This window comes from Zea mays, chromosome 7 (assembly GCF_902167145.1).
Source record: "Zea mays cultivar B73 chromosome 7, Zm-B73-REFERENCE-NAM-5.0, whole genome shotgun sequence".
Lineage (NCBI taxonomy): Eukaryota > Viridiplantae > Streptophyta > Magnoliopsida > Poales > Poaceae > Zea > Zea mays.
The window spans coordinates 93679786-93751874 of record NC_050102.1 but is presented as its reverse complement, the minus strand read 5'-3'; the positions used below and the strand labels follow the sequence as shown (position 1 = coordinate 93751874).

The window sequence follows — 72089 nt, the reverse complement described above, 5'->3', positions numbered from 1 at the left end:
TTACCATGAATGCTTAGAAGGAGCAAATCTAGCTAAGTTAATGATGGTAGAATTTGAAGAGCTAAAACTTGATTTTAGAAACAGCTAGTGCTTTTGGCAAACCAAACCCCTCAGCCAAACAGCTGCATAGTCTAGAGGTAGAGGAGTAGACTCCTCACACCGGTTAAGTCTAGCTGAGTATTAGTATACTCAGCCTTGCTTGTGGCACCATTTTTGCAGGTACCATGCAGGAATTGGTTGATGGTGTGACTTGGCCTACCACCCTGCCACCGGGTTGGACGGTCGAGTGGGATGTGGCTCCGGCAGGAGAGGAGCATGAGGAGTAGTGGGCTAGGCCTTGCCCATTTCCTCAGTACCGACGACATCGATTATCCGCTGCACTTTAATTTATGAACTTTATTCGCTACTCAAAAACTCCGATTTATGTAATAACTCAGTACTTAATTTGAGGTTTCCTGTTTTATTGTATTTCTTCTGTGACTCACCTTCGAGTGGGATTGTGGAATTTGATCCTGGTTAAGTGGCTCTATCAGACTAGATCTGAGGGACTGACGGGTTATTCCGATTTAAGTGTGTTACGGCCCCTGAGGCGTGACTTAGGCACTTAAGCTGGAATAATTCGGGCGGTTCTGCCACAGCTGGTATCGGAGCAAATTCCACCACAGAGAAGGGCAATAAACCATGAATACCAATTTTCAAAATCTAAAACTTGCCTAGAAACTACTACGGATCGTCAGGACTAGATCGCTAGACCTAGGACGAAAGGCCTTAGGCATAGAGGGGAAAATAGGTGGCTAACTAATTAGGCCCTGTGGGCCAATACTTATATTTTTAAGGATGCCCTAAAAAGGCACCCTATTTTTCTTTTGAGAGGCAACGTTTCTTTCAGCATGCATGCATTATAAAACACAAAGAGGAATTAAAATTTGAGCTAACCCCTTTTCTTTAAAACCATCCGGGCTCTCCTTTTCTTTTTCCTTCCACCATAATCTTTATCTTTGATTCCCTTCCGCAGATGAATTCACCCACCCCCGCCAGTGGAGGAGACTCTCGTTTCAGTTCTGACTTCCTTTCTCGCGATGGCTTTCCTTCCATCTTGTGGGAAGTGCTTAACTCCGCCGGTTACCCTACGCCCCCTTTGTACACGGTGCAGTTGTATGAGGAGCATCGGGTACCTCGTTGTCGGGTCTGGCTAACTTTGGAGGCTCATCCCCTTCAGCCAGGTTGGCGTTCTCTTGATTCCGAGACGATTGGACTCAGGACGGACGACACCGTTGAGGCAGCAGCCATGAAGACTCTGACGACTTTCTGTGGCTACCATCCCCTGGAGATGGTGATGCACCCCTTGGGACTCTTCCCTGCTGAGAAGAAGGATGATCCCATGTGGTGTAACCGCGTGAGCCATGTGAAGGATGTGTGGGCAATGTATCCTGACTTGGTTGGGAGGGTCACTGTTCAGTGCATGAGTGCGTTGTACCGCCTTCAGGCCCTTCAGAGCGATGCTATGACACTTCTTGCTAACACCGCTCAGGCTGCCAAGCTCACTCTCGACAGTCGGGAAGATTTTGTGGTCGACCTATCCACAGAGTTGGTGGAGAAGGATCTGCAGGTGGAAAGGCTGAGCCAGCGTATCACCACCCTGGAGCAGCAAGTGGAGATCCGAGACAACACTATTGATGTCTTGGAGAACCAGCTTCACGATGTGCAGAGGGAACTCGAGGAAGCAAATGACCACTTGGACATGCACCACCTGGAGATGGAGGCCAATGAAGCAGGAAGCGAGGGAGAAGAGGCTCCCGAGGAGCTAGGACCAGCCCCTGGTGCCAATGGGACTACCTCTGCGATGCCTCCTTCACCCGTATCCAGTGTCGCTTCCACCGCTCAGGGTTAAGCAGTCACTTCGACGTTTTTAGGAGGATAGAAACCTATGCGAGCTTAGTAGTATCACATTTTTGACTAGGCTTGTGGGTACTTTCCCCTGATTAATGTAACCCTGTAAACTTTTGATATCTGTGGGATCCTTGTCACCATGTTATCTTCATTTCGAACCTAATATTATGATTATGGCATTTTCCTTCCATATGAGATGATATCTTGACGTTTAGAAATATGAGTTGGGATAACAATGGCGACAATCTCTGTTTTCAGATGGCAGCTAGGCAGCGTCGCGGGCAGAATGAGCAAGCTCCCCCGCCACCTCCTCCAGCTCCCACAGTGCAGGAGCTGATGGCCCAGCAGAACGAGATTCTGCGACAGCTCTTGCAGCGCCAGCCCCACCCTCAGCATCATGGTGGAGGCCAGCATCAGCGACCTCCGGCTATGGCAACATACCAGGAGTTTCTGAGCACGCAGACGCCCTTGTTCACCAAGGCAGAGGATCCGTTGGACGCCGACGTGTGGCTTCGCGTCGTCGAGTCCAAGTTTCCCCTCCTCACGGGAGACTGCCCTGATGAGGCCAAGGCTCGCTTCGCCGCACAGCAGCTTCGCGGCCCTGCTCGGACTTGGTGGGATCACTTCTGTGCTATGCTCCCCGCTGATCGTGAAGTATCTTGGGAGGAATTCAAGACTGCCTTCAGAGGGTGAAAGGGAAATGTGCCCTTGGGCCATTTCTAAATATTTTGGTGATTGAGTGCCAACTCAAGTGCTTAAAATGTGAATTTATGCAATGGATGAACAAAGTGCAAATCAAGAGCAAAGGTATGTTTCTAAGTCTTAGTACATTGGTTTTGTGTACTAATATATTTGTCTAAGTGGTAGAAACAGAAAGAAGAAGAGAAGAGAAGACTTGGCTGTGTACAGCCAAGGGGCTGTCTCGGTCTGGGGCACCGGACTGTCCGGTGGTGCACCGGACAGTGTCCGGTGCGCCAGGCTGCCTCGACCGTAGAGGTCGCTCTCGGGAATTCGCCGACGACGTACGGCTATAATTCACCGGACTGTCCGGTGTGCACCGGACTGTCCGGTGAGCCAACGGTCGGCTAGGGCCAACGGTCGGCCGCGGATTCTGCGCGCGACACGTGGCCAAGGCAACGGTCGGAAGGGGGCACCGGACTGTCCGGTGTGCACCGGACATGTCCGGTGCGCCAACGGCTCCCGCATCTGCAACGGTCGGCTTCGCCATTTAAGGAAAGGAATCGGGCACCGGACAGTGTCCGGTGTGCACCGGACTGTCCGGTGCGCCCGACGACAGAAGGCAAAATCAGCCTTCCAGATTTGCTCTCAACGGCTCCTAGCTGCCTTGGGGCTATAAAAGGGACCCCTAGGCGCATGGAGGAGTAAACAAAGCAACCTTAGAGCATTCTTGATCATCCACACTCAGTCTTTGCGCATCCGTTTGTGATTCTAAGTGATTCGAGCTCTGTTCTTGTGAGAAAATGTGAGATAGTCTTTGAGCTCGATTCTTGGCCGTGTGTGTGCGCATTTCACTGTGGATTTGTGTGTGTTGCTTCCCTCCCTTACTCCGTGTTTCTTTGTGAATCCTAAGTGTAAGGGCGAGAGACTCCAATTTGTGGAGATTCCTCGCGAGTGGGATAAAGATAAGCAAGGCAAAAACACCGTGGTATTCAAGTGGGTCTTTGGACCGCTTGAGAGGGGTTGATTGCAACCCTCGTCCGTTGGGACGCCACAACGTGGAGTAGGCAAGTTTTGTACTTGGCCGAACCACGGGATAAATCACCGTGTCTCCCCTGTGTTAAATTCCTTGTGATTGTCATTTTGTGCAAGATCTCCTCTTTAGCCACTTGGCAATTATTGTGCTAACCCTTAACAAGTTTTTGTGGCTTAAGTTTTGAAGTTTACAGGATCACCTATTCACCCCCCCTCTAGGTGCTCTCAATTGGTATCAGAGTCGTTCTCTTCACAAAGGGACTTACCGCCCGAAGAGATGGATCCTAAGGGGAAGGGAATCGTGATCAACGACAAAGAAAAGGAATCCTTCGTCAACGAGCCGAAGGACGACAAGCCTACCGACTCCGGCTCAGGACATAGACGGAAGGAAGGAAAGAAGAAGAAGACAAGGCGCATCAAGGAGATCATCTACTACGATGATAGTGATGAGTCTACTTCTTCCCAAAAGGATGATGACAACGACTACAAAAAGACGGTCAATTCGAACTTTTCATTTGATTATTCTCGTATTCAACATAGTTCGAATTCGCATTTGCTTTCCATTCCTCTTGGCAAACCTCCACACTTCGATGGGGAGGACTACGGATTTTGGAGTCACAAAATGCGTAGTCACTTATTCTCTCTCCATCCAAGCATATGGGAGATTGTGGAGAATGGAATGAAATTTGATAGCTCGGATAGCCCTATGCTTATAAATGAACAAATTCATAGAAATGCACAAGCTACTACTGTTCTCTTAGCGTCTTTGTGCAGGGAAGAGTACAATAAGGTGAGCGGCTTGGACAATGCCAAGCAGATATGGGACACCCTCAAGATCTCTCACGAGGGGAACGACATCACCATGCTCACCAAGATGGAGTTGGTGGAGGGAGAACTTGGACGATTCGCCATGATAAGGGGAGAGGAGCCAACTCAAACTTACAACCGGCTCAAGACCCTTATCAACAAAATAAGGAGCTACGGAAGCACGCGTTGGACGGATCACGACGTCGTCCGCCTAATGCTCAGGTCCTTTACCGTTCTTGATCCTCATCTCGTGAACAATATTCGTGAGAATCCCAGGTACACGATGATGACGCCTGAGGAAGTACTTGGAAAATTCGTGAGCGGGCGGATGATGATCAAGGAGGCAAGATACGTCGACGACGCGTTGAACGGTCCACTCCACGAGCCTCAACCCATTGCTCTAAAGGCAACGAGGAGCAAGGAGTCGCTACCTAGCAAGGTGGCGCAAGTTGAGGCGGCCGGGCTCAATGATGAAGAGATGGCTCTCATCATCAAGAGGTTCAAGACGGCGCTAAAAGGTCGAAAGGGACAGCCAAGCAAGGCCAAGACCAAGGGAAAGCGATCATGCTTCAAATGCGGTAAGCTTGGTCATTTTATTGCTAACTGTCCCGAAAATGATAGTGACCAGGAGCAAGGGAAAAATGGGAAGAGAGAGAACAAGAAGGTTTACAAGAAGGCCAAAGGCGAAGCACACCTTGGAAAGGAGTGGGATTCGGATTGCTCTTCGTCCGACTCCGACGACGAAGGACTCGCCGCCACTGCCTTCAACAAATCGGCTCTCTTTCCCAACGAGCATCACACTTGCCTCATGGCAAGGGAAAAGAAGGTAATCACTTGTAATGCTAATACTTATGATTCTTCTAGTGATGATGAATCTAGTGAGGATGAAATTGATTACTCTAGTTTATTCAAGGGATTGGATAGAACTAAGATAGCTAAGATTAATGAGTTGATTGATGCCTTAAATGAAAAGGATAGAATCTTAGAGAAACAAGAAGACCTTTTATATGAAGAACATGATAAATTTGTTAGTGCACAAAATTCACTTGCTCTAGAAGTTAAAAGAAATGGAATACTTTCTTGTGAACTTTCTACTTGTAATGAAACCATTTCTTCTTTAAAAGGTGAAATTAATGTTTTAACTGCTAAACTAGAAGTAGCAAGTAACTCTTGTATTGAAAATATTACAATTTGCACTAGGTGTAAGGATTTTGATGTTAATGCTTGTAGTGAACACTTAATTTCAATTTCAAAACTAAATGATGAAGTGGCTAGTCTTAATGCTCAACTTAAGACTAGCAAGAGTGAAGTTGATAAAATAAAATTTGCAAGGGATGCCTACACGGTTGGTAGACACCCCTCAATTAAGGATGGTCTTGGCTTCAAGAGAGAGGCCAAGAACTTGACAAGCCATAAGGCTCCCATCTTCGTCAAGGAGAAAGGGAAGGCCCCTATGGCTAGTAGTGCTAAACGGAACCATGCTTTCTTGTACCATGATAGGAGACAAGCTAGAAATGCTTATAATGATTTTGATTCACATGTTTATGAGTCTCATGCCATGTTTGCTTCTAGTTCCTCCTATAAGCATGATAGAGATATGTGTAGGAGAAATGTTGTGCATATGCCTAGGAGAAATTTTGCTCATGTTCCTAGAAAAGTTGTGAACAAACCTTCTACCATTTATTATGCTTGCAATGCTCCCTTTGCTATTTGTAGAAAGGGTAAGAAGGTAATTGCTAGGAAGTTAGGGGCAAGATGCAAGGGAGATAAAACTTGCATTTGGGTCCCTAAGGAAATTTGCACTAACCTTGTAGGACCCAACAAGAGTTGGGTACCTAAGTCCCAAGCCTAAATTTGCCTTGCAGGTTTATGCATCCGGGGGATCAAGCTGGATTATCGACAGCGGATGCACAAACCATATGACGGGGGAGAAGAAGATGTTCACTTCCTACGTCAAGAATAAGGATTCCCAGGATTCAATTATATTCGGTGATGGGAATCAAGGCAAGATAAAAGGGTTAGGTAAAATTGCAATTTCTAATGAGCATTCTATCTCTAATGTATTTTTAGTAGAGAGTCTTGGATATAATTTGCTATCTGTTAGTCAATTATGTCATATGGGGTATAACTGTCTATTTACAAATGTAGATGTGTCTGTCTTTAGAAGAAGTGATGGTTCACTAGCTTTTAAGGGTGTATTAGACGGCAAACTTTATTTAGTTGATTTTGCAAAAGAAGAGGCCGGTCTAGATGCATGCTTAATAGCTAAGACTAGCATGGGCTGGCTGTGGCATCGCCGCTTAGCACATGTGGGGATGAAGAACCTTCACAATCTTCTAAAGGGAGAACACGTGATAGGTTTGACTAACGTGCATTTCGAAAAAGATAGACCTTGTGCAGCGTGTCAAGCAGGTAAACAAGTGGGAGGAGCGCATCACGGCAAGAACGTGATGACCACTTCAAGACCCCTGGAGCTGCTGCATATGGACCTCTTCGGACCCGTCGCCTATCTGAGCATAGGAGGGAGTAAGTATGGTTTAGTTATTGTTGATGACTTTTCCCGCTTCACTTGGGTGTTCTTTTTACAGGATAAGTCTGAAACCCAAGGGACCCTCAAGCGCTTCCTCAGGAGAGCTCAAAATGAGTTTGAGCTCAAGGTGAAGAAGATAAGGAGCGACAACGGGTCCGAATTCAAGAACCTTCAAGTGGAGGAATTTCTTGAGGAGGAAGGGATCAAGCACGAGTTCTCCGCTCCCTACACACCACAGCAAAATGGTGTGGTAGAGAGGAAGAACAGGACGCTAATCGATATGGCGAGGACAATGCTTGGAGAATTCAAGACCCCCGAGTGTTTCTGGTCGGAAGCCGTGAACACGGCTTGCCACGCCATCAACAGGGTCTATCTTCATCGCCTCCTCAAGAAGACTTCGTATGAGCTACTAACCGGTAACAAACCCAATGTATCTTACTTTCGTGTATTTGGGAGCAAGTGCTATATTCTAGTGAAGAAAGGTAGAAATTCTAAGTTTGCTCCCAAAGCTGTAGAAGGGTTTTTGTTAGGTTATGACTCAAATACAAAGGCGTATAGAGTCTTCAACAAATCATCGGGTTTAGTTGAAGTCTCTAGCGACGTCGTATTTGATGAGACTAACGGCTCTCCAAGAGAGCAAGTTGTTTGTGATGATGTGGATGAAGAAGATGTTCCGGCGGCCGCTATACGAACCATGGCGATTGGAGAAGTGCGGCCACAGGAAAAAGATGAACAACCTTCTTCCTCAACTATGGTGCATCCCCCAACCGAAGATGACGTACAGGTACCTCAAGTGGAGGCGCTTGAACAAGGATGAGCACAAGATGATCAAGTAATGGAGGAAGAAGCGCAACCGGCACCTCCAACCCAAGTTCGAGCGATGATTCAAAGGGATCATCCCGTTGACCAAATTCTGGGTGATATTAGCAAGGGAGTAACTACTCGATCTCGATTAGTTAATTTTTGTGAGCATTACTCCTTTGTCTCTTCCATTGAGCCTTTCAGGGTAGAGGAGGCCTTGCTAGATCCGGACTGGGTGTTGGCCATGCAGGAGGAGCTCAACAACTTCAAGCGCAATGAAGTTTGGACACTGGTGCCTCGTCCGAAGCAAAATGTTGTGGGAACCAAGTGGGTATTCCGCAACAAACAGGACGAGCACGGGGTGGTGACGAGGAACAAGGCTCGACTTGTGGCAAAAGGTTATGCCCAAGTCGCAGGTTTGGACTTTGAGGAGACTTTCGCTCCTGTGGCTAGGCTAGAGTCCATTCGTATCTTGCTAGCATATGCCGCTCACCATTCTTTCAGGTTGTACCAAATGGATGTGAAGAGCGCTTTCCTCAACGGGCCAATCAAGGAGGAGGTGTACGTGGAGCAACCCCCTGGCTTCGAGGATGAACGGTACCCCGACCACGTGTGTAAGCTCTCTAAGGCGCTCTATGGACTTAAGCAAGCCCCAAGAGCATGGTATGAATGTCTTAGAGACTTTCTAATTGCTAATGATTTCAAGGTTGGGAAAGCCGATCCAACTCTTTTTACTAAGACTTGTAATGGTGATTTGTTTGTGTGCCAAATTTATGTCGATGACATAATATTTGGTTCTACTAACCAAAAGTCCTGTGAAGAGTTTAGCAGGGTGATGACGCAAAAATTCGAGATGTCGATGATGGGTGAGTTGAACTACTTCCTTGGGTTCCAAGTAAAGCAACTCAAGGACGGCACTTTCATCTCCCAAACGAAGTACACGCAAGACTTGCTAAAGAGGTTTGGGATGAAGGACGCCAAGCCCGCAAAGACGCCGATGGGAACCGACGGACACACAGACCTCAACAAAGGAGGTAAGTCCGTTGATCAAAAAGCATACCGGTCAATGATAGGTTCTTTGCTTTATTTATGTGCTAGTAGACCGGATATTATGCTTAGCGTATGCATGTGTGCTAGATTTCAATCCGATCCTAAGGAATGTCACTTAGTGGCGGTGAAGCGAATTCTTAGATATTTAGTTGCTACGCCTTGCTTCGGGCTCTGGTATCCAAAGGGGTCTACCTTTGACTTGGTTGGATACTCAGATTCCGACTATGCTGGATGTAAGGTCGATAGGAAGAGTACATCAGGGACGTGCCAATTCTTAGGAAGGTCCCTGGTGTCGTGGAATTCTAAGAAACAAACCTCCGTTGCCCTATCCACCGCTGAGGCCGAGTACGTTGCCGCAGGTCAGTGTTGCGCGCAACTACTTTGGATGAGGCAAACCCTCCGGGACTTTGGCTACAATCTGAGCAAAGTCCCACTCCTATGTGACAATGAGAGTGCTATCCGCATGGCGGAGAATCCTGTTGAACACAGCCGCACAAAGCACATAGACATCCGGCATCACTTTTTGAGAGACCACCAGCAAAAGGGAGATATCGAAGTGTTTCATGTTAGCACCGAGAACCAGCTAGCCGATATCTTTACCAAGCCTCTAGATGAGAAGACCTTTTGCAGGCTGCGTAGTGAGCTAAATGTCTTAGATTCGCGGAACTTGGATTGAATTGTAGCATACATGTGTTTATGCATTTGATCAGGTTCATTCTGCATTTTGTTGCTTATTGTGGTGCTCAAGTTGTACAATCACTCCCTGGACCTCACAAGTCCGTTGCAAAGTGATGCACATGTTTAGGGGGAGATGTGTTACAACTTGACCCTTTGAGACTAACCATTTGCTTGAGTTTGCTTGATTTAGTCTCGAAGGTGAATTGAAAGGGAAAGGTGAACTTGGACCATGCAAGACTTCCACTGCACTCCGATGAGAGGGTAACTTATTCCAAGTTCATCTCTATGGTCTTCTTGCCTTTGTACTCTTAATTGACGATTTTGGTGAGGCAATGGGGTTAAAGGGCCAAGATTGATCCCGTTTTGGTGCTTGATGCCAAAGGGGGAGAAAATAAAGGCCAAAGCGATAAATGGATCAGCTACCACTTGAGAGATTTAGTAGAATAGAGCTTTTGTTTTTAGCAAAAATCGAGCTTTTGTTTTTAGCAAAACTCTTTTATTGTGTCTCTTGTCAAAAGTTGGCTTCTTGTGGGGAGAAGTGTTGATTATGGGAAATAGGGGGAGTTTTTGAAATCTTTGATCAATCTCTTTTGGAATGACTCTCTTTATACTTCAACATGTGTGTTTGACTTAGAGATAGAGATTTGAATTTGATTTGCAAAAACAAACCAAGTGGTGGCAAAGGATGATCCATATATGCCAAAATTGAATCAAAATCAATTTGAGTTTTATTTGAAGAGTTTTTGCACTTGTTCTAGTTGCTTTATGTTGTGTTGGCATAAATCACCAAAAAGGGGGAGATTGAAAGGGAAATGTGCCCTTGGGCCATTTCTAAATATTTTGGTGATTGAGTGCCAACTCAAGTGCTTAAAATGTGAATTTATGCAATGGATGAACAAAGTGCAAATCAAGAGCAAAGGTATGTTTCTAAGTCTTAGTACATTGGTTTTGTGTACTAATATATTTGTCTAAGTGGTAGAAACAGAAAGAAGAAGAGAAGAGAAGACTTGGCTGTGTACAGCCAAGGGGCTGTCTCGGTCTGGGGCACCGGACAGTGTCCGGTGCGCCAGGCTGCCTCGACCGTAGAGGTCGCTCTCGGGAATTCGCCGACGACGTACGGCTATAATTCACCGGACTGTCCGGTGTGCACCGGACTGTCCGGTGAGCCAACGGTCGGCTAGGGCCAACGGTCGGCCGCGGATTCTGCGCGCGACACGTGGCCAAGGCAACGGTCGGAAGGGGGCACCGGACTGTCCAGTGTGCACCGGACATGTCCGGTGCGCCAACGGCTCCCGCATCTGCAACGGTCGGCTTCGCCATTTAAGGAAAGGAATCGGGCACCGGACAGTGTCCGGTGTGCACCGGACTGTCCGGTGCGCCCGACGACAGAAGGCAAGATCAGCCTTCCAGATTTGCTCTCAACGGCTCCTAGCTGCCTTGGGGCTATAAAAGGGACCCCTAGGCGCATGGAGGAGTAAACAAAGCAACCTTAGAGCATTCTTGATCATCCACACTCAGTCTTTGCGCATCCGTTTGTGATTCTAAGTGATTCGAGCTCTGTTCTTGTGAGAAACTGTGAGATAGTCTTTGAGCTCGATTCTTGGCCGTGTGTGTGCGCATTTCACTGTGGATTTGTGTGTGTTGCTTCCCTCCCTTACTCCGTGTTTCTTTGTGAATCCTAAGTGTAAGGGCGAGAGACTCCAATTTGTGGAGATTCCTCGCGAGTGGGATAAAGATAAGCAAGGCAAAAACACCATGGTATTCAAGTGGGTCTTTGGACCGCTTGAGAGGGGTTGATTGCAACCCTCGTCCGTTGGGACGCCACAACGTGGAGTAGGCAAGTTTTGTACTTGGCCGAACCACGGGATAAATCACCGTGTCTCCCCTGTGTTAAATTCCTTGTGATTGTCATTTTGTGCAAGATCTCCTCTTTAGCCACTTGGCAATTATTGTGCTAACCCTTAACAAGTTTTTGTGGCTTAAGTTTTGAAGTTTACAGGATCACCTATTCACCCCCCCTCTAGGTGCTCTCAGAGGGCACCACATTCCAGCTGGCATTCTTGATCGGAAGTTGAATGAATTCCTGGCCCTCAATCAAGGAACCCACACGGTACTGCAGTATGCGCAAGCCTTCAACGACTTGTGCCAGTATGCAGGGTATCATGCCGATTCTGATGAAAAGAAGAGGGATCGCTTCCGCAGGGGTCTCAATACCAAGCTGCGGGAACGACTCAACACTGTCCGGGCTGATAGCTTCAATGAGTTGGTCAACATGGCCATCTCTCAGGAGGATTGCATTGTTGCTCACCGGGCAGAGAAGAAGAGAAAGGCACTAATGGCAGCACCATCCGCTCAGGCTCAGAGGTTCCGGATTGTTTCTCACAATCAGAGCAGGGGTTTCCAGCAGCAGGCAGGCAGATGGGTGATCAGGCCACCTCAGCAGCAGCAACAGGCACCCAACCGCTATCCAGCTCCCGCCCCAAGGAACAATCAGCCTCAGCAGCAGCAGCAGTTCCGCCAGGGCAATGGGAACAAGTGTTTCACTTGTGGCAATGTGGGCCACTATGCCAAGAATTGTCCCAGGAACCAGCAGAGGCAGATGCCAGCACCAAATCAAGACAAGGGAAGAGAGCAGAAGGTGCAAGTCAGGCAAGGGAAGCTCAACTTCACTGCTCTAGAGGAAGTGCCAGAAGGAGCTCCTATCATGACCGGTATCTTTTCAGTTTATAATCAACCTGCTTTAATTCTGTTTGATTCTGGTGCATCTCATAGCTTCATTAGCCAAAAGTTCAGTGCTAAATGCAAACTGCCATTCTCTCACTCAAAAGGGTCATTCATGATAGTCACACCTGGGGGTAAAATTGCAACTAATCAATTAAACCAAAGTGTGCCTATTCAACTGGGAAGCCACATTATCAAAACCACTCTTCTTGTGTTGGGATTGGAAAATGTGGACATTATTCTAGGAGCAAATTGGATGACCTTGCACCAAGTTGTGCTTGATGTAGCCAGTCGTACCGTGGAAGTTAATTCTCCTTTCTGCGGGAATTTCACTTTGATTCTGCCTAGTCAGGGTTCTTCTCAGTCATGTGCTTTATCTATGACGGAGTTACCCCTGAAGAAGATCCCAGTGGTCTGTGAGTATGCAGATGTCTTTCCTGATGAATTGCCAGGAATGCCACCGGACCGGGATATTGAATTCGCCATCGAGTTGCAACCGGGAACGGCCCCAATTTCCAAGAGGCCCTACCGAATGCCACCCGCTGAGTTGGCAGAGTTGAAGAAGCAATTGCAAGAATTGCTGGATAAGGGTTTTATTCGCCCAAGCACTTCGCCTTGGGGATGTCCAGCACTGTTTGTGAAGAAGAAGGATGAAAGCTTGAGGCTGTGTATAGATTACCGCCCTCTTAATGCGGTAACTATCAAGAACAAGTATCCTTTGCCTCGTATTGATGTTCTCTTTGACCAGTTGGTCGGGGCCAAGGTGTTTTCCAAGATAGACCTTCGCTCTGGCTACCATCAGATCAAAATACGGGCAAGTGATATTCCGAAGACGGCATTCTCAACCAGATATGGGCTATATGAATTCTTGGTGATGTCATTCGGGCTGACAAATGCACCAGCATACTTCATGTATCTGATGAATTCTGTTTTCATGCCAGAATTGGACAAGTTCGTGGTGGTTTTCATCGATGATATCCTGGTGTACTCAAAGAACGAAGAAGAACATGCCGGGCATTTGCATGTAGTGCTTCAACGTCTGCGAGAGCACCACCTTTATGCCAAGCTATCCAAGTGTGATTTTTGGCTAAAGGAAATCAAATTCTTGGGTCACACTATCTCTCAGGATGGAATAGCTGTTGATCCTGACAAAGTGCAAGAGGTGATGAACTGGAGGCCACCAACGACTGTTCGCCAGATTCGGAGTTTTCTGGGATTGGCTGGTTATTACCGAAGATTTATTCCGGACTTCTCTCGAATTGCGAAACCTATTACTGAATTGCTGAAGAAAGAAGTCAAATTTGTGTGGAGTCAGAAGTGCGAAGATGCCTTCCATGCATTAAGGCAGTATCTGACCACAGCACCAGTATTGGCGCAACCCGACATCAGCAAGCCTTTTGATGTATATTGTGATGCCTCTGGCACCGGGCTAGGTTGTGTCTTGATGCAAGACAACCGAGTCATTGCTTATGCCTCAAGAGCACTCAGGCCTCATGAGCAAAATTATCCCACTCATGACCTCGAGTTAGCAGCAGTGGTTCATGCATTGAAGATGTGGAAGCACTATCTAATGGGAACCCACTGCAACATCTTCACTGATCATAAGAGCCTTAAGTACATTTTTACTCAGGCTGATCTCAACATGAGGCAAAGAAGATGGCTAGAGCTGATCAAGGATTATGACCTGGAGGTACATTATCACCCAGGGAAAGCTAATGTGGTAGCAGATGCCTTGAGTCGGAAGTTGCAATGCAATTGTATTCTGATGGATTCTCGTGTTAACACCTTGTGTGATGAGTTGAGCAAGATGCAAATTGAAGTGATTCCTTCTGGTTCTTTGTCTCAAATGGCTGTTGAGCCAGCTTTGCAAGACCAGATTATCATGGCCCAGCTCAGTGACAAGGGAGTGCAGATTATCAAGAAGAATCTCCATCAGAAGGTTGAGAAGTATAATTGTTTCCGCCAGGATGAGAAAGGTGTGTTATGGTTCAAAAGCAGATTGGTAATTCCTAAGGATCAGGATCTCAAGAGGAAAATTTTGGATGAGGCTCATCTCTCCAAATTCTCTATGCATCCGGGAAGCACCAAGATGTACCATGATCTGAAGCTTTTGTACTGGTGGACCAGAATGAAGAGGGAGATAGCCCAGTATGTATCAGAGTGTGACACCTGTCAGAGGATTAAGGCAAGCCACTTGAAGTCCACTGGGGCTTTGCAACCACTGTCCATACCTTCGTGGAAGTGGGACGACATCAGCATGGATTTCATTGTGGGTCTGCCCAACACCTCTCGTCATCATGATTCGATTTGGGTTATTGTGGACCGATTGACGAAAGTAGCACATTTTCTTCCTGTGCACACCACTGATAAGGCTCAGAAGTATGCAGAATTGTATATTGACCGGATCGTGTGTTTGCATGGATTACCTCGGACCATTGTTTCTGACCGAGGAGCCCAATTTGTTGCCAGATTTTGGGAACAATTGCAAGAGTCTTTGGGAACCAAGCTAATCAGGAGTTCAGCTTACCACCCACAGACTGATGGTCAGACGGAAAGGGTAAACCAGATTCTGGAGGATATGCTGAGAGCTTGTGCAATCGATTGTGGCAAGAACTGGGATAAGCACCTCTCCTTGGCAGAGTTTGCTTATAACAATAGTTATCAATCCAGCCTAAAGATGGCACCTTTTGAAGCTCTCTATGGAAGAAGGTGCAGGACACCACTCAATTGGTCTCAACCTGGTGAAAGAGAAGTTTTTGGACCTGATTGGGTGACTGAAGCCGAAAGGAAGGTCAAGCTAATCAGGAAGAATCTAGAAGCTGCTCAGGCCAGGCAGAAGAGCTATCATGATAGAAGAAGGAAACCTCTCCAGTTCGAGGTGGGAAGTTTTGTATACCTCAAGGTATCACCCACCAAGGGAGTGCAGAGGTTTGGGATCAAAGGCAAGCTAGCCCCTCGTTACATTGGACCTTATGAGATCATCGAAGCATGTGGACCCGTGGCATACAAGCTGAAGTTACCTTCAAAGATGTCTGCCATTCACAGTGTTTTCCATGTATCTCAGCTGAAGAAGTGTGTTCGATTGCCGACTGAGATCATAGCAGAGCCAGAATTGGAGATAGAGCCAGATCTCTCGTACCAAGAGTACCCCTCCAAGATTCTGGATTGCAAGGAAAGATCAACTCGGGCTAAATCGATCAAGATGTTCAAGGTCCAGTGGAGTAATCACTCAGAGGAGGAAGCTACTTGGGAAACCGAGGAATTCTTAAGATCCAACTTCCCCGATTGCCTACCTAAGGAAGCTGGTATGTAATCACCCCCAACCCCTCCTCCTGCCTTTCGAATCTAATTTCCGAAAATATGATCTTAATTCAGAATGAAGTAACTAAAAGATAAAACTTAAAAGGACTTCCTTCTGAAGTTGCAAAGAGAATGACATTCGAAGAGCAGTTTTGCCCTAATAATAATAATCATCACCCTTTTCCTATCAGTCTCACCCTTCGCTTCACCCCGGGAGGACTCTGGCCTGAATCTCGGGACGAGATTCCTTTAAGGGGGGAAGGCTGTGACACCCCAGTGTCACCTAGGGTTTCTCTTAAAAAGCCAAACCAAGAACCATTATTTCATGTAAATCAAAGTAAGCATGAGCATCAAATTAACTTAAGTAATAAAGAATTCACCAAGTATATACTTAAAAGTGTCATGATCAAAACAATTGAGACTTTTGAAAGATAAGAATGTGCAACCCTAATTAAGAACCCTAAGTGAGCCCCATGAGCAAAATTCAAGAAAATAAGAAAAAGGGGATGAAAAGTTTAAAATTATGAATTGAGCCAATTATATAAGTTAAAGTATATTTATTAAGCAACAAGAAAGATTGAGAAAGCTTAGCCAAAATAATTCAAATAAAACCCCAAATCAAGCTTCTCATGTAGGGACTCATTGGGAATTCTGAATTTCAGAATTCTGAAATTCAGACCTTGAGCCAAAGATCAGGGATGTTCACCTTGATCCCTAACTCGAATCCTAATGGCCCCATTGACAAAATTGTGTCTAACTAACCCCTCTGTCGTGTGCCAGAAGATGGCATTGGGACACGAGCCCTAGACACGACAAAACCTGGGATTTGCCTCGGGTTTGGGCAGGGAGACAGACCAGATTTCCTGGCTCCATATCTCTGCAACCAGTAGGCAAAATCCTATGACCCCCACACAAGAATGGTAGCTTGTAGGGAGGAGAAGAGGTTTTGTGCACTGACCAAGGCGAGAGCAGGCTCAGATGAGCGACCACACGCGCCAGGACTTGGGCAGAACGCACGGGCACACGTGTTCGACCCTGGTCGGCACGCCAGAGCTCGCCCAACCCGCGCGCGCGCTCACCCCGGCGTCCGGTCAAGTCCGCCGCGCGCCCACGACCTCGGCCGTGCCCGCCCGCGCCTATAAAGCCTCCTCGGGCGCACCTCCCTTCGCCCCACACTCACCCTCTCCGGCCAGCCACTTTCCCTTAGCTCCAACGAGCTTAATTCCGCCCGCCATTGCCGCCAGAGCTTCGGCCGCCGTGGCCAGCCCACTCCAGCCACCCTCAAGCCCAGCCAGTGCTTCGGCTAGCTCCGCCAGTAGCCCGTGAAGCTTGCCAAGCCCTCGGACCCGGCCGGACTTCACCGGAGGCCCGAGATCAACCTCACCGGACTTCGGTCTTCCGCCGCCGCGCGTGGACCGAGCTATCCAGTGAGTCTCCGCCCAATTCCTTTCGCTCATGTCTTCTCTGGCATCCCGTGGACCTCCCTGACCTTTTTGATTGAACTATCTCGTCGTGACCAGGCCGGTCTCCTCGCCGCCGACGAGCATCCCCGCCTGCGCGCGTGGACCGACCGACTCCGGCCATCTCCGACGGTGTTCCGCACACCGTTGTGATCCCCGCGACCTCCCCTTCATCCTCGACCACTTCACCGGAACAGTCTCGCCGCCGGTAAGCCCCTCCGCCCTTTTCTTCGCCGCGGCTACTGTTTAAGGTAGAAGAAGGACCTCGGGTTAGGTTCTGTAGAACCCGAGGGGTTTTCTGTAATGTCAGCGACTCATGTGAATAGTAACCTAAGGACTGATTCGCGAGGAAAACTTAGAAAACCGCCAGGGACCCCAGTGCAAAGTGGATTTCCATTTAATCAATTCTGTTATTCTTTTTAAAATGACCAGAGAACTTAGAAAATCCATAACTTGATGAAATCTTAATAAAAAGTTGTCAAACAAATTTTGCTAGCTCTGGAATATTATGATCTATCATTTAAAAATAGTGAACCCTATGCTTTCTGTTCTAAATTTTAGAGTTTAAAATTAAAAACAGAAACCCCCTAAACCTTGTTTAATTAAGGAAAATTAGTTTTTCTTTTGTGCTGAGCTTAAGAAAATTTGTAGATGTTTATACCTTGTTTAGACATTGTTTAAAAATAGTAGGAACACCAGCATTGGAAAATATGATGTAGTTATTCATTTAAAGCTATTTTGTCCAAAACTTAGAAAAAATCAGACAGGCCTTAGAAATTGATGAACAGTGATTAATAATATTTTTCCTAGTTTACTTATGTAACAGAGAACCTAGGAAAAATACAGAGACCATTAATTTGGACCAGTTTTTAATTAAGATGATTTAATTAACCTTATATAGACTGAAAATCAATTATTAGAATTGCAAAACTATAACCAAAGTGATTAATAAAAATCCAGTGAACTTATAACCACCAGAGCCCCACTACAAAAATACAGAGCACCCCAGCCCAACTCTTTAAGTAAGGAAATTAAATGAAAAGTGATAATAGGACATTTTCCAACTAAATCATGAACAACCCCTAATAATGTGATAATGGGCAACCAAAAATTTGCTAAGTCCATGATGAGACAAACCACCAGAGAAAAATGCAAACCCATGAAAAAGAAGTAAACTCATACCTTTTGCTAGTGATTAAAGAGAAAGACCACTTAATTCAAATAGTGCAAACCACCCCTTCCCTTAAGCAAAAAGAAGCCAAACTTCAGAATGATTGCTCTTGCACAAAATACTAACTATGAAAAATAAGAACTCTGTTGTTTGATATTTTTCAAATGTAGTGGTAGTAGAAAGCACCCTTTTGGCTAGAAACCTTAAGAAAACCATAGGAAAAGAGTTAAAAGGTATTAATGACTAGAAATTTGTATCAAGTCATGTTATAACACCTAAAATCCAGCAAAAATAAGTTTTAGAGAATTACCCACTGTTAAATAATAGTTGTAGTTCAAAGTACCCCTTCTGCCCTAAAATTTGGTAATTTTGTCCAGAGAAAACCATTCACTTTCTGACCCCCAAATTTTGAGACAGAGAATCATACACCAGTAACAAGCCACTGTAATTTTTGCAGAAGTTTTGGAATTTTATAAAAGCAACTTGTAGTTCAAACCTACTCCAAAACATTAAAGGAATAAAAGAAAAGGAAAGAAGGAATAAACCTCATCCCAATAAGTCTAACTTGAGAACTTATCATTTATCACTAAGATTTAAAAAGAGTTCAGTAGAACCCCAAAAATAAACCTACCCCTTACCTTAGCTAAGTTTAACCCAATTTACCAAGTATACCACCCAAGGGTTTTACATAAGTAAAGTTAACTTGTTTAAACTCAAAAGATCATACACCTTTAAAGTTGTAATTTCTAAAAGCACATATCATATCATGCATATATCTTACGCATTGCATTCATTAGATTGTAATCTTGCCGACGGAGAGTACGTGCTCATCCCCGAGCAAGGACCTGTCCAAGAGGAGGACCAGGAGCAGGCTTCAGAGGCTGCTATCGAGGATCTCCCCGCAGCCCCAGCAATTGAAGGCAAGCCCCGGTTTTATGCATAACCATGTTATTATATGCTACTTTACTACACTTAATGCTTGTAGGATTGCAATGTGCACTTAAGTGTAGGAGTTGCTTGAAACCTCTAGTTGCATGAACTTAGGATTCCTTTTTGAGATGAATACTAGTATGCTAGGTCGAGTAGCTGCTTGCTAATCAGGATCTCGGTAGAAGTCGAGTGATTTTCTAGCACTCGCGCGATGTCAGGAATTGATTGTATTCATCTTGATAACGGGATTTATGTTGGTCTATGGACTTGGATCTAGGGAGGATGCCTTGTCCATGAGACGGGAAAAATGAATTAAGGATTAATGTGTGGATACCTGAGTCAAGCTTTTGAACGTACTAAGCACATGCCGGGAAAAATGGTAACCGATAAACCTAGTACCTGAGTGAAGCCGAGCGCGGACTTTATCCCTCATGCGACCTGAGACTGGGTCTCCCATGCTAGCTATGGTGGGTACAAGTGCGGTCACTGCACGCGCGGCAGCCGGGGTCAGTGGAGCATTGTATGCCAAGGCGGTGAGGCCTGGACGCGAACGGGGAATCGATGGGGACGGTTGTCATGTGCAGGGTCGGAGTACCCTGACATGCCGTGTGTTTAGGTTTACCTTGCAAGGTTTAAAACCCGATTCGAATCGTCTGCTTCTCGCAGCTAATGAGACTGCTTGATTCCTTGTACTGCATCGAGTAAGAAGTGAAATGTGGTTATATGAGATAACTTGTTGATTGAACTAATTGATTGTTACCATGAATGCTTAGAAGGAGCAAATCTAGCTAAGTTAATGATGGTAGAATTTGAAGAGCTAAAACTTGATTTTAGAAACAGCTAGTGCTTTTGGCAAACCAAACCCCTCAGCCAAACAGCTGCATAGTCTAGAGGTAGAGGAGTAGACTCCTCACACCGGTTAAGTCTAGCTGAGTATTAGTATACTCAGCCTTGCTTGTGGCACCATTTTTGCAGGTACCATGCAGGAATTGGTTGATGGTGTGACTTGGCCTACCACCCTGCCACCGGGTTGGACGGTCGAGTGGGATGTGGCTCCGGCAGGAGAGGAGCATGAGGAGTAGTGGGCTAGGCCTTGCCCATTTCCTCAGTACCGACGACATCGATTATCCGCTGCACTTTAATTTATGAACTTTATTCGCTACTCAAAAACTCCGATTTATGTAATAACTCAGTACTTAATTTGAGGTTTCCTGTTTTATTGTATTTCTTCTGTGACTCACCTTCGAGTGGGATTGTGGAATTTGATCCTGGTTAAGTGGCTCTATCAGACTAGATCTGAGGGACTGACGGGTTATTCTGATTTAAGTGTGTTACGGCCCCTGAGGCGTGACTTAGGCACTTAAGCTGGAATAATTCGGGCGGTTCTGCCACATGTCCGGTGTAAAAAGCCTGCGCGCCAACGGTCACCTGTGGTGTTAGATCCAACGGCTAGGTGCACCGAACAAAGAGTAGCAGCTTTTCTCCAATAGCTAGTTTTGTGTTGGGGGCTATAAATACACCCCAACCGGGAATTCCAAGGTGTGGAAGCCCAAGCAACATATCAAGGCATAGTATAGACATTTTCAAGTGCTCATACACCCAAGTGCTTAATATAATCACTCGGTGATTAGCGTAGGTGCTTTGTGAAGTGCTTAGGTTAGTTAGACCGCTTTAGTGCTTTCTCTAGGTGAATCCTAGTAAGTTGAGTGAGTTTAGAAAAACCACAACCCCTCGGCTCTTGCGTGAGTCATTGCAATTGTACCGAGTGGGGCGAGAGTCTTACAAGACCGTGACAACCGCGTTTGTGTCATGACCGCCACCATGTACCGGAGGGAACGAAGCCCACAGTGTTTTGGCCAGAAGCTCATAAGTGGAGATGGCGGGGAGCGTCCGAGAGGAGCCGGAAGCGGAGCACCACTTGCGCGTTGAGAAGGCCCACGACTCTCTACGGAGTTACTCGACTGAGGTGCTTGGCCCTCGCGTGGGCTTCCCTTTGCGTAGGGGCACCAACGAGGATTAGTCAGGACCTTGCGTGGTTCCGGATACCTCGGTAAAAATACCGGTGTCATCCACGAGAGTTTGCATCTCTACCTTCCTCTTTAGCTTCCGCATTTATATTAAGTATTTAAGTTTCAATCTTGTCTTTATACTTATATTGTTTAGGATTGAAACTTAGACATTGCGGTAGAGATAGCAACACTTAGACAAAACCTAGTTTGCATATTCTAGTTTCATTATTTGCATAGGTTTTGCTCTAGGGATTTATTTGTGGCCTAGTTTAGAGAAAGTTTTAGAAGTCCTAATTCACCCACCCTCTCAGGCGTCACCTGTTTCCTTCAATTGGTATCAAAGCCTGGTTTGGCTCATTAACGCTTTAGCTTCACAGCTAAAAGAGCCGACACTTTTAAAGAAAGGGGATGGATACCCATATGCCACCACACTTCGATGACACTAATTCCCATATTATAGTGCTAGAATGGCTTGTTACCTAGAGGGCGTTGATCTAGGTGTTTGGAGAGTCACTCGTGACGGGATGAAACCACCCAAGAATCCCGAGAAACCCACCATGAGTGAGAAAAAAGGAATTCATTTAAATACTAGAGCCAAAAATTGCTTGTATGAATCTCTTAGCATGAATATTTTTAACCAAGTTTTTACATTGAAAACTACTAATGAGATTTAGTTAAAATTGCACGAGCTCCATGACGGCACATCCAATGTCCGTGAGCAAAAACATTGCCTAGTCTTAAATGAGTACAATTCTTTTACCATGAAAGAAAATGAGCTTGTTAGAGACATGTATTCTCATTTAAATCTAATCATCAATGAGATCAATTCTATTGACATTACTAAGCTAGATGATGCGGACATTATGAGGAAAATTATCTCCCTGCTACCACAACAAAGATATGGGAGCATCATCACTATTCTGCACAACATGGAGCACTTGAGTACAATGACCCCGACAATTGTGATTGGAAAAAATCGTAGCTTTTGAGATGTCATGAAAAATGTGTTGGGGAGAGGAGCCCACTTCTTCAAGACCATATGCTTTTGCGTGTGATGAAAGAAAAGGGAAAAACAAGGCTCTCACTCCAAGTCCCTCAAGTGAGAAGAGGAAGAAGAAGAAAGTGATGATGATGAAGATAATCAACCATCAACATCATCCTCCGAGGAGGAAGAAATAATCTGACGTGTCGGAAAGGTAATGGGGATGATCCACAAGATTAATCTAACGGGTGTGCCCCTGTAGGTAGAGGATCTTCTCTTTAACATTGATAGGAAAAACTAAATAAAGAGAGGATGCTTCTCATGCGGGGAGAAGGGCCACTTCAGTGACAACTGTCCCACTATGGCTGAACCCAAAAAGGGGAGGAGCAAAGGCAAGGCGCTTACAAGTGTCAAAACTTGGGATGACTCTTCAAGTGAAGATGAACCTCCAAGGTCGCATAGCCACCGATCCTCATCACACTCATCACGGTCATCCCACAAGTGCCTTATGGCAAGAGGTAAAATAAGTACTCCATCCTCTAGTGATGATAGCAGTAGTGATTATGAAGGTGAGGGAAAGCCCTCCATAGATGAGCTTGTGGAAGCCACTAAATTTTTCCAAGATGTTTGCACTAAACAAAAGGCTCAATTTAAAACCTTGAAAAATAAGTTGATTAGCTCTCAAATGATTATAAAGGTTTGCTAGAAAAATTTGAAACATTTGCAAATTTAAATTGTGAGCTATCAACTAAAATTGAGCAATTGGAATCTAGTGCTCCACCCACTGCTATCGATGATGGATTGATGTCCTTATTAAAAAGAACGAAAAACTTAAGGCTAAGTTAGCTAGCTCCCAAGAAGCCATTGAAAATTTGCTAGGAAAAATGGAAATTCTTAGCATACACAATGATGAGTACCAAGCTAGAAGACATTGGTAGCACCCCAAAAGTATCTTTAGTTGAAATACCTGAAATTATTAAGAAAGATGCTTCTATTTCCTACTTTGATTTAATTGTTAATTCTAACCCCTGCAATCAAGTTCTTGTTAAGAATGTTGTTATAGAAACATGTTCGGACGAGATTGCAATGGAGAATGAGCAATTAAAGCAAGAGGTGGCTCGCCTTGGAAAGGCTTTGTATGATAAGAAAGGCAAAGCCAAACAAATCCAACCTCCTCAGGATAACACCACTGCGGGAGTGCATAAGTCTGTGGAGGGCGAAACTGTAATTTGTAGGCTATGTCACAAGGAAGGCCACAAATCTTTCCAATGTAAGGCGAAGACCGCGGATAAGCAAAAGCAAAAGCTCAAGAAAAAGCCAACAAGCAAAATCTCCAACACCTATACCAATAAGGTGGACAAAAAGGCTGCTACACCAAACTTAATCAAAAAGAAAAAGAATGGAAAGGTGATAGCAATCAAGGCCAACAAGCAAGCCAACAAAGGAAAGGGGGCCAAACGCATCTGGGTGCCAAAGGAAATTATTTCAACCATGAAGAGCACCAAGAAGGTTTGGATCCCAAGAGGGAAATGAGGAGTCCGAAGGACTTCGGGGAATTTGGAGCCTTGGCAAAATTGGGATGTATATCATGGGATGCATCATAATGGATCAAGTCTATTGCCAAGTGAGTTAGTGCATACTTTGGACCCAAATTTCCCCACCCATGACTAATGTAACTAGATTTATTGTATTTCCTGTTTTTAGTTCTATGTATCTATTTTCATGTATCTAGTTTTACCTTTCATACCTAGTATTACAATTGGTATTTACTTACAAATGCATGCATACTAGGTCAATCATATGGTAGGATTGCTCACTTTCAATTTATACTCTTGAGCAAACCTACATGTTTTAAAAAGTTTAGTCAAGCACGACACATAGCTTATTTAACATCCCTAAGTAAATGATACATCAATTGATATTTTCATATGACATATACTTCAAGTGGTATAATACTTCAATTATGCCTATATTGGTATCATTTAACTTATATGTGCCAAAGTTCAGATTATAGATAATTTGCCCTCTTGATATCAAATCAAAGTGCATGTCTCCTACAAGTATTCAAAACTTGTATGCGCACTTTCAGGGGGAGGTTACTCTATAATCTAAGTCTTTGAGACTAATACATGCTTTAATGTCTATTATTTGTAGTAGTCTCATTGAAAGGAAAATGGAGTCCCTAGAGAAAGACAACAAGCTTCCACTGCAAATCCACAAGAATTCTTAGGTCTCACAAGCCTGCCATTGGTATTCAATTGGTCCGTAATTGACTTTCAATTAGTATATTTGATACTACATTCGATATCATTTACATGTATTCTCCAATATTTGGTTAGACTATATTTCATATCCTATACTTCCCATGTTGCTATTCATGTATAAGTGGTTAAATCATATTCTGTTACCTATGCATAAGGGAAGTTAGTCTAATCAAATCATGTCTTGCACCTCTATTTTTCACTTGCTTTTTCCTAAAATAGAAGATCTATGTCAGGGGAGTATTTCTTCACCTCTAAAGGGGAGAAAATTCTTGCTAAGGGAGAACACTCGTTTAGGGGGAGTAATTGTTTAGTGCTTCAATTGGTATTAATTGACCAAATCATTTATGAGGGCAAGTCTTATTTGCTTCCTACATGTTTTTAATGTCTTCCTTTTCGATGGTTGATGCCAAAGGGGGAGAAGTCTAGGGACCAAAGCAATGAAAATTGTATCAAACACCAAACATCACCAAATTAAAAAAATCATCCTTCAAGTGGTTTTGGCTTTTTGGTCTAAAATAGGAAGTAAGTGAATAATGGAGTTAGGGGGAGGCTTAAGTCCATAATATCACATTGTGGGGGACAAACATGCATCCTAGCAAGTAGATTGCATATTTACATTCAAATGTTTGTTATATTTGCTTGCTTTGGTTGTGTTGTCATCAATCACCAAAAAGGGGAAAATTGTAAGGAAAATGGACCCTGGGCCATTTGGCTCAATAGGTTTTGGTGTTTGATGATCAACATAACCTGTGGACTAATGTGTTTGCTAGTGTTTGTGTTTGTAGTTCACAGGATGCTAAACTAACTTGGACTAAGGCATTGAGGAAAGCAACACCTCAAAAGAATACATTATGAAGATCAAGTTAAGTCCAAGAAACAAAGGAAGTGTTGCCACGGCGGACTGTCTGGTCTGGAGCACCGGACTGTCCGATGCACCCAGGAATAGTAGCCCAACGGCTAGATCCTGGTGGCACTAGTGGAGAGAAACCACCAAACTGTCTGGTGTGAAATCCAGACTATCTGGTGTAAAAAGCCTGCGCGCCAACGGTCACCTGCGGTGTCAGATCCAATGACAGGGGCACCAGACTGTCCGGTGCCCCACCGGACTATCCGGTGTGCCGCAGAGAGCAGTAGCTTTTCTCCAACGACTAGTTTTGTGTTGGGGGCTATAATACACCCCCGACCGGCCATTCCAAGGTGTGGGAGCCCAAACAACATACCAAGGCATAGTATAGACATTTCCAAGTGCTCATACACCCAAGTGCTTAATAGAATCACTCGGTGATTAGCGTAGGTGCTTTGCGAAGTGCTTAGGTTAGTTAGACTTCTTTAACGCTTGCTCTAGATGAATCCTAGTTAGTTGAGTGAGTTTAGAAAAATCACATCCCCTTGGCTCTTGCGCGAGTCGTTGTAATTTTACCGAGTGGGACGAAAGTCTTGCGAGACCGTGACAACCGCGTTTGTGTCACGGCCACCATCGTGTATCGGAGGGAACGAGGCCGCGACGTTTTGGCCGGAAGCTCGTTAGTGGAGACGACGGGGAGCGTCCGAGAGGATCCGAAAGCGGAGTACCACTTGCGCGTGGAGAAGACACACGGCTCTCTACGGAGTTACTCGACCGAGGTGCTTGGCCCTCGTGTGGGCTTCCCTTTGCGTAGGAGCACCAACACGGGTTAGTCCGGACCTTGCGTGGTTCCAGATACCTCGGTAAAAATACCGGCGTCATCCACGAGAGTTTGCATCTCTACCTTGCTATTTAGCTTTCGCTTTATATTAAGCATTTAAGGTTCAATCTTGTGTTTATACTTATATTGTTTAGGATTGAAACTTAGACATTGCGGTAGAGATAGCAACACTTAGACAAAACCTAGTTTGCACATTCTAGTTTGATTATTTGCATATGTTTTGCTGTAGGGATTTATTTGTGGCCTAGTTTAGAGAAAGTTTTAGAAGTCCTAATTCACCCCCTCTTAGGCGTCACCTGTTTTCTTTAAAATTGATTCTTCACAAGAACAAGGCAACCCAATTTATGTAGAGTCAGGTGACAGTAGTTCCAATGATGAAGGTGATGGTGAGTTTCAATCAAACTTTCTAGTTTACATTTGTTATTAACATAATGTAATTTTTATTCTTTGGAATCTCAATTTTTTCAAGGCAATAATGATGTTGGTGCCGATGGAAGTGGTGGCACTAGGGCTGCTAGTCCTGTTAATGGTGACTTATCTCAACTGCACATGTGACATGAAAATGCACACATGCAAGCAAGATTTCTATATATTGCTTCTTGGCGACATAAAATTGATACGTGCTTTGTCATTCTAGGTTCTAGACATGGGGAACCAACTCCTTTGCGTCCAAGATCAACAAGAAAAAGGAAGCCAACTCTCAAGAACAATAATGAATTATAAATGGTTAGATTACCCTTTCGCCTACTAACTTATACAATCAATACCTTATTGTGATTTATCTCATGACACTTTCCTATGTAAATATTTGTAGTGTTGTATGGCTCCAAGGAAAAGATCTAGATATGGCAATGCTTCACTGATTAATGTCTTTTGGCGATATGTCGTTGGCTTAAATAGACTCCTAACTTTTGTAACGTACTAATATTTGAAGTTGCCATTACTTTTACTATCTAATGGACTGTAATATGCGATTTAGTGGTGACTTAATTATGTTATGTACTAATATTTGAGGCTGCCATTACTTGTCCACTTCATATTTAAGCTGTTGTTATTGTTGGCTTCATTTTTTGATGGTTGGCTGCTGCATAACACATCTGCTGCCACAACTCAGCTATTAGTGAGCTTGCCAAACAATGTGATTATTGTTTTATTCTTTTGGTTTTGTGTGCAATCATTCATGTATTAATCTTTTAATGGATTAGAGATGGTTTTAGGCGAAATGTTGCCAATTTTTTTAAAAAAAATGAATTTGGTCAGATATTTCTGATATATCGTGTTTATCTATGTCCTCCGATATTTTTTGTTTTTCGGTACTGAAAACCCTGCTACTACAAAGCCTTGGGTGGATCGACCGTCTACCCGGCGTCAATGAGGCTCTGGTCCGTCTCTAGGAGAGACACGACGTGTGTGTCGCTGGCCTCGTCACGACAGACGCCGAAGTTGCAAAACTGGTGCCCCCCAGACACGGAGAAGAAGGGCACCATTAACGAGCTCCTATCGCTGCAAGAAACTGAAGCTGACTACTAGACTAACACTATCATCAAAGGCATTGTCTCGGTGAGTTGTCTCTCTTGGGAATCAGTCCTCGTGTTGTGACACAGACGTGGTTGCAATCTCAATGCATCTACTGCAGATACTGCTTAGTGCCGGCATAGACACATCGACGCTGATCGTTGAGGCCTCGTTTGGTAACTCGTGTAATAGCCTGGTTTGAAGCCTAATACACGCCCCACGTGTAATTTGGCCCACGATGGGATCACGTTCCCTGTGCAGCCCAAATGTGTCTTTGGCAAATCAGGTGTTGGCATGAATGTTGGGCTAATACACGCTGATACGCGGGGACAGAAAAATCTCCATCCGAGGCGTGGAAGACGTCTCGCGGACCTTGCGTGCGAGCACCACCACTCTGCTCACATCGGCGTCGGCGTGCCGCCCTTCGCATCGAACTCTGCCAAACCTACGCCATTCCACACGAGCGGCGTTCGTCGCTCGCACGCCATATCCACGCCGTCATCTTCGATCCAGAAGAGTTTGTGCCTTTTGTCGACACTCGAGAGCCATCTGCGGGTCTCCAACAGATTCAGTAAGCTTCTTCATTCTTCCAAGGAGCCTGCTGGTCTCAACGCCACAGTAAGTCTCGTTCTAGACGAACGTGAGTTTTTCTTCCTTCCCATCCTTTCTTGCGCTCTATTTACTCATTCTGATGGCATGTGCCTTACGTTGTGTGCGCCTAGACTAGGAGGAGTGGACGGACTAGGACTAGCGAGAAATTTTAATTGGCTCCAGCAAGAAAAATAATATACTTTGCTTATTCAACCAATCCATGCATATGTGATTTGAATTTCTCATGTTTCCGTACTAGCTACCTCTTTTTTTCACATGTTTGCTGATAATCAAAGTAGTAATAGGCTTACAAAAGAATTTGGATTGCAACTTATTACCCTTTCCAAAGTAAATTAAAACATGTATTTGTTAGCTAGAGCAGAGGACAAGTGAAGTAAAGCAAGCCACACAATCAAAAAGCAAAGTCGCGATGACTTTGAATTTATATAACGAGTTCTTTCGCATAGCTACTGCAAAATTTATGAGTTTACGAATACATGCATGGTAGACATCTTCATCCAAAACCAAGGTTAATTCTAAGTCTTGGGAGAAACACTTCTCTCGGTGGTTTTCAAGGTCTACCTCCATTTGAGTTCTAAGAGTCGGTTGGTTGTTGTTTTACAACAAACATGTTATTGAGTCTGTTTTTCAGCAACAGAGGCTTCTACATATTCTTGTTTTTCACTCGTTTCACATTTCCACTTTGATCGATACTGTTATGGAACCTAGTTCATTAGGGGTAAACAATGCCAAGAAGTTGGCTAGGCAGAGTTGGCTTGGAAGGTGAGAGCACCTAGAGGGGGGGTGAATAGGTGATCCACAAGAGATCAATCACAGAGATGACACAGTGGGTTATCCCGTGGTTCGGCCAAGACCAACGCTTGCCTACTCCACGTTGTGGCGTCCCAACGGACAAGGGTTGCAATCAACCCCTCTCAAGCGGTCCAAAGTCCCACTTGAATACCACGGTGTTTTGCTTGCTTTTTCTCAATCCCGTTTGCGAGGAATCTCCACAACTTGGAGCCTCTCGCCCTTACAATTGAAGTTCACAAAGAAACACAGAGCAAGGGGGGAAATGAGCAACGCACACAAGATTTCAAAAGATTAGAGCAACAGCACGCACACAAGTAGCAACAAGAGCTCGCAACACAACTCAAAGAGTTCACAACTCCACAAGAGCTCTATATGCTATCACAATGAAACGAGTGCGCGAGATCGATGTCTTGGTGCTTAGGAATGTTGTAGGAATGCTTGGTGTACTCCTCCATGCGCCTAGGGGTCCCTTTTATAGCCCCAAGGCAGCTAGGAGCCGTTGAGAACAAATCTGGAAGGCCATCCTTGCCTTCTGTCGTCGGGCGCACCGGATAGTCCGGTGCACACCGGACACTGTCCGGTGCCCGATTTCCTTCCTTAAACAGCGCAGCCGACCGTTGCAGATCTGGGAGCCGTTGGCGCACCGGACATGTCCGGTGCACACCGGACAGTCCGGTGCCCCCTTCCGACAGTTGGCCAGGCCACGTGTCGCGCGCAGAATCCGCGGCCGACCGTTGGCTCGACCGACGTTGGCTCACCGGACAGTCCGGTGCACACCGGACAGTCCGGTGAATTTTAGCCGTACGCCGTCGGCCAATTCCCGAGAGCGGCCTCTTCACCCGAGGCAGCCTGGCGCACCGGACACTGTCCGGTGCACCACCGGACAGTCCGGTGCCCCAGACCGAAACAGCCTTTTGGCTGTACACAGCCAACTCTTCTCTGACTCGTTTTCTCCTGTTTCTAACACTTAGACAAGTATATTAGTACACAAAACCAATGTACTAAAGCTTAGAAACATACCTTTACTTGTGATTTGCGCTTTGTTCATCCATGGGCATAGATTCACATTTAAGCACTTGTGTTTGCACTCAATCACCAAAATACTTAGAAATGGCCCAAGGGCTCATTTCCCTTTCAATCTCCCCCTTTTTGGTGATTTATGCCAACACAACATAAAGCAACTAGAACAAGTGCAAAATCACTTCAAATAAAATAAATTTGAGTTTTATTCAATTTTGGCATATATGAATCATTCTTTGCCACCACTTGGTTTGTTTTTGCAAATCAAACTCAAATCTCTATCTCTAAGTCAAACACACATGTTGAAGCATAAAGAGAGTTATTCCAAAAGAGATTGATCAAAGATTTCAAAAACTCCCCCTATTTCCCATAATCAACACTTCTCCCCACAAGAAGTCAACTTTTGACAAAAGAGACATGAAAGAGTTTTGACAAACCAAAAGCTCTACTCTACTATTTTCAAATCTCTCAAGTGGTAGCTGATCCATTTATTGCTTTGACCTTTATTTTCTCCCCCTTTGGCATCAAGCACCAAAACGGGATCAATCTTGGCCCTAGAACCCCATTGCCTCACCAAAATCTTCAATTAAGAGCAAATGGCAATAAGAGTTCATGAGATGGACTTGGAATAAGTTACCCTCTCATCGGAGTGCAGTGGAAGTCTTTCATGGTCCAAGTCCACCTTTTCCCTTTCAAACCTCCTTTGAGACTAAAACAAGCAAACTCAAGCATATGGTTAGTCTCAAAGCGTCAAGTTGTAACACATCTCGAATTTCTGCGTCATCACCCTGCTAAACTCTTCACAAGACTTTTGGTTAGTAGAACCAAATATTATGTCATCGACATAAATTTGGCACACAAACAAATCACCATCACATGTCTTTGTAAAAAGAGTTGGATCGGCTTTCCCAACTTTGAAAGCATTAACAATTAGAAAGTCTCTAAGGCATTCATACCATGCTCTTGGGGCTTGCTTAAGTCCATAGAGCGCCTTAGAGAGCTTACACACATGGTCGGGGTACCGTTCATCCTCGAAGCCAGGGGGTTGCTCCACGTACACCTCCTCCTTGATTGGCCCGTTGAGGAAAGCGCTCTTCACATCCATTTGGTACAACCTGAAAGAATGATGAGCGGCATATGCTAGCAAGATACGAATTGATTCTAGCCTAGCCACAGGAGCAAAAGTCTCCTCGAAATCCAAACCTGCGACTTGGGCATAACCTTTTGCCACAAGTCGAGCCTTGTTTCTCGTCACCACCCCATGCTCGTCTTGTTTGTTGCAGAACACCCACTTGGTTCCCACAACATTCTGCTTGGGACGAGGCACCAGCGTCCAAACTTCATTCCTCTTGAAGTTGTTGAGCTCCTCTTGCATGGCCAACACCCAGTCCGGATCTAGCAAGGACTCTTCTACCCTGAAAGGCTCAATAGAAGAGACGAAGGAGTAATGTTTACAAAAATTAACTAATCGAGACCGAGTAGTTACTCCCTTGCTAATGTCACCTAGAATTTGGTCGACGGGATGATCCCTTTGAATCATCGCTCGAACTTGGGCTGGAGGTGCCGGTTGCGCTTCTTCCTCCATCACATGATCATCTTGTGCTCCCCCTTGATCACACGCCTCCTGTTGATGAACCTGTTCATCGTCTTGAGTTGGGGGATGCACCGTTGTTGAGGAAGAAGGTTGATCTTGCTCCAAGTGTTCCTGTGGTCGCACATCACCAATCGCCATGGTGCGCATAGCGGCCGTTGGAACATCTTCTTCATCTATATCATCAAGATCAACAACTTGCTCTCTTGGAGAGCCATTAGTCTCATCAAATACAACGTCGCTAGAGACTTCAACCAAACCCGATGATTTGTTGAAGACTCTATACGCCTTTGTATTTGAGTCATAACCTAATAAAAACCCTTCTACTGCTTTGGGAGCAAACTTAGAATTTCTACCCTTCTTCACTAGAATGTAGCACTTGCTCCCAAATACACGAAAATAAGATGCATTGGGTTTGTTACCGGTTAGTAGCTCATACGACGTCTTCTTGAGGAGGCGATGAAGGTAGACCCTGTTGATGGCGTGGCAAGCCGTGTTCACGGCTTCCGTCCAAAAGCACTCGGGGGTCTTGAACTCTCCTAGCATCGTCCTCGCCATGTCGATGAGCGTCCTATTTTTCCTCTCTACCACACCATTTTGCTGTGGTGTGTAGGGAGCGGAGAACTCGTGCTTGATCCCTTCCTCTTCAAGGAACTCCTCCACTTGAAGGTTCTTGAACTCGGACCCGTTGTCGCTCCTTATTTTCTTCACCTTGAGCTCAAACTCATTTTGAGCTCTCCTGAGGAAGCGCTTGAGGGTCCCTTGGGTTTCAGACTTATCCTGCAAAAAGAACACCCAAGTGAAGCGGGAAAAGTCATCAACAATAACTAGACCATACTTACTCCCTCCTATGCTCAGATAGGCGACGGGTCCGAAGAGGTCCATATGCAGCAACTCCAGGGGTCTTGAAGTGGTCATCACATTCTTGCTGTGATGAGCTCCTCCCACCTGTTTACCTGCTTGACAAGCTGCACAAGGTCTACCTTTTTCGAATTGAACGTTAGTCAAACCTATCACGTGTTCTCCCTTTAGAAGCTTGTGAAGGTTCTTCATCCCCACATGTGCTAAGCGGCGATGCCACAGCCAGCCCATGCTAGTCTTAGCTATTAAGCATGCATCTAGACCGGCTTCTTCTTTTGCAAAATCCACTAAATAAAGTTTGTCGTCTAATACACCCTTAAAAGCTAGTGAACCATCACTTCTTCTAAAGACAGACACATCTACATTTGTAAATAGACAGTTATATCCCATATTGCATAATTGACTAACCGATAGCAAATTATATCCTAGAGACTCTACTAAAAACACATTAGAGATAGAGTGCTCATTAGAAATTGCAATTTTACCTAACCCTTTTACCTTGCCTTGATTCCCATCACCGAATATGATTGAATCTTGGGAATCCTTATTCTTGACGTAGGAGGTGAACATCTTCTTCTCCCCCGTCATATGGTTTGTGCATCCGCTGTCAATAATCCAGCTTGAACCCCCGGATGCATAAACCTGCAAGGCAAATTTAGGCTTGGGTTTTAGGTACCCAACTCATGTTGGGTCCTACAAGGTTAGCACAAATATTCTTAGGGACCCAAATGCAAGTTTTGTCTCCCTTGCATCTTGCCCCTAACTTCCTAGCAATTACCTTTCTATCCTTTCTACAAATTGCAAAGGAAGCATTCAAAGCATGATATATTGTAGAAGGCTCATTAACTTTCCTAGGAATATTAACAACATTTCTCCTAGGCATATTATGAACAACATCCCTTCTACCAACATTTCTATTATGCACATATGAAGAACTAGAAGCAAACATAGCATGAGAAAAATCATCGTACGCATTATAACTCCTATAAGCATTTCTAGTTTGTCTCCTATCATGATACAAAAAGGCATGGTTCTTTTTAGCACTAGTAGCCATAGGGGCCTTCCCTTTCTCCTTAGTGGGAATGGGAGCCTTATGGCTTGTTAAGTTCTTGGCTTCCCTCTTGAAGCCAAGTCCATCCTTAATTGAGGGGTGTCTACCGATCGTGTAGGCATCCCTTGCAAATTTTAGTTTATCAAATTCACTCTTGCTAGTCTTAAGTTGGGCATTAAGACTAGTCAATTCCTCAGTTAATTTAGAAATTGAAACTAAATGATCACTACAAGCATCAACATCGAAATCTTTACACCTAGTGCAAATCTCAACATGTTCTACACAAGAATTAGATTTACTAGCTACTTTAGTATTTAAGTCATCATTAACACTTTTTAAAGTAGCAATGGTTTCATGACAAGAAGATAGTTCACTAGAAAGCACTTCATTTCTTTTTAACTTCTAAAGCATAAGACTTTTGTGCCTCTACAAATTTGTCATGCTCTTCATACAAAAGGTCCTCTTGTTTTTCTAAGAGTCTATCTTTTTCATTCAAGGCATCAATCAATTCATTAATTTTATCTACTTTAGTTCTATCCAATCCCTTGAACAAACTAGAGTAATCTATTTCATCATCACTAGACTCATCATCACTGGAAGAATCATACGTGACATTGTTTTGATTACATACCTTCTTCTCCCTTGCCATAAGGCATGTGTGACGCTCGTTGGGGAAGAGGGATGACTTGTTGAAGGCAGTGGCGGCGAGTCCTTCATTGTCGGAGTCGGAGGAGAAGCAATCCGAATCCCACTCCTTTCCGATATGTGCCTCGCCCTTGGCCTTCTTGTAATGCTTCTTCTTTTCCCTCTTGTTCCCGTGTTCCTGGTCACTATCATTGTCGGGACAGTTAGCAATAAAATGACCAAGCTTACCGCATTTGAAGCATGATCGCTTTCCCTTGGTCTTAGTCTTGCTTGGCTGTCCCTTGCGACCCTTTAGTGCTGTCTTGAATCTTTTGATGATGAGGGCCATCTCTTCATCATTAAGACCGGCCGCCTCAATTTGCGCCACCTTGCTGGGTAGCGCCTCCTTGCTCCTTGTTGCCTTGAGAGCAATGGGTTGAGGCTCATGGATTGGGCCATTCAACGCGTCGTCCACGTACCTCGCCTCCTTGATCATCATTCGCCCGCTTACAAATTTTCCAAGAATTTCTTCGGGCGACATCTTGATGTACCTAGGATTTTCACGAATATTGTTCACCAAGTGAGGATCAAGAACGGTAAATGACCTTAGCATTAGGCGGACGACGTCGTGATCCATCCATCGCGTGCTTCCGTAGCTCCTTATTTTGTTGATAAGGATCTTGAGCCGGTTGTATGTTTGTGTCGGCTCCTCTCCCCTTATCATTGCGAATCGTCCGAGCTCGCCCTCCACCAACTCCATCTTGGTGAGTAAGGTGACATCATTCCCCTCATGAGAGATCTTGAGGGTGTCCCAAATCTGCTTGGCATTGTCCAAGCCGCTCACCTTGTGATACTCGTCCCTGCACAAAGAGGCTAGCAACACAGTAGTAGCTTGTGCATTTTTATGGATCTGTTCATTAATAAACGAAGGGCTATCCGAGCTATCAAATTTCATTCCACTTTCCACAATCTCCCAAATGCTTGGATGGAGAGAAAATAGGTGAGTACGCATTTTGTGACTCCAAAATCCGTAGTCCTCTCCATCAAAGTGAGGAGGCTTGCCAAGTGGAATGGGGAGCAAATGAGCATTTGAGCTATGCGGAATGCGCGAATAATCAAAAGAAAAGTTTGAGTTAACTGTCTTTTGTTTGTCATAGTCGTTGTCGTCGTTGTCCTTTTGGGAAGAGGAAGATTCGTCGCTGTCGTCGTAGTAGACGATCTCCTTGATGCGCCTTGTCTTCTTCTTCTTCCCTTCCTTCTGTCTATGGCCTGAGCCGGAGTCGGTAGGCTTGTCATCTTTGGGCTCGTTGACGAAGGACTCCTTCTCCTTATCGTTGATCACGATTCCCTTCCCCTTAGGATCCATCTCTTCGGGCGGTTAGTCCCTTTCTTGAAGAGAACGGCTCTGATACCAATTGAGAGCACCTAGAGGGGGGGTGAATAGGTGATCCACAAGAGATCAATCACAGAGATGACACAGTGGGTTATCCCGTGGTTCGGCCAAGACCAACGCTTGCCTACTCCACGTTGTGGCGTCCCAACGGACGAGGGTTGCAATCAACCCCTCTCAAGCGGTCCAAAGACCCACTTGAATACCACGGTGTTTTGCTTGCTTTTTCTCAATCCCGTTTGCGAGGAATCTCCACAACTTGGAGCCTCTCGCCCTTACAATTGAAGTTCACAAAGAAACACAGAGCAAGGGGGAAATGAGCAACGCACACAAGACTTCAAAAGATTAGAGCAACAACACGCACACAAGTAGCAACAAGAGCTCGCAACACAACTCAAAGAGTTCACAACTCCACAAGAGCTCTATATGCTATCACAATGAAACGAGTGCGCGAGATCGATGTCTTGGTGCTTAGGAATGTTGTAGGAATGCTTGGTGTACTCCTCCATGCGCCTAGGGGTCCCTTTTATAGCCCCAAGGCAGCTAGGAGCCGTTGAGAACAAATCTGGAAGGCCATCCTTGCCTTCTGTCGTCGGGCGCACCGGACAGTCCGGTGCACACCGGACACTGTCCGGTGCCCGATTTCCTTCCTTAAACAGCGCAGCCGACCGTTGCAGATCTGGGAGCCGTTGGCGCACCGGACATGTCCGGTGCACACCGGACAGTCCGGTGCCCCCTTCCGACAGTTGGCTAGGCCACGTGTCGTGCGCAGAATCCGCGGCCGACCGTTGGCTCGACCGACGTTGGCTCACCGGACAGTCCGGTGCACACCGGACAGTCCGGTGAATTTTAGCCGTACGTCGTCGGCCAATTCCTGAGAGCGGCCTCTTCGCCCGAGGCAGCCTGGCGCACCGGACACTGTCCGGTGCACCTCCGGACAGTCCGGTGCCCCAGACCGAAACAGCCTTTTGGCTGTACACAGCCAACTCTTCTCTGACTCGTTTTCTCCTGTTTCTAACACTTAGACAAGTATATTAGTACACAAAACCAATGTACTAAAGCTTAGAAACATACCTTTACTTGTGATTTGCGCTTTGTTCATCCATGGGCATAGATTCACATTTAAGCACTTGTGTTTGCACTCAATCACCAAAATACTTAGAAATGGCCCAAGGGCTCATTTCCCTTTCAGAAGGAGGCTAGATTTGTGTGGGGGTTGTGATTAATTTTTCTTCAATGCATGATCTCAATTGATACAATCCCATCCTTGTATAGAATTAAGGAAATAACAAACATCACAACATGATCTGATCTAGTCTTATCCCTTTCATGATCCTTATCTATTGTAGTAAGTAATTTTTCCTAGCTCACGATGTGTCTTTATTTTGCATGGTTGTTTGAAACTTGAGAGCTCAAAGAAAATGCAACTAAGAATTTGGAAGGCCTTGAAATTGTTACTATCAATTGTCCGAAAGCAATCTAGTAGGCGAACGTTCAGTTGGAACTTGTATTAACACTTCTTGTGAAATGTTTGTTTTTTCCAAGCTCGTGGATGTGATCCTTGTTATTAAAGAAAGACTAGAACTATGGATATTTGTTTAATTTGCCATGAGCAAACTAGCTTATACAAATGCTCTATTATTTGAAGAGTAGATGTGACATGGTCTTTAGTATTTGTGCTATTTTTCTGTTTTATTTTAAATTTTAATATGAACAGTAGATGTGCCATGGTCGTGTACGAACAAGCATGTAGATGTAGGACAGGGATGGTTTACGTTGGAAATTTTAATATGTATATGCAGTGGAGAGAGCGAGTCAGAGTTAGCATGTTACACTTCTTATAGTCACATGGAGATTAATACACGCATCAGGGGATCAGTGGGAGGTGTATTGGGTGGCCGAACGGGATCCACCTGATCCACGGGTGGTTTAGCTCATGTGTGCATTAGAACCTAGACTTGCCAAACAAGGCAAATGGTGCTGCCGCTGACCACGGTTTACAAAATTGTTTCCTATGCGAAAACCGCTACCCACCGGTAACGGTTTACCAACGGTAAACCGGTAAAATCCGGCCGGTTTGACCAATTCAAATCAATTTGAATTCGAACCGGTTTATCGGCGGAAAAACGGTGAAAACCCGCTCTAAACCGTCGGTTAATCGCGAAACGAACCGGTTTTTGCTGTTTTTTACAGAAAAAGTGGAAATTTTTGACAATATTTATTTGTAGTTTGCTCAATTCACATTGCACAGTAAATATTAATTGATCCACACGACATGTGTTCACCAAAATAACATATAACATGCATTTGCAACCACAAACTCCAGTTCTCATGCAACAAACAAACAGCGAACTTCGCAATACTCAAATACAAGTTCTTTTACAACTCTCCAATGAGGCAACAACACATAGGTCGACTTATTTCATAATACTCACAAGTTTATCTCGAGTCATAGTGATAGTACTCAGGCATGTTGAAAGGATCGTGATATTATTCCAATCCGTTATAGTGATAGTGATAAGTCTATACAAAATATATGAGATACATTAGCGAGAAAACAAGAACATCAAATAAATATTTATCCATAAAGCAAAAAAAACATACCGGTATGTGTGTTCGGTGTTTGTGTATTGCATGTGTACTTCACCAAGTGTTGGACTTTTCTCCTAATCAACAAATCTTAGGAACACATATAGAAGAACTGGAGCTAAGGGTTCTAGATTGAGTCTTGTCTAGACGGATAGTTATTAGAAGAACTGAAGTTACTTGATCTACAGATTCCATCTTGGTCAGGAAATGAAACCGAAATTTGACCACTAATGCCTAAACTGGACTTGAGCTATGGGTTTATCTTCACATATAACATATAACATCTTCACATATAGCATATAACAGTAAACAAGACTAATATGCCTAAATTAACCACTAAATACTCAGTTTTGGCATTAAATCCGATTTTCTGGCAAAAAATGACGGTTTACCGGTCTCAAATAATGGTTTACCAGCTGTTTTCTGGTTTTATGATTTTTTTTCATTTTTTTTGAATTTAGAACGAATTTTGAAAATAAAACCCGGTGGTTTACCGCCGGTTTTGTAAACCATGCCGCTGACCAACCCAGAAGCAATGCTGAAGACGAGAGATGAGATAGATGCCAACATCGGTAGTTCCCTGCTGGTGGAGGAGTTAGATATGACGAACCTCCGGTGTCTGCAATGTGGTCAAATTAAAGAGACCCTCCGAGTCTTCGACTCTGTCCTGTCGGCCCAGTCATCCAAGCGCATGAGGCCATGGAGGACTTCACCGTTGGAGGGTTCCATGTCCGACGCGGCACCATGATGATCCTCGTGAACGCTTGGCTCATCCATGGGGACCCCAAACTGTGGGAGGCGCCTGAGGAGTTCAGGCCGGAGCGGTTCTTGGACAATACCATGGTGACCATGGTCACCGCCCCCTTGCTACTGTTTGGGCTTGGATGGAGACGCTGCCCTGGGGAGGGGATGGCGATGCGTCTTCTCGGCTTGACACTGGCAGCTCTACTGTAATGCTTCGATTGGGATGTAGGTGGATGTGGTGCTCTTGACATGGCCGAAGGTGTTGGGCTTTCAATGCCGATGGCCAAGCCATTGGCAGCAACCTGTCGCCTAGGGTGTTCGTTAAGGCCGTGTTGTCTGCTGCAACATGAATAGCCGAATGCAGTTTCTTCTGAAGAATAAGCCGAACGAGGACAATCTTATGGAATTTTGTTAAGACCGTTCCTGAATTTTAAGGGACCCAGGCGGGATTATAAATAGAGGTCCTAATACCATAAGAACTACTCCCTCCGCCCTAAAATAGTAGTCGTTTTAGATTTAAATTTTTATATCCATATTTATATATATAATTATGAACATAGACATATATATACAACACATATACATTAATTATTGTATGAATCCAGTAAAAAGGTAAAACAAATTTTAATTTTGGATGGAGGGAGTATTTTTTTACTATTATATATCAACTAACTAAAATAATTTAATGTATCACATAAAAATTTAAGTTGTGATAGAAAGAAGTAAGATCATTACCTCAAATAATATATTACAGACCACCTTAAAATGTCTCTAACATTTCGTGATGCAAAATCATCAATGATGGCTTCAATATTAATATCAACTAACATTTTTTTTCTCAATACATAAAGTTGCTAGCCTATTTAACCTTTCTTGAGACATTTTAGATCTTAAATAATTCTTCATTAATTTTAGCTTTGGGAAGGCCACATCTACTGGTATTGTAAATAATATCCGATAAGCAATAGATATATTGGGATAACAATCCATTTCTTTGACATGCTCAAAATTTTCCATAGCAGGCATTGATCTATCTGGCAGTGTCATTTACAATATTCTTAACTCTGATATCAAATTATTTTCCTCAAAATTAGATGAATCATCAACAGAGAAACTTTTTGCCAACATGGCACAATAGTCCTTGAGTTTAATGTGATTCAATGATTTCAATGATGCTGAGTAAAAAAGAGGCCCAAATATACCATTGAATACTTTGAGGTCTTCAAATATATTTGTTAATGAACTACTTGCCATATCAAGCATAACCAAAAAGCAATTTACTTCAAAAATATTTCTATCCTTGTAGATTTTCCGCAGTGCTGCAATCAGTTTCATCAAAATGCTTTTTTCTAAGAGCATGACGCTTTACTAGAAATGTTGCCTCTACACTCATAACAGAAGCAATATCCTTGGCAACCATCATACTAGAAGCAAACCCTTCGTCTCTATATTTGTCAAAGTAACACATTATACCATCTATTTGCTCTAAGGTAGAGTCAAGACACATTGATGGTGATAGCAACTTCTTGTTCACAACATTTACACCATATAAAATATCATGCCATATAACCCTACCGAGAATGAACTCAAATGAACCAACAAAGTCATACAAACTCTTTGACATGGGATGAGTATCAGAAGCATGATGTAACTCAAACAAAGTCGCCCTTATCTGTGGAGCTCAATATCTAATTGCGGCCACACTTTTAATATGACTTTACCGACAAGTGTTGCACAATGATTTCATAGTCAAACATGGCACATGATCAAGTAAAGTTTACACCTTTTTGTAGAACCAAAAAACAATGTATATATCTTTTGCACAATTCCAAAAAATGAGATAGATTTACTACAAGATTTTGCCATATCACATAGAGTAAGATTAAGATTGTGACAAGCACATGGCATATAAAAAGCTCTTGGATTCTTATCAAGCAAATGTTTCTATACTCCTTGATAATTTCCTTTCATATTATAACCATTGTCATAACCTTGACCCCCTTATGTCACCAATATTAAGATCAAAGGATTCCAATAAATCAATCAAAACAATGAAAAACCCAAACCAGACGTGTCAACCACCTTTAAAAACCCAAAAAGTACCCCTCAACCTTAATTTTGTTGACAGATATATTGACATGTCGAACTATCAAAGACATTTGTTCTTCTTGACTAACATCCGGAGTAGAATCGAGAATGATAGAGAAGTATTTTTGTCTCTGTAATAATCTTTATGATAGCTCTAGTAGTATCAGAAGCCAAAAGAGATATCAACTCATTCTGAATTTTATTACTAAGATGATGGTAATAAATATCCTTGCTTTCAATTTTTCTAAGGTGATCCTGCATTACCAAATCAAATTTTGCAATCATTTCAACACAAGCCAAGAAATCACCATTTTTCATGGTAAAGATGATTGCTGGACCCTCAAAATGCTAAATTGCGTTTACCAAGAAATTTTATGATGACAACTATTCTGAATAAAACTTGTCTCATGTGTTCTTTCTCCTTTGTAATTTTTCGTTGCTAATCTTTATTGATTGTTTCTTATTTTCTTAGTCTAGCCCTCAATTCATTCCAACATTTCATACCAATGATATGCTCATCACTATTTTCATGTTCTTTCAGCCTCTCACTAGTATGTCTCCAATCTCTATATCCATCATGTGCTAATGAACTTTTGCAACTATCAGATTTGAAAAGCTTACAATAGAAGAAAAACACTCTATCAACATGTTTTGAGTAAACTAACCATTTTCTATCATGTTCCTCACCATCGTTAACTTTCTAAAAAAATGGGAACAAAAAAATGTCTAGAGTTGCCATCCAATGGAAATACACGATTTTTCTCTTATCGGTACCTTATTGATTAATGTATCTCTTGCTTCGTTATCAAGATTATTCCAATTTCTCGGATCATATATGTCTACGACCACTACTGGTGTTCATCAACACTAGCAGACTCTGTAGAAGTTGGATGAGATATGTTACCATGATCATTTACATTGTGGTTTGTAGGTCCTTGATCTTCTGATTCCCCATCAAATTGTTCCTGCGCCGGCTTCCAAAGCACTAGTGCCAATTCATTTGTATCTCTAGAATCTCCCTCTTGAGAAATTTATCCATGGCTCCTTACATGAATGATATTTGTATCTCTAGAATCTCTAGGGTTGGATATCGAGTTCAAGTTCGAACTGACACTAGTCCAAGTTCGAGCTAGCTCGCTAACAATAGAAAATAATAATTATACTCATAGTTTTATAGATTACATCAATGTAATACCAAATTAACACAACTCATCATTTATCAGTTCACAATTCACACACATGTTCATCAGTTCAAATAACAGTTATAGTCGTACAGACCAATTTAACACCTAGACACAATTAATTAATCATCAATTTAATTCATAAGTCATAAACACCACACATATAACATGTTCATCAATTTATGAGTAAATAACATATATATATACTAGGTTCATGCCCGTGCGTTGCAACGGGAGTAAAAAATAGATATAGATCGACAAACTCCTTGCATCTTCAGAGTACATTAAAGTGCTCGATTACAAAGTATGAATAATCACAATAAATACAAGCTTACAGTACACTGAAAGGTAGCCAGAGGACCCCCGTCTCAAAAAGAAAGACATCCAAAGGAACTGAAGGAACCTGATTAATAGTCTGTTAACTGATGTAACCTGAATGTTCGTTACCTTTTCCATGGCATTACTGATTACCCCCACAAAATCAAGAAAAATCTCAGCGATTTCTCCACAGACAAAGGCAATGTATCTTTCTAAAGAAAAAAGGAAACAAAATCGTACATGGACGCTATGAAAAGGCAACCAATCTTCTTATCGTACATATTGAACATTTCGATTCCAAGCTATCACATCAAGCATGAACAGAAGTAATCCCTAAGCAGTCAGCATGAAACATTATAGGCAAGCCGAAGGCTCACATGATTAGAATCTGAGTAAGGGATAAACCAACATAAATCTCACCGTAAATACGGCCGTAAATACGAAGAGTAACTTGGTGAAGAAACATGTATTGGAAGAAAATTCCCGTACAAACACTGAAGGAGCAAACACATAAACCCACAACTTTTTTGTAATGAGGTACAAAATCAAACAAGGCTCCAAAAGGAATAATTTTTTCGCAGCAACAGCGACCAGAATCCCAGCAGGAACCATGATCCACCAACACGCATTTGACAGCGCAAAAGCAGGAGGAAGAAAAAGCGTATCCGATTCCGCTTTCCCGTCCTCTCCCTTTTCCTCAGAAACGGCCAGCAATGACCATCCTGCCCCCCCACGAGAACCCGTCGACCATGAAAGATCCCCGTCCCTCGTCAGGGAATGAATCCGAGAACTGAGACTGTTGCTGCCCACCTCGGATGCAGCCGCGGCGGTGGCGGCGAAGACGGATGAGTGGAGAACCGGGATGTTGCGGCCGAAGAGCTTAATGGCGGCGTCTTGTGCACAGTCCTGGTCCAGGCCTCCGGGCGCGGCCATGGCGCGCCGATCTCGGCCCCGCGGTCACCGGGAACAGGCGGCGCCTTGTGCGGAGGGCATGCGGCGTTCCCGAGGACGTGGTGCCAAGGAATGGAAGGGGAAGAGAAGAGCGAGAGGAAGACAACGGTGATGATTGCGTGGGTGCTCGAGCGGAAAGGCGACATGCTGGTCTGGCCTGGACTCTAGAGCGAGGTTGTGCCCGGGCGAGGAGAATTCGGTGGCCTTTTTTCCCCCTTTTCTGATGGCTACGGGAGAAGGAAGCGCGACCGGGGCAGCCGGTGAGAATGTGATAGCGGGAGGCATGAATCTACGCGATTTGTGGGCGCGGACAGAGCTGCCATGGATGGCGGCGGTGATGATTGCGTGGGTGCTCGAGCGGAAAGGCGGCTGCCATGAATCTGCGCGCGATTTGTGGGCGCGGACAGAGCTGCCATGGATGGCGGCGGATTGTAGAGAGGAGCACGGAGCGGGGCGGACTGCAGAGGTGTGGGCGCCAAGAATCGCGGTGGGCTGCAGAGAGGAGAGCGGGGCGCGGCTGCCATGAATCTGTGCACGATTTGTGGGTACGGACAGAGCTGCCATGGATGGCGGCAGATTGCAGAGAGGAGCGCGGAGATGGCGACGATTCTTGGCGCAGATGGCGGGCGAGAGAGACAGCAGAGAGGAGAGCAGGGTCGGACCTTTCCTGGATGTGTTGATTCTCCTTCCATGATGGCGAGCGAGAGATCAGAGGCTGAGATAGGACAGCGGGGGCGAGTCTGTTGGCGAGACAGCGTGAGAGAGGAGAGCGGGCGACGGTAGAACCGTGCACCAAAAAAATGTGGACGTCTACACTAACGTCTTAAATATAGTAGTAGATATATATATATATGTGATAGCTCGTTTAGCTTAAGAGCTGGTTCGTTAACAAACCGAGCTACGATTCAGCTTGTAATCCTGAACAAACACCGGTTCTAGTTCGTTTTCAAAACGTTGTCACAATTTTGAGAAAGCTCTGCAACAATTACAGGCACAAGCCAGAACCACAGTTCGGAAAACCACCCATGCTTCCTTCCCGCCATCTCCGCGCCGCCGCGCGGCAGCGAAGCCACAGGCGGCCGCCCGCCCCTGCCGACGCTTGCATTACGGGCAAGCCTGATATGGAGGTCATCCGGCGCAACAGAGCCATCACGGCGCACATGCGTGCGGGCCGCGTTCCAGACGCCGAGCGCCTATTCGCCGCGATGCCCCGCCGTTCCACCTCCACCTACAACACCATGCTCGCCGGGTACGCCGCCAACGGACGCCTCCCGCAGGCGCTCTCCTTCTTCCGTTCCATTCCGCGCCCCGATTCCTTCTCCTACAACACGCTCCTGCATGCGCTGGGGGTGTCGTCATCGCTCGCCGACGTGCGTGCTCTGTTCGACGAAATGCCCGTGAAGGATTCCGTGTCCTACAACGTCATGATCTCATCTCACGCTAACCATGGTCTGGTCTCGCTCGCACGGCACTACTTTGATCTCGCCCCAGAGAAGGATGCTGTCTCGTGGAATGGCATGCTTGCTGCCTATGTCCGGAACGGACGGATCCAAGAGGCAAGGGAGCTGTTCGATTCAAGGACAGAGTGGGATGCAATTTCTTGGAATGCTTTGATGGCTGGGTATGTGCAGCGCAGTCAGATAGAAGAAGCGCAGAAAATGTTTAATAAAATGCCACAGAGAGATGTTGTTTCCTGGAATACTATGGTGTCCGGTTATGCGAGGAGAGGAGATATGGCTGAGGCAAGAAGGTTGTTTGATGTGGCCCCAATTAGAGATGTGTTCACCTGGACAGCTATTGTCTCTGGATACGCACAAAATGGGATGCTCGAAGAGGCCAAGAGGGTGTTTGATGCCATGCCAGATAAGAATGCTGTGTCGTGGAATGCAATGATGGCAGCATATGTCCAGCGGAGGATGATGGAGGAGGCAAAGGAGTTGTTTGATGCTATGCCCTGTAGGAATGTGGCTTCGTGGAACACAATGTTGACAGGGTATGCTCAGGCTGGGATGCTGGACGAGGCGAGAGCAATTTTTGGCATGATGCCCCAGAAGGATGCAGTCTCATGGGCTGCAATGCTGGCTGCGTATTCACAAATTGGTTTCAGTGAGGAAACACTGCAGTTGTTCAAAGAGATGGGACGTTGTGGTGAGTGGGTGAATAGGTCAGCATTTGCTTGTGTTTTGAGCACATGTGCTGACATTGCTGCACTTGAGTGTGGAATGCAGCTGCATAGTAGGTTGATTAAGGCTGGTTATGGGGTGGGCTGCTTTGTTGGAAATGCACTTCTAGCTATGTACTTCAAATGCGGAAGCATGGAGGAAGCTCACAGTGCATTTGAAGAGATGGAGGAGAGGGATGTTGTTTCGTGGAATACTATGATTGCAGGCTATGCACGTCATGGTTTTGGCAAGGAAGCACTTGAGGTTTTTGATACCATGAGGAAGACATCTACCAAGCCAGACGATATTACTTTGGTAAGCATGTCCTTCCTGGAAATGGAACATTGTATTTTTAAGTTTGTAGGATATACAAGTTACAGTATATGTAGTTGGTTTTGCTTGATGAATCAATATCTAATTGATGTCTTGATGACACTTTCATGTTTATCTATGGATCCCTCCTGGCAATCAATCATGTATTATATTTGTATCTGGCTACTGACTTTCCTTTTTAGACAACATTTACCGGGGAAGCTAACATTAGGTTCACTTGTGATCTTCTAATGTTTTGGTAAATTTAACTTCCAGGTTGGAGTACTTGCAGCATGTAGTCATTCTGGCTTGGTTGAGAAAGGGATTTCATACTTCTATTCAATGCACCGGGATTTTGGTGTGGCAACAAAACCTGAACACTACACTTGTATGATAGATCTTCTTGGCCGTGCTGGGCGATTGGATGAAGCAGTTAATCTTATGAAGGACATGCCTTTTGAGCCTGACTCTACCATGTGGGGTGCATTACTTGGTGCCAGTAGGATCCACCGCAACTCTGAACTTGGCAGGAATGCAGCTGAGAAAATATTTGAGTTGGAACCTGAAAATGCAGGCATGTATGTCTTGCTTTCAAATATATATGCATCATCTGGCAAATGGCGTGATGTGGACAAGATGAGACATATAATGCATGAGCGTGGTGTGAAGAAGGTTCCAGGATTCAGTTGGATTGAGGTGCAGAACAAAGTCCACACTTTCTCAGTGGGTGATTCTGTGCATCCTGAAAGAGAGGACATATATGCTTTCCTGGAAGATCTTGACATCAGGATGAAAAAGGCTGGATATGTATCAGCTACAGATATGGTTTTGCATGATGTTGAGGAGGAAGAGAAAGAGCACATGCTAAAGTATCATAGCGAGAAGCTTGCTGTTGCTTATGGTATTCTAAAAATTCCTCCTGGGAGGCCCATCCGGGTGATAAAGAACCTGAGAGTATGCAGAGACTGTCACACTGCTTTCAAGTGTATCTCTGCGATTGAGGGAAGACTGATCATACTGCGGGATTCCAACCGGTTTCACCATTTTAGAGATGGTTCTTGTTCATGTGGTGATTACTGGTGATTATGACTAGATATTTCATGCAAAGAAATTCTGAATGAACTGCACTGGACTTCGAAATCATGATAATGCAATGCATACTAAGGACCAAAAAAGTAGGCATTCTGATGTATGGATCTAGCCCTGTTAGCCACTACCCACTAGACCACCTACTTTGCTACTGGTTCAAAAAGAAATTAGCCTGGTGATCTGCCACATTAAATGGCTTTCAGTTCATTGGTGAGTACTGAGATCCATCCATCTAGAAGGAAAAGACATTGATTGAGTTGGTTTATTTATGATTTCCCTCATCATTGCTTCCTGGCTTACTGCCCCATGCAGCTTTTGGTAGGCACTACACATATTCCTCCCTGTAGTGAACATTGACATGTGTGCTTCGCCAACTTTGGTTGTCATTCTGATTGTTTGGTAGTAGAGTATCCTTGAACACATGAATGAACATGTCTGGTTTAACTGTAAAATTCCTTCCCCAAATTAATGTATCAAGCAATGCATGTGAGCAGAAAAATGAGGAAGTTAAGTGGTTGCTTAACTGCAGAATTTTTTGCTTAGATCAATGTTTGCTTGTGCTTCATCACCATTTAATTTATGAGTAGCTTATTACTAATGTGAAGTTTTTTAATAAATGTCACCAGCTATCTGTAAGGTGTGAAATTAAGATCGCTCTCCAACTTATATCAATAGCTATCTGTAATCAACCATACAACTACAATATCAGTAGCTATGTTTTTAGGTATGTAAACAGACCTGAAATTTCCATGTGATACTGATAGGATTTTACAACATTTGTCAAATTTTTTACTGTACTTTTCATCACAATATTATGTCTTATAATTGCAATCTTCATCTCTGTTCGATGTTTGAACATATTGCAGACATTGTTTTTACCATGATCCGAAAATCATTTGGCTGCATCATTTTTTCATTGAGAAATTAAAAGTAGTATACAGATTTGTTAACAAATTAGGAGGTTGTTATATTATGTCTTTTTTTCATTGACAAATTCATTTACACAGTGCTCTTCGTCGTGCAGCTTATGTACAAGTTAACAAATTTCAATTAAAATGACCATGCCAGGTAGAGGGCGCACTCCATTTAGAGATATATCCAACAACAGGATCATCACAAGTAAGTTTGACGCCTATATTGGTCTGAACTTAGTTCATGTGCATTATTTATCTATCATATACTACGTACCACACTTCAATCTAATACAACCTCCGTTCACAGATATATGACACCATTGATTTTTTCGAAAACTTTGACCACTCGTCTTATTCAATATATTCATTCAAAAATATAAAATTTGAAGTCAAGCACAAACTACTTTAAATGATAAAACAAATCATAAAAAAATAAATGATAACTCATTATTTTTTTGAATAAGACGAGTGGTCAAAGTTTTTTTTTTAAAAAAGTCAACGGTGTCATATATTTATGAACAGAGGGAGTAGTTGTTTCAGAAAAAAACATTGGCCATAGGACTGCAAACAACACTTTCTAATGAGGCACAGCCAAGGGGGAATATAACAAAATAAAAGTGCGAACACTGCCTTGAGAACAATGGGACAGCAGACCATTTAATACTACTCCTCAATCCTTATAAAATACAATGCAACAAATCAATATTTGTAATCTTTCTTCCAAAAGTAATAATATATGACTATGCAATTTTCCATGAGCAAGTGTTGTAACCTCGTGTCACACCCGGATTTTAGGGGTCCAAAACCCGGGCGCGAACATAATCACCAGGTGTGCTAGGACCAAGTCTCACACATATGATGAATTCATGGCACAGGATCGAATGTCACATCTTTACTAAATAACAGGAATTCTATACAAAATAAATAATTACATTATAAGGAGACAACGGTCCAGCAACCCAAAGTTGACTGGGAGACGACGGCCTAGATCTCTCTCACGAACTCATCGCAGCATCCTCCATGCGCCTCATCCTGCGGTACCTGTTCTTGACCTGTGGGGGGGGGGGGTGTGAGACAGCAAGAGTGAGCTCACATACGTTCATCGCTCAACAAGTTGTGGGGAATAATGTGCATGAACTCGCCAAAGGTGGGAGCTCACGTGAAGTGTAAGGCTTACCAAAGAGGATGGCTGAAGCTGAGCATTGCTTTTAAAGTTGGTCAAAATTTTATTAGCCATTACTAAGTATAAGTAAATACCAACCCAATTAAATAGTAGAACAAAAGTAACAACCTCACCTGCGATGCAATGCATATGACAAATTGAGTTTAAGTTCCATAATTTAATCATGTGAGGGTCCGAGCTGCTCATGACCGTGAGCACGGCTAGTATACCAGTTTTACACTCTGCAGAGGTGGCGCATCTTTACCCACAAGTCATGTTACCCATCTGCCAAGGGATCGCGACTTCCCGTACACCTCTACCGAGGAGGCGAGGCAGGGTAACACTACGAGGCCTTTACAAAGTTCCACTAGCTTCAGAAAACCCGCTACAGTTTATAGGAAGCTCCAATGCAGGAATTCCCTTGCAGGACCGCCATCGCAGCAAAATCCTCCCGAGGGTCTCCCTACACTGACCACTCCCCTACTGCCCTTGCCCCTTTCGGGTAAGGTAGTCCTCCACTAGCTTTCCTAATTAATCAGCCAAGGGCGTCCCATTATACCCTTGTGGTAGCACTGTTTTCCCGGGTGGTCGCTCCATGTTCCAATTAACATAATGATCTTATCATGAACGATAAATAACAACGGATAACAAAAGTATAATCATGAGTAATGTATCTTCATACCCAAAACCACATAAAGCACTAGCAAGTACTACCCAAAAAGTTCAGTGGTAACAAGGTATAAAGATAATCAAACTAGGGTAACCTATTGGGTCCCATCAAAATTAACCTATGCAGATCATTATGATTAATTAGAACATGGCTGGGTAAAAAGAAGTGATCAAGGGCACAACTTGCCTGGGACTTGAGATTCCAGGTACCAACTTGCTCTTCTGATGACACGTGTCCTCACGCTAGTCGTAGCATTATAAACAAACAGTGTATAGGCAAATTAACATTTAACCAAACATAAGGATAAACTGCGTAATAATATTCTACGTGGCGTAACGAGATCGTAAGAACAAGAACCACTAAATTCGGAGCTACGGTTATTAAGTTAGGAATTTCTGAAGTTATTTAATACCTAGAATAGAGTTACTCATGTGAATAATTTTAAATCAAGTTTCATGGTTAGACAAAGGTACTAGGTAATAAACAATACTTAAACAAAATTAATGCCACTGGAATGAATCAATTTGGAGCTAAATTCATCAAGTTATGAATTTTCTAAGTTTATCATATTTATTTTTATCCTGAAAATCATTTTAGATTTTATTTTCCTGAAATTCCCAGTCTCTGGACGGCGGCCATTATTTCTCAAAAACTTGGGGGCTAACACGTGAAATCCCACAAGACACAGAGAACTCCGCACAGGATGGCGGGTTGAATCTCTAAAACCGTAAGGGCTCTTTTGCAAAACGTGAGCCGTGAAGGGGTATGCGCCGATCTCAGCCGTTCAGTTCTCAACCGAGGGCCCGGATTAGTTTTTAACTTATACCGAACCGGTACGCTACGCCGTCCGTTGATTTGAAGATCTACGGCTCCGCGATCCGTACACGACATCGACCGTCCGATCGCATCTAACGGTCCAGATCTAAAGGGCGAAGGGGTATCCTACAATCTAATCTTGACCGTTCAACAAGGATCGGACCGCCTAGGTTTGTCTTCAACCCACCTCGTCGCGCAGCAAGGGCCGGGAGACGCCCCACCCGGCGGAGCTCCCACCGGCGTGCCGCCGAATTTGCCCGCCCTAGTGACCGAGCTCCCACATAGATGTGCGAAAAACCAAATTGAAGCTAAGGCGGTAACTAAGGAGGTGTTTTACCGGAAGTAATTGCGACGAGGAAGGCCGGCCGCGGTGTGTGGCGGATCCAAGATTGCCGCGGTCGTTGGCGAGGAATTTCCCGAGCTACGGCAATCTCCACTCCCAATCGTAGTCGCTGGCGACTTCTTCAGACACACCCCGAGGACAGGAGCACGGTCGTTGAAGCAAATCACCGGCGATGCAATGAACACACACACGGCGGCGGCACACTCTGTTCGTAATGGCTATGGCGACGGCAACGTGGGGGCGCGATTGGTCTGGAATCCACGGAGCAGGGGAGGTACGGAGGACGGGCGGTGGCGGTACTTGTACTGCCGCACGAGGTGGGAGTCCGCGCGCGGCGCGCGGTCAGTTGTAACAGCCCGGACTTCGCGCGGAGAACGACGTCCAGGATCGAGCCATGGCGTTGAGCACGCGTGGGCCCAGTGAGTCCGCGGTACAGACGCAGGGAGCGAGCGCGGAGGAGACGCAGACAGGCGGGTCCCACCGGTCGGTCTGCGGGAGTGACGCTGGGCTGCGCGTAGGCAATTGGTAGATGGGCCGAATGGCATGAAGTTGGCCCGGCTGCAGGTTTTCCCTTTTTATTTTATTTCCCTTTTCCTATTTTGTCTTCCAAATTCATGATTTAAATTTCCATTCAAATTTTGAATCCAAACAGTGTTGTGAACCTGTACTCTAGTTAAGGCACAATATATTTTCACTTACTTATTTTTCTCCTCATAATATTCATTTCTTCTCTTTTCTAAATTCTAGGATCCCCTTTAAATCTTAAATTCTCATCTAGGTACTAGTATTCTCTTTATTTTATTTTATTTGTATAGCCACAAAATGCACTCCACAAAAATAATATCCAGCATGATGCATACTTTCAATGGCATATATTCTTTTATTAATTATTTGCTTTTGAATATGGTGTTCACATGATGACAAATAGGTGAAATTCACATACATAGATAAAGGAAGACACTTTTCTCCTTTTATATGATCTCTTACAATTTAGGTGTTACACCTCGGCCAATCTTTCTTCCAAAATCAATAATATATGACTATGCAATTGTCCATGACCATGAGCAAGTGTTGTAACCTTGGGCACACCACTACAGCCGTAACTGTTGCCCTTGTGAACGTAAAATGCAATGGGATAAGGGTCGTCTGGTGCTGAAATGACTGAGGAACAGAGGGAAGAAAGGAATATAAAGCAACATATGAATACCAAGCAAAGGGTAAGGCTGAAACAGAAAAATTTCAGGGAGCAATTGCTGGATCATCTGTACTGGCCCCACCTACTCTTGAGTCTTGATATGTTTGTTTAGGGTAAGAGGCAATGTTCTTCCTTGATCAACTTTACTGTCATTTGTTGTATGTAATTACTCGACAATATTTTTATGGCAGATTCAACAATTTTGCAAGCATCAATCACGAGACAAGGAAAATGTTGATAGGGCTGACCCGGACCCCACATTATATAGGCTACAGGACGGGCCTTAGTAGTTCCCTTTTGGAGTGTATACTGTGTCCAGTGATGCAGAATGTACAAGATCTGAAATCTCTCCAAGTGAAAGGAACTGCAACCCCATAGAGCAATGAATGAACTAATGAGATAGTTAACTCAATCACTATTAAAGACTACCCTGATAAACTTCTTTGTGTCGATCTGTTTCTGAGCACACGTGTGACTATCTGACATTCGTCAAGCTAATGGACACAGGCATTCACAAAGAGTGCGTCCACTGGTATTGAAGAGAAGGTACTGTCAACACTGCTTATATTATTCCATTGCATATATAAGGCATGGTTTGGTGCGCGGTAGTCACCCTTTGTTTGCGCTTGACTACAGGTGCTGAAGTTGGTTGAGATAGACTTTCCAGAGGATATGATGAGCAGTGCCCTGAAGTGCGTGTCTATAATGTATAAATTTACAATGTTGTGAAAATTCTGAATACAGTGAAGCAGTCAGAAACGTTCAGAGTTCTGTTTTAACTTTTAAGTGCAGAGCTCTGAATGTTCTGAAACTCCGGATGTTCTGTTTTAACATTCAGAGAATTCCAAACCTTTCTAGCTTATGGAGGCACCGTTTTCGTTTTAAGCGTTGCTGATAATTAATTTGCCCCTAAAGTAATAATTAGCGAAGTGATTGGTTTTAGCTTTCTTATCGCTTTTCCTTTTCTTTTTATTAGTCCTTCCGTCTGCTGAAACTGGAAGGCACGTGGAGGGCTACAGAAGTTTTCTGCTTTCTGCCTTTTTTCTTCGAGCACTGCAAAACTAGGAAGCAATCTGTCAAGGGCGGTCCTGCCCAAGGTAGGAGGACCTCAGCTACGAAGCTCGTAGCTTTGATCCGTGGTTGTCGACAGGGTTATACCCCCACGCCGAACTACACGTCGACTGGAGAAGCTCTCCTGGTCGCCGGCTTAAGAGAAGAGAGAGAGAGACTTGATAGGTGAATTCTTGATTGATTTCCAAAGTGCCACCATACATGGCTATATATAGCCGGCGGCTTACACAAATGGAGAAGGTTCTCCTTGATTGTAGACTAATTAAATAGGAAGGATACTAATCAGCTATCTACTTTCTCTCCTAGCCAATCTCCTTCTATGTTTGCTGCATGCACAATCAATCAGGCGGTCGCCTTCTATGTTTGCTGCATGCACAATCAATCAGGTGGCTACTTTCCCTCCTAGCCACTCACCTGTTGCGCCTGTGCCTTTGTTGCCTGTGCCTTTGCTGCCTGCTCAGCCCGGCGCACATCGCGGGCTCTCCTACGCCTGGCGTATGTGTGGCCGTACATGACATCTCTCCGCTCCTTGAGAAGCAACTCGTCCTCGAGCTGAAAGGTGGGGAATTTGGCGGTGAAAGTGTCCATGTCCTCCCAAGTTGCCGATGCGGGAGACTGATCTTTCCACTGCACCAGTACCTGGTGCACTCCACGGTTGAGCCGGGTTCGGACGACCCTATCTGGCTCCAAGGTGACGGCCCCATGGTGAAGTGGGGCCGGGGGTAGTGGCGGCGTAACCTGCGGCGGTGTGCCGTGACACTTTTTGAGGACGCCCACGTGAAACACATCGTGGATACGAGCGCGGGCCGGAAGTTCGAGGCAGACATCGACCTCGTTGATGAGCTCCAGCACGCGGAACGACCCATAGAACCGGGGCTTCAGCTTGCCAGTGGTGTCAGTGGCGAGGGAGGCAGGGGAGCGTTGTCGGAGACGGAGCAACACCCACTCGCCTACTTGATACGTGACTGCTCGGTGTCCCTAGTCATAATACTTCTTCTGGACAGCCTGTGCCTGCTCCAGCCGGTGGCGCACATCAGCTAGGAACTCTTCGCGCTCCTCCATGGTTCTGGCCACAGTCGCAACACGTGTGTCCCCCGGCTCATAGGACCGGATGGATGGAGGATCACGCCCGTAGACGATCCTGAAGGGCGTGTCGCGGAGAGAGCTCTGGTAGGCGGTGTTGAAGACGTACTCCGCCCATGGGAGCCACTCCAGCCACTGGCGAGGCCGATCGCTCGTAAGGCACCACAGGTACATGATGATTACCCTGTTCGCCGATTCAGACTGGCCATCCGACTAAGGATGGAAAGCCGACGTCATGTGGAGGTTGGTCCCCATCAACCGCATGAGCTCCCTCCAGAACTTTGAAGTGAACACGACGTCGCGGTCCGACACCATAGACCGTGGCACACCATGGAGGCGTACAATCTCCGCGAAGAACGCCTGAGCCACGGACTCTGCTGAGTATGGGTGTGCCAGTGGAATAAAGTGGCAGTACTTGCTGAACCTGTCCACCACCGTCAAGATGACGGACTTGCCGCGCACTCGGGGCAGGGCTTCGACGAAGTCCAGCGCCACGTCCGTCCAGACTCCCTGCGGAATCGGTAGGGGAAGGAGGAGTCTAGCCGGGTGTAGATGCTCGGACTTGTGGCGCTGGCAGGTAGGGCACTCCCGTACATAATCTTGGACCACCTGTTTCATGTTAGGAAAATGAAAGTCACGTCAAAGGCGGTGTAGCGTGCGCTGGACCCCTTCGTGGCCCTCGGCGTGCACAGCTGCCAGCAGCTCTCGGAGCAGTGGTGAGGAAGGTGGTAAGTAGAGCCGGCCCGCGTACTGGACCATCCCATCAACCACCTCCCATGGCGCGCGCCTGGTGCCGGCTGCACCTCGTCACGAATGGCAGCGAGGGCAGGATCGGTGAGCTGCGCCTGACGAAGGCGGTCCAGGACGTCTAAGCGTGGGGCCGAGAGAGCCAGGAGAGTCCCATCGTCCGGCGTGTCACGGCGGGAGAGGGCATCCGCCACCACATTGGTCGACCCCGGCTTATACTCGACGGAGAAATCGAAGCCTAGGAGCTTGTCGACCCAATGGTGCTGCGGGATCGTTGCGAGCCGCTGGTCCAGTAGATACTTGAGGCTGTAGTGGTCGGTTTTGACGATGAACAGACGTCCCCAAAGATACGGCCTCCAGTACCGGACCGCCAGGATGAGGCCGATGAACTCCTGTTCGTAAGCCGCCAGGCCTGATGCCGGGGTGCGACAGCCCGGCTGAAAAACGTGATGGGGTGGCCTCCCTGGACCAGCACCGCGCCGAACCTGTGGGACGATGCGTCACACTCAACGACAAATGGTTTGGAGAAGTATGGCATGGTGAGGACAGGGCCGAGGTGACCACGTCCTTGAGGGCGGCAAACGCCTCCGCGGCTCCTGCGCTCCACGAGAACCCCTCCTTCTTCAATAAGGCCGTCAATGGCGTTGCGACGGTACCGTAGTGATGGACGAACTTCCGGTAGTAGCCCGTTAGTCCCAGGAAACCCCGTACCGCCCTTGCTGATCGAGGCGTGGGCCAGTCCCGGATGGCCTGGACCTTGGCCGGATCCATGGCGATGCCTGCCTCAGAGATGACATGGCCGAGGTAGCCGACCGTCGTCGCGCCGAACGCACACTTGGTGCGTTTCAGGAACAGCTGGTGGCGTTGGAGCTCCTCGAGGACAACGCGGAGGTGTCGAAGGTGTTCTCCCCAGCTCTTACTGTAGATCAAAATGTCGTCAAAGAACACAAGAACAAACCGATGAAGAAATGGTCGCAGCACGTCATTCATCAAAGCCTGGAACGTCACCGGAGCGTTGCACAGCCCGAACGACATCACCAGGAACTCGTAAAGGCCGTCGTGGGTGCGGAAGGCCGTCATGTGGACGTCCTCTGGGCGCATCTGGACCTAGTGGTAGCCCGAGCACGGGTCGAGCTTGGTGAAGAATTTCACGCCGTGGAGCTCGTCCAGCAACTCGTCCACCACCAGAATCAGGAATGCGTCCTTGACGGTGAGCGCATTCAGCGCCCTGTAGTCAACGCCGAACCGCCAGGAGCCGTCCGACTTCTTGATGAGGAGTACTGGTGATGAGAACGCCGAGTCGCTGCGTCGGACAATGCCCTGCTCGATCATGGCGGCGCACTGCCGTTCGAGCTCGTCCTTGTGCGCCGTCGGGTATCGGTACGGACGGACCGCCACCGGCAGCGCTCCCGGTTTGAGGATGATGCGGTGGTCACGGGAGCGTTTGGGTGGAAGTCCGCGAGGCTCGGTGAAGACGTTGCCAAGGGAGTGGAGTAGGGCGTCGAGGAGGGGCTCCTGGGCTAGCTGGAGCTGTAGCATCGGTGTCGGAATCGCCGTGACTGTGCGAAGGCCCGGTTTGTCCGCGGGGGTGAGGCCGGTCCAGCGGACAGCGCGTCCCTCGCGCTGGAACTGCATGGTCCGCGTGGCGACGTCCCAGATGATGGGTCCGAGGGTGCCCAACCACTGCGTGCCGAGGATGAGGTCGAAATTGGCCAAGGGCATGACGAAGAGGTCGACGTGGAATATGTCGCCATGCACCCTGATCGACGTGTCGCGGATGACCCCCGGGCAAATGATGCGCTCGCCGTTGGCCACGGTGGCGGTGAGTTGTGGGCGCGGTTGGATGTGCAGCCCGGAACGGTGCGCTACACGCTCTCCGATGAAGTTGTGCGTTGATCCCGTGTCGAGGAGGGCGACCAGCACTGCGGTCCTGAGGAACGCGCAGACCTGCAGCGTGTCGAAGGTGGGCACCCTGGCCACGACATGTAGGGAGTAGATGGGGCCTCCCCTGCTGGGATAGCATCGCTTGCGGCGTCGTCTGTCATCTCAAGTTCAACGCCGTCGACGTAGAAGAGGCGGCGGGAGGTGCGGTTGTGGCCGCGGGCGTACTTCTCATCGCAGTTGAAGCACAGCCCGAGTCGACGGCGTTCCTGCTGTTCTTCCATGGAGAGATGACGGCCCGGATGTCGCTCATGTGCGGCTAGTGCAGCACCCGCCGGCGGTGCCGGTATCGCGAGGAGCAGTGGCGCCTGTGGTACGGCCAACGCCTGCTGTGGTTTCATGGTGGCCGGGAGTGCGCGATGCGCCGGTTTGGCCGGGGCCGCCGCCATCTTGTCGAGCTCCATCAACTCCACTTGCCGGGCGAGGCTCATGGCCGCGGCCAGCGTCTCCGGGTTGTGAAGCCGGACGGCGTGGCTGAGGGGTGGGAGCAGACCGCCGGTGAAAAGCTGGACTCGCTGAGATTCGTCAAGCCGCCCGACGCGGAAGAGGAGGCTCTGAAAATGGTTGGAGTATTCCTCCACCGTCCCGGTGCGTCGGCACTTCGTCAGCTCGAAGAGCGGCGCCGAGCGCAGCGCCGGTCCGAATCGCAGATCAATGAGATCTTTGAATCGTCCCCACGACGGCGTGCCTTCGTCCTCCTGAAGTTGCATGAACCACTCCTGGGCGACATCTTCGAGGTTGTATGCCGCCATCCAGACACGCTCCTCGGCCATGGTACGTTGCTGGCGAAAATAGGACTCACACTTGTTGATGAAGAGGCGCGGGTCAGACTTGCCGTCAAAACGGGGAAATTCCCACTTCTGGAACCTGGGGGGCCGATCCGGTTCACGAGGAGGCTCCAAGCGAATGCCACCACCGACGCCGGATGACGAGGATGCCTTCTCCTTCATGAAAGCCATCTTAATCTTCATCTCCTTCACTCCTTGATCTCCATCTTGAGCTCTGAATGCCAGGATTTCATCATCTCCATGAGGTCGGCCATGGATGGTTCCGACATGGTGTTGGAGTGACCGGTGGAAGTGTAGAGGCTGAGGGCGAGGGTGGGGTTGAGGGCTATTTAGTGGTTGCGGTGGTGGATGTTGATGGTTGTGAAGAAGACGAGGATCGTCGGCTTCGTGATACCAGGTTGTCAAGGGCGGTAGTGCCCAAGGTAGGAGGACCTCGACTACGAAGCTCGTAGCTTTGATCCGTGGTTGTCGGCAGGGTTATACCCCCACACCGAACTACACGTCGACTCGAGAAGCTCTCCTGGTCGCCGGCTTAAGAGAAGAGAGGGAGAGACTTGATAGGTGAATTCTTGATTGATTTCCAAAGTGCCACCATACATGGCTATATATAGTCGGTGGCTTACACAAATGGAGAAGGTTCTCCTTGATTGTAGACTAATTAAATAGGAAGGATACTAATCAGCTATATACTTTCTCTCCTAGCCAATCTCCTTCTATGTTTGCTGCATGCACAATCAATCAGGCGGTCGCCTTCTATGTTTGCTGCATGCACAATCAATCAGGTGGCTACTTTCCCTCCTAGCCACTCACCTGCTGCGCCTGTGCCTTTGCTGCCTGCGCCTTTGCCTTTGCTGCCTGCTCAGCCTGGTGCACATCGCGGGCTCTCCTACGCCTGCCGTATGTGTGGCCGTACATGACACAATCATACGAAGTGGATTCAGTATAACAATTGCCCTTTTCTAGGGCCGTTTAGATTCATTTTTTGGAATCGGAATTTACTTAATAAAGTAGTTTATTTAGTTTGGAATTTGATATTCACCACTTTCCAAAGGTTAGATACAAGTCTATCTCAAATTCATAGAGTGGAGTGTGAGGGTAATGTATCATGGTCTAAATGTTTCTTCACAAATTGTTAGGGTCCTAAATAAATTTTAGTTCAAAAATAAAATTAAGGCCCCAATTCTAATCTAATCCAATCATTAAATTTTATGTGTAAAATTTAGAGACCATTGTCACCCCTAAGTGTGGGATATAATTTTATGTATCAACGGTATATGTTTCTATTGCTGTTCATGGGAGTCAAGAAGCTGCTAGGAGGGCTGAAGGGAGTTGGACGGATTCAAAGGCGATCCATAACATAGATGGAGCCGAAGCTTGTCAACAATATAAGCACAAAAGAGAGAAGGCCGCTTCGGCAGATCAGCCGAAGCCTATGCTCCTGTGTGAAGATATAGCAGATCAAAGGGTACTGCTGGGATCTCAGTTATCTGATGAACAAGAAAAGACTCTGCTAAGATTTTTGTTCAAGAACAAAGATGTCTTCGCTTGGACAGCTAATGATCTCTGTGGTGTTAGCAGAGATGTCATTGAACATTCACTCAATGTGGATCCATCTTTCAGGCCAAGGAAGCAAAGACTTCAGAAAATGTCTGAGGATAAAGCCGAATGTGCTCGGAATGAAGTAAAGAGACTTCTCAGTGCTGGTGTTATCAGAGAAGTAACATATCCAGAGTGGCTAGCCAACACTGTTATGGTGAAGAAGGCTAATGGGAAATGGAGAATGTGTATTGATTTCACAGATCTCAACAAGGCATGTCCGAAGGACGAGTTCCCTTTACCAAGAATAGACTCCCTTGTAGATGCAGCAGCTTCTTCGGAACTCATTAGTCTATTGGACTACTACTCCGGCTATCACCAAATTTGGATGAAGAAAGAAGATGAGCCAAAGACAAGCTTCATAACTGCTAGTGGTACTTATTGTTACCTTTGGATGCCTGAGGGGCTCAAGAATGCTGGAGGAAGCTTCAACAGAATAACAGCCAAGGTCATTCACTCTCAAATAGGCAGGAATGTGCTGACTTATGTTGATGACATCATAGTAAAAAGCACGAAGCAAGAAAATCATATTGCTGACTTGCAAGAAATGTTTGCCAATTTCAGGCAAGCGGGTCTTAAGTTAAATCTTGAAAAGTGTGTTTTTGGAGTAAAGAAGGGCAAGTTCCTTGGTTGTCTGGTATCAACGAAGGGAATCAAAGCTAACCCAAGTAAGATCGAAGCTATACTTCGGATGGATCCGCCAAATTCGAAGAAGGGGGCTCAATGATTGGCAGGAAGGCTGGCATCATTAAATAGATTTATATCAAGATCAACAGAAAGGAATCTGCCATTCTTTGAAATACTAAAGTCAGCCGAAGTTTTTCAATGGGGTCCAGCTCAACAAAAGGCTTTCGAAAAGTTAAAGTAATACTTGATAGACTTGACAACTCTAACTCCACCTTCATCAGGGACTCCGTTACTCCTGTATGTGGCAGCCTCTCATTCTGTAGTCAGTGCGGCACTTGTACAGGAGAAGCAAGATGGCCAAGTAAAAAGACAAGCACCAGTATACTTCGTCTCCGAAGTACTCAGTTTATCAAAGAAAAATTACACAGAATTGGAGAAGGTGTTGTATGCTGTGCTAATGGCCTCCAGAAAGCTTCGGCATTACTTTCAAGCCTATCATATAATAATCCCTTCATCACAACCTCTGAAAGACATAATGAGAAACAGAGAAGCTACAGGAAGAATTGGAAAATGGGCTGCGGAACTCAATGAATTCACTATTGATTATGTACATAGATCCTCAATTCAGTCTCAGGCATTAGCAAATTTCATTGCTGATTGGACGCCAGGGGCTCAGGGAGAAGAAGAAACAAAAGATGCCGAAGCCTGGACAGTATTCTGTGACGGTTCTTGGGGAACCTTCGATGCAGGAGCGGATGCTGTTCTAGTAGCGCCCTCTAAATTTAGGGCATGCTACGCAGCAAGGCTAGACTTTAGTTGTACAAATAATATTGCTGAATACGAAGCTCTTTTGTTAGGGCTTCGGAAGCTAAAGGCAATGGGAATAAGAAGGGCAATCCTTAAAACTGACTCCCAAGTTATTTCTGGTCATATAGTCAAAAGTAGCAAGGCAAGGGATCCGAAGCTTGAAAAATATTTGGATACAGTCCAAAGATTGGAGGCTTCTTTTGAAGGATTTTCTGTAAAAAATATTCCAAGAGGGGAAAATGAGCATGCAAATCTGCTAGCTAAGTCAGCGGCACAGAGGCTCCCTCTGCCTTCGGAAGTATTCTTTGAGACAATAAAAGCAGCTTTGGTTGAACTTATGGAGAGAGCAGTGCTTGCAATATCACCTGTACATAGCGAAGATTGCAGGACTGAAATTATATCTTTCCTCCAAGGTAACTATCTTTCGGATGACAAAGTTTATAATAAAAGAATGGAAGCAAGGACAAGACCATATGTGATAATAGAAGGGGAGTTATACAAACATGAAGTCTGCTCTCCATTACTCAAGTGTTTATCCAGAACCGAAGGTCAAGAGTTGATGAAGGAAATACATGCAAGTTTATGTGGATCTCATATTGGGTCTAGGCCTTTGCTGGGGAAGGTTTTCAAACAAGGATTTTATTGGCCGAAGGCAGCTTCAGATGCAACAGATCTGGTTCAAAAGTGTGAAAATTGTCAAAGATGTGCAAGAGACCAGAAACAACCTTCATCTCTAACCAGGTTAATACAACCAACTTGGCCACTGCAAAGGTGGGGTCTGGATTTGTTAGGTCCACTTCCACCTGCACAAGGAAATTTGAAATATGTCGTTGTAGCAGTGGAATATTTCTCTAAGTGGATCGAAGCAAAACCTTTAGCCACAATAACTTCGACCACAGTACAGAAATTCTTTTGGCAAAATATTGTTTGCCGATTCGGCGTGCCAAAGGCAATAACTGTGGACAATGGAATACAATTTGATGCCGGAACATTCAAAGATTTCTGTGACAGAATTGGTACAAAGATTCATTTTGCATCAGTAAGGCATCCTGTTGGGGGCCTGCTTCGTCGCCGAAGGTCCTTTAAGAAGAAACACCTTCGAAAGATCAGCGTATAATCAAACACAACACGATGGTACACATCGAAGCTACTATCCAAGGAGCTTTGACATAGTGGCACGCCTTGAGACGAAGGGCTGCACCGACTTAAAGAGGAAAAGACCGATCAGTCCATGATAATTTGTGTCATGATTGTAACTAGTTATCAAGGACATAAATGTAATTTTGACCGGGCTGTGTCTCGTGCCTATAAATAGGTGAACAGTACCCCCGTACTGTTCACGCTGACTTGTATTCATTTGTGCGTCACACTTGGACTCTTGCCTTCTGTCAAGCCGAAGGTACAAATGTAATTCAATATTGTTCATGTTTATTCATGATGATATAATAAAGATTTATGCTAATGTCATATGATTATTCATGTTATTTCTCATGTTTCATATGCTTCTTCTTTCATTAATATAAACTGCGATGATGAAAGTACGTCCTTCATGACCTTCGTTTGAAGATCATTATATCCCAAGGGAAATAATGCTTCGAAGGACGAAGGGCTGTAACCACTAACATTTCTGTGTTGCCTTGTTCTTAACTCATATCATTTGAGAACAAGTCCCCAACATTGGCGCCCACCACCGGTGAACTCACTTCCACTTTTGAGCTGATGGCTTCATTCAACAACCAAGTCGTAGCACCTTCGGCTACGAAGTTGGTGCTCCCGATAACAGGCGGTTCAAGTTCAGAGCCGGCTAACAAGAAGCAGAAAAAGGAAGCGCAGAGAAGGGTGTAGCATGTTGGGGTGCAGGGACCCTTCATCAAGTCCAAATGGTCGCACATCCCAATCACCTTCTCCCAGGAGGACCTTCAGCTCAAAGATTACCCTCACAATGATGCTATGGTCATATCTTGTGTCATCAAGGGATTTCTGGTCCATAATGTTCTGGTTGACACAGGCAGTGCTGCGGATATCATATTTGCTAAGGCCTTCAGACAGATGCAAGAGCCAGAAGACAAGATTCATGATGCTACACACCCTCTTTGTGGCTTCGGAGGAAGGCAGATTGTTGCACTTGGTAAAATCACAATGTCAGTTACCTTCGGCTATGTCCACAACACAAGGACTGAACAAGTTATCTTTGACATTGTTGACATGGAGTACCCCTACAATGCAATCATTGGTCGAGGGACACTCAATGCCTTCGAAGCAATACTTCATCCAGCATATTTATGCATGAAGATACCTTCGGAACAAGGGCCCATTGCTGTCCATGGGAGTCAAGAAGCTGCCAGAAGGGCCGAAGGGAATTGGACAGATTCAAAGGCAATCCATAACATAGATGGAGCTGAAGCCTGTCAACAGTACAAATAAAAAAGAGAGAAGGCTGCTTCGGTGGATCAGCCGAAGCCTATGCTTCTATGTCAAGATATAGCAGAACAAAGAGTACTGCTGGGGTCTCAGTTATCTGATGAGCAAGAGAAGACTTTGCTAAGATTTTTATTCAACAACAAAGATGTCTTTGCTTGGTCAGCCAATGATCTCTGTGCTGTCAACAGAGATGTTATTGAACATTCACTCAATGTGGATCCATCCTTCAGGCCAAGAAAACAAAGGCTTCGGAAGATGTCTGAAGACAAAGCTGAAGGTGCTCGGAACGAAGTAAAGAGACTTCTTAGTGCCGGTGTCATCAGAGAGGTGAAATACCCAGAATGGCTAGCTAACACTGTTATGGTGAAGAAGGCCAATGGTAAATGGAGAATGTGTATTGATTTCACAGATCTCAACTAGGCATGCCCAAAGGACGAGTTCCCATTGCCAAGAATAGACTCTCTAGTAGATGCAGCAGCTTCTTCAGAGCTCATGAGTCTACTGGATTGTTACTCAGGCTATCATCAAATTTGGATGAAGAAGGAAGACGAGCCGAAGACTAGCTTCATAACTCCCAGTGGCACCTATTGCTACCTTCGGATGCCTGAGGGGCTCAAGAATGCTGGAGGAAGCTTCAGCAGAATGACAGCAAGGTCCTTCATTCTCAAATAGGTAGGAATGTACTGACCTATGTTGATGATATCATAGTGAAAAGCACGAAGCAAGAAAATCACATTGCTGATTTGCAAGAGACATTTGCCAATTTCATGCAAGCTAGCCTGAAGTTAAATCCAGAAAAGTGTGTTTTTGGGGTGAAGAAGGGCAAGTTCCTTAGCTGTTTGGTATCAACGAAGGGAATTGAAGCCAACCCGAGCAAGATTGAAGCTATCCTTCGGATGGAGCCGCCAAGCACAAAGAAGGGGGCCCAACGGCTGGCAGGAAGACTAGCATTATTAAACAGATTCGTATCCAGATAGGGCTGGACAAAATACTCGTGGCTCGATAACTCGCTCGACTCGGCTCGACTCGTTTTTATTTTGTAGCGAGTTGAGCTAGCATTGTAGCTCGGTGTTAAAACGAGCTAGCTCGAGCCAACTCGCGAGCTGGCTCGCGAGCCAAGCGAGCCAACCACAGAATGGGCCAGGCGCGGGGCAAAGCGGCCCACTCGGCAACTCGCCAACTCCCGCAGCCCACTCGGCCTCAGCCACACGGCCCACACGCACACCACACGCAGACACACACACTAAGCGGCTAAGGGCCTAAGGCAGTAAGGCACACACGCACGCACACAACACAGACACTAGACACCGCCGACCGCAGTAAGGCTAAACCACCGGACGTTCTTCAAACCCTAACCCTAGCTGTCTAGCCGCCGCCCACCGTGCCACCGACCACCGCCGACCGACGTGCCATGCGACCAGCAGCCCGCGTCGACCACCGCCGACCGCCATGCGACCCAGACGCTGCGACGGTCCATCGCCTACCGCTGTGCGCCCGCGCACGGCGCACTGCGCACAGACGCTGCGAGGCTGCGAGTAGGAGCCTGCGACTGCGACTGCGACTGCGATGACCACTGCTGAGTGCTGAACTGCTGACCGCCATTGAAGTGATGGAGGACGAGCACCAGAAGCAGGAAGTCCACAACCAAGTGCGTCCATCACCTGCAAGTCGCGGATCAAGGGTTAAAATAATGGGGAAGAAGCCATTACCATCAGCTATGCAAGGTAATCGTGGGCGGGGCCAAGTTCGTCGAGGTTCTGGCTCTCAATCGATAACTCAAATTCCTGCTGTGGTAGCTACCTGTACATCTATAGAAAATGTGTGTTCTGTGTTCACTGGCTAATGTTGTATTTGGATTGATCATTAGTTGAGAAATAATGAATTGGTTAATGTGCAGCATGTGAGAAATGAAGAAGAGGAAGAGATTTTGATCGATATGAATGATGAATTATTTGATGATGCTGATGCGGGGGACGAGGGGGATGATGATGATGATGCAGAGGAGGAGGAGGGGGAGGAATCGAAGGGCAATCATGTGTCAAAGGCTCAGAAGACAAATCGAGGCATAAAAAGATTGAAGGGTGGTAGTCAGCCGTCTCCTTCCAAAGATAAGTCAAAGAGAGGAAAGCGTGCTGGTTGCTGGAAATATTTTAAGGAGATCCATGTTCAGTCCAAGAAGGAGTTTGGGGTTATGGTGACAAAAGCCAAATGCAAATTCTATTATAAAAGCTATGCATACCATCCAGGGGGCAACTTCACAGTTAAATCGTCATATACAGAAGTGCACACAGTTTCAGAACAAATTGGCTAAGGCAAAATCTCAACTTCCTCAAGGTACTCTCACATTTACTGCAACTGATGGATCTATTATTGTTAACCCTGATGAATATGATCATGAGCACACTAGACTATTGATTGCCAAGATGATCATTGTTCATGAGTATTCTTTTAGGATGGTAGAGCATAAATGGTTTAATATCTTTATGACATGGATGAATAGCAAATATGAACCTATCGGTAGGAAGACTATTAGAAGTGAATGTATGAGAGTCTATGAATCTGAGAAAGAGAAACTGAAGAAGAGTCTTAGAGAAGCTGAATCAATAAGTTTAACTACTGATTTGTGGACATCTAATCAAGGTGGACAATATATGTGTTTAGTGGCACATTACATAGATGTTGAATGGGTTTTGCAATGTCGTGTCCTTAACTTTGTTGAATTGGATCCCCCCACACTGGTATAGTAATAGCTCAAGCTGTTTTTGATTGTTTGGTTGAATGGAAAATAGAAGACAAAGTTATGACAATAACTCTTGACAATGCCTCAAATAATGATGTTGCCATTACAAATTTGAAGTCCAAGCTTCTTGCAAGAAGAAATGCACAGTTTGATCCAAAATATTTTCATGTCCGTTGTGCTGCTCACATAGTGAATTTGGCTGTAAATGATGGCCTGCAACCATTAGATGGTCTTCTAAGTAATCTTCGGGACACCGTCAAATATTTTAAGAGGTCTCCTACACGTATGTATAAATTTGTTGAGGTTTGCAATGAGTATGCTATTAAAGTTGGAAAAGGTCTATCCCTTGATGTTAAAACAAGGTGGAATTCAACATATAGAATGCTGGACACATGTATGGAGTATAGGGATGCATTTAGGTACTATGCTGAAGTAGACCATAACTATGTGTGGCAACCTACACAAACTGATTGGGATGAGTATCATAAGATTAGGCCAATTTTAGGAACAATGGCTGGAGCAACCACTGCATTTTCAGGTTCAGTTTATCCAACTGCCAATGTCTTCTACCCTTACATAGTGAAAGTTAAGATTGCTTTGTTAACAGCACAGAAATCTAGTCATGCATATTTGAGGTGTATGGCTGCTGCAATGTTAGAAAAATTCAATAAATATTGGGAGGTGAGGAACAATGTCATGGTTATTGCTACAATCCTTGACCCTAGGTTCAAAATGAGGTACATCAGATGGTGTTTCGGTCAGCTTTATGATGCTTTTAGGTGTCAAACAGAGCTTGAAGAGATCAACATAGAATTAGAAGATATCTACAAGAAATATGATTTGGTGTATAGGCAGAAAAATGGTGATAGTAGCTCAAATACCCAGTCAGCTTCAATAGCAAAGGATGTAAGCAGTGATCTTGCTTCCATAGTCCCAAGTGAGTTTCAGGATTTTTTGGACTCCAGTGCCACAGAAAGCTCAAAATCAGAGTTGCTTATCTATCTAGATGAAGCAAATGTGTCCATAGATGATAAGAAGTTCAACTTGGTGAACTATTGGAAAGTGAACTCTCATAGATTCCCTGTTGTGGCGAGTATGGCAAAGAGATTCTTGGCTGTTCCTTCTGGAAGTGTATCATCAGAATCAACTTTTAGTTGTGGAGGAAGGATTCTTGATGATTATAGGAGTTCTTTAAAGCCAGCGATAGTTCAGGCACTAGTTTGTGCATCTAGTTGGATACGGGGTTCGCCAAATCCTATCATTGTGTTATGTTTCTATGTGATGATTAATTTATTTTGACTATTTTTGTTTCTAAACATATTTAATATTTATTTTTGACTGATTACAGGGAGGAGAAAATGATGATGATAATGAATATGTGGAATTCCCAAACTGTGTGGTTGGAAGCAACTAGTAACAATAAGTCTGTAAGTGTGTTTTCATATTTGAGCTCACAGGTTCTTCAAGCACAGATTCTTCAGTGACTGTCCGACTGATGGTATTTTCATATTTTGAAATGTAGGTCTTACAAGAAGAGTTCAAACTTCAAACTGATGGTCTGAGTGACTGAGTCCTTCAAACTTTTGAGTCCTTCAGTGTTCTTTATTAAGAATATAAAGTATAAACTGTCGTAGTCTCGTAGACTATTATCAATGTTAACTGTTAATGTGTGAATCTGTGATGGACTGATACTTCAAGTCTAATCTGTGATGGATCTGTCATCTGTGTTAACTGTTATGGTTGTTAGTGACAGTGTGAAACTGTGAATCTATGATGAACTCATGGCTATGATTATGGTTGTTAGTGACGCTCAGTCATGTGTATTTCGCTGGAGTCATGTTGATATATATTTTGTTTTGTTGTTTAATTAGTTTTTTTTAAAATATACTATATCTGTTTTTGCTATGGCAAGTAAAGACGATTTTTTGTATGCGACACCATCTTTCTGTTTCCCAATTTTGGGATTCACGTTGATCAATGACTATGAAGTCAGTATTCGTCGTCTGTCTTGTCTCTATTACTTTTACAAGCCGTGAATTGTTTTGACAGTGTGATTGACCGATTGAGAATTTAAATTGAACTCTTGCTGTTTTTTTAAAGCCATGCCCTGTTTTCAGTGTTTTGTAATGTATGGCTCGCGAGTCAAACGAGCTGGCTCGAGCTACAAAACGAGTCGAGCTGAGCGTGGTTCCTAGCTCGCTACTTTAACGAGCCGAGCCGAGCTAGCTCGTTTGATTACCGAGCCATAACGAGCCGAGCTGGCTCGATATCCACCCCTATATCCAGATCAGCAGAAAGAAATCTGCCATTCTTTGAAATACTGAAGTCAGCCGAAGTTTTTCAATGGGGTCCGGCTCAGCAAAAAGCTTTCGAAGAGTTGAAGCAATACTTGATCGATCTAACAACACTAACTCCACCTTCGCCAGGGATTCCATTACTCTTATATGTGGCAGCTTCGCACTCTGCAGTTAGTGTGGCTCTTGTACATGAGAAGCTAGATGGCCAAATCAAAAAGCAGGCCCCAGTGTATTTCATCTCCGAAGTTTTAAGTTTATCAAAGAAAAATTATACAGAATTGGAGAAGGTGTTGTATGCTGTGTTAATGGCCTCCAGAAAGCTTCAGCATTATTTTCAAGCATATCACATAATTGTTCCTTCATCACAGCCTCTGAAGGACATAATGAGGAACAAAGAAGCTACTGGAAGGATTGGAAAATGGGCTGCGGAGCTTAACGAATTCAATATTGACTATGTGCATAGATCCTTAATTCAATCTCAGGCGTTAGCAGACTTCCTTGCTGATTGGACGCCAGGGGCTCAGGAAGAAGAAACAAATAAAGACGTCGAAGCTTGGACAATGTTTTGTGATGGTTCCTAGGGAACCTTCGGTGCAGGTGCGGCTGCTGTCCTAGTTGTCCCTTCTAAACTCAGAACATGTTTGCAGCAAGGCTTGACTTCAGTTGTACAAATAATATTGCTGAATACGAAGCACTTCTGTTGGGGCTTCGGAAGTTAAAGGCAATGGGAATAAGAAGGGCCATCCTTAAAACTGACTCTCAAGTCATTTTTGGTCATGTAGACAAAAGTAGTAAGGCAAGAGATCCGAGGCTTGAAAAATATTTGGATACAGTTCGAAGGTTGGAGGCTTCTTTCGAAGGTTTTTCCGTCAAGAATATTCCAAGAGGAGAAAATGAGCATGCAGATCTGTTAGCCAAATCAGCGGCACAGGGGCTCCCTCTACCTTCAGAAGTATTTTTTGAGACAATAAAAGCACCTTTGGTTGAACTTATGTAGAGAGCAGTGCTTGCAATTTCCCCTGTATATAGTGAAGATTTTGAGGACTGAAATTATATCTTTCCTTCAAGGTAATTGTCTTTCGGATGACGAAGTTTATAATAAGAGAATGGAAGCAAGGACAAGGTCATTTGTGATAATAGAAGGGGAATTATACAAACATGGAGTTTGTTCTCCACTCCTCAAGTGTTTATCTAGAACCGAAGGTATAGAGTTAATGAAGGAGATACATGCAGGTCTGTGTGGATCTCACATTGGGTCTAGGCGCTTGCTGGGAAAAGTGTTTAGACAAGGATTTTATTGGCCGAAGGCAGCTTCGGATGAAGCAGAGCTAGTTCAAAAGTGCGAGAATTGTCAAAAATGTGCAAGAGATCAGAAGCAACCTTCGTCTCTCACGCAGCTGATACAACCTACTTGGCCATTACAAAGATGGGGTCTGGATTTATTAGGTCCACTTCCACCGACACAAGGTAATTTGAAGTATGTTGTGGTGGCTGTAGAATATTTTTCTAAGTGGATTGAAGCAAAGCCTTTGGCTACAATAACTTCGGCCACAGTCCAAAAATTATTCTAGCAGAATATTGTTTGTCGCTTCGGCGTGCCGAAGGCCATAACTCTGGACAATGGAACACAGTTTGATGCCGAAGCTGAAAGGGAAATAGGGTCCAACCTTTTCCTAAATGATTTTGGTGGTTGAATTGCCCAACACAAATAATTGGACTAACTAGTTTGCTCTAGATCATACATTCTTCAGGTGCCAAAGGTTCAACACAAACCAATCAAAAGAACAAGTTAGGCTTCAAAAGAAAGGAGCAAAAAGGAAACCGAAGTGTGCCCTGGTCTGGCGCACCGGACTGTCCGGTGTGCCACCGGACAGTGTCCGGTGCACCAGGGTGAATCAGCTCAAACTCCTCAGCTTCGGGTTCTCCAGGCGCAGCTCTGCTATAATTCACCGGACTGTCCGGTGCACCAGTGGAGCAACGATTATCTACGCGCAACGGTCGACTCTGACAGGGAACGATGCAGCATAGTGAACGCGGCAGCAGTTAGAGTAGTTGGTCAGAGGGGCACCGGACTGTCCGGTGCCACATGAGGACAAAGCCTCCAACGGTCGACCAACTCCAAGACCTAACAGGAGGATGACGTGGCGGCACACCGGACACTGTCCGGTGGCGCACCGGACTGTCCGGTGCGCCCATCGCCAGCAGCCTTCTCCAACGGCTACAATTTGGTTGGTGGCTATAAATACCAACCCATCCAGCCACTTCAAGGTGTGGGAGTCCAAGCAACATTCCAAGTCATCTAGTTGACATACTCAAGCCCTCCCAACGACATATATTCATTGATCCATCCTATGCGCAAGATTTAGGCCACTACAACCAACACAAGTGCCACAAAAAGAGAGCTAGCAAAAGAAAGCCTCTCGTGTGAGTCTAGCAAGAGTGCCTTGTGAGAATTATTGAGAGTTAGTGAGCACTACATCTTGTGATCATTTGTGCGTGGAGTTTTGACTCCCATTGAACTTCCTCCAAAGTTTTGGAGGCTTCTAAAGCTAGCAAGAGCCACCTAAGTGTGTGGTGATCCTTGCGGGGTCTTAAGTAATCCTTGAGAAGAAGAAGAGCTCGCCGATCTTGGGGATCGGTTGAGAGAGGGAAAGGGTTGAAAGAGACCCGTCCTTAGTGGACTCCTCAACGGGGACTAGGCCTTCGAGGGCCGAACCTCGGTAAAACAAATCACCCGTGTCTCGTGTGCTTATTGCTTGTGATTTGTTTGTTGTTTCCCTTTCTAAGTTTTTCTTGCACTATTCTTTGCTAATACTATTTGGTGTTGCTTTAAGTTAAATTCTCATTTAGTGAAGCAACACATTGCAAGAAAGAACTTGTGTTATTGCTCTTCTTACCTAAGCCCTCTTGCTTTATTCTCATAGACTTACTAGTAGTATTGATTTATCAATTCCGCATTTTTTGAAAGCAATACACTTTACAAGCAAAGGACTTAGATTTTATACTCCGATAATTGTGTATCTTGTTCTAACCACTAATCAAGGGATCTAGTTGGGGTGTAAAGTTTTAATTTTCAGGTTTCGCCTATCCACCCCCCTCTAGGCGACTTTCAATTGGTATCAAATCTAGGCACTTCATATTGAGTCTAACGACTCGAAGTGATGGCTCAAAGAAGATCCCAAAAGAACAAGAACACAACTCGAAAGGAGGTAACTCTTGAGATATTATTTTCCGATTGTTCTAACTATGATTCATGATCTACTAGTGTACTAAATGCTTTTAGAACTATAGATCCTCGATTAGAACAAATTATAGACAAGAGTATCATACCCTCTGATTATGATGCTTCCAAGGAATATCAAAGATGTATACGCTTAAACCATCTAGCTCTTGACATCTTAGGTAATTCTCTCAGTGAAGAAGATTATCATGCCTTCATTACAAATTATAATGAACATATTCCTGATGCGCATGATATTTGGACTAGGATCAAAAGTAAATTTGATGAGTTCAAACATGATCGTTCATATGATGCCTCTACTTCCTTTAGTTCTTGTGATACTAACCCTTGCAAGGAAGAAGAAGAAAATGACCGATGGAGACCAAACGATGAATCCACCTCTCCAAAAGGTTTGTCTTCCCATTTCGATTCCCACATATGTTGTGTGGCTAATGAAAATGATAGCGGAAGCACAAACGAGGATCAGGAGGAAGAAAGAAGCTTTATGCAACTCTACGCTCGCCTAAGCCAAGAAGATAAGGCGGTCATGCTCAAACTTCTAGAAAGAGCGAGAGAGCAAAGCGAAGCTCGTCAAATGCTAGAAAATGTTCTCTCCATGTGTCGGGGACCATAATTAGGGGTACCCTCAAGACGCCTAATTCTCAGCTGGTAACCCCCATCAGCATAAAGCTGCAAAGGCCTGATGGGTGCGATTAAGTCAGGGATCAGTCCACACGAGTGACTCGATCACGCTTCGCCCGAGCCTAGCC

The 72089-nt window shown here is 45.1% G+C and overlaps 1 protein-coding gene and 1 pseudogene across 12 annotated transcripts; both read left to right on the top strand.

Moving 5' to 3' along the window:
• The first annotated feature begins 27362 nt into the window (after positions 1-27362).
• Positions 27363-39130, top strand: LOC103634011 (cytochrome P450 81Q32-like; annotated as a pseudogene).
• Positions 39131-44241: 5111 nt separating this feature from the next.
• LOC103632574 (pentatricopeptide repeat-containing protein) lies at positions 44242-52866 on the top strand. Of its 12 annotated transcripts, none has more exons than XM_008654340.4 (6): positions 44242-45795; positions 46069-47091; positions 47950-48000; positions 51884-52094; positions 52173-52527; positions 52618-52866. In XM_008654340.4, exons 1-2 carry the CDS (start codon positions 44344-44346, stop codon positions 46873-46875), a joined length of 2259 nt encoding a protein of 752 aa, XP_008652562.1. In that variant the 5' UTR covers positions 44242-44343; the 3' UTR covers positions 46876-47091; positions 47950-48000; positions 51884-52094; positions 52173-52527; positions 52618-52866. The 12 variants fall into 12 exon arrangements, with proteins under 12 accessions (XP_008652562.1, XP_008652561.1, XP_008652560.1 ...); XM_008654339.4 differs by having other exon boundaries at positions 51781-52094; XM_008654338.4 differs by having other exon boundaries at positions 51715-52094.
• The last annotated feature ends 19223 nt before the right edge of the window (positions 52867-72089 follow it).

What these genes read in the sequence shown, in the direction of transcription:
- LOC103632574 (XM_008654343.4), top strand. Translation starts at nt 44,344, where the DNA reads ATGCTTCCTTCCCGCCATCTCCGCGCCGCCGCGCGGCAGCGAAGCCAC. An exon ending in AGCCAGACGATATTACTTTG is followed by an intron (nt 45,796 to 46,068) that starts GTAAGCATGTCC and finishes TTTAACTTCCAG; the next exon opens with GTTGGAGTACTTGCAGCATG.